The 72089-nt window shown below is 39.5% G+C and overlaps 1 protein-coding gene and 1 non-coding gene across 2 annotated transcripts; both read right to left on the reverse strand.

The window, feature by feature from the left end:
* Positions 1-5031: 5031 nt before the first annotated feature.
* LOC139732406 (LON peptidase N-terminal domain and RING finger protein 1-like) lies at positions 5032-33829 on the reverse strand. The gene is made up of 13 exons (XM_071643270.1): positions 33058-33829; positions 20406-20524; positions 19852-19974; positions 18969-19268; positions 17441-17534; positions 16041-16169; positions 15187-15265; positions 12625-12739; positions 11755-11876; positions 10783-10953; positions 9812-9981; positions 7142-7284; positions 5032-6101 (listed from the first exon to the last, which is right to left on the reverse strand). The coding sequence occupies exons 1-13, from the start codon at positions 33662-33664 to the stop codon at positions 5946-5948; spliced, it is 2328 nt and encodes a 775-aa protein (XP_071499371.1). The 5' UTR covers positions 33665-33829; the 3' UTR covers positions 5032-5945.
* Positions 33830-43113: 9284 nt separating this feature from the next.
* On the reverse strand, positions 43114-43185 carry Trnaq-cug (transfer RNA glutamine (anticodon CUG)). The gene has a single exon. It is a non-coding gene; the product is annotated as a tRNA-Gln (tRNA).
* Positions 43186-72089: the final 28904 nt, after the last annotated feature.

Genomic DNA, 72089 nt, shown 5'->3' on the forward strand with positions numbered 1-72089 from the left:
ACAGATCCAGTAGGCAAAAAAATTTTATTCTAACAGTTTAATTTGCAACTGATTGTGACAAAATGAACTTTTATCCAGTTGATATTCTAATCAGATGAGTCTTTTTAGCGCGGGATCCTTAAAAACAGACAGACACACACACACACACACACACACACACACACACACACTCACACTCACACACAAGTCTCTAGCGCTCCCCATAGGATATGGAAATAGAGTAAATGGGTAAATACATGTACAAAAATAAATAAAAGATAGACCAGATGCTCTCAGGTGAATGTAAACTTAAAATATATGTTATGGAGAAGACAACTTGAATTAATGCACACTGAGCAGAGTGAGAAATTTGCTTTACGCCGATTTTATTGGAAGAAATTGATTTAAATAGATACATATTACCGAAAAAAAAAAGAGGACATGTTAGAAAACAATCATTAACAGTACGTACTCTCATGATCTATGACCGTGGAGTTCTGCAAAATTACAAAATATGACCAAGAGATATACTTGTAGGCAAATGCAATTCCACCGTGACAATACCAAAGACATGAGTATGTCATTACCTTGAGATACACTGATGGTACAATCGGTAATACCATAGGGTGTCAAAAAAGACAATTGGTGGGTCTAACTTGAGTATGCCAAAGGGAAGTAATGATCAGATATCCACCTTACAGCGTTACCTTATGCTAAATACAGTGTAGTATTGGCTTCCGCAAAACTTCTATTATCTATTATGATAATGTCATTCGTCTATGCACTGACGCTACCTAAAAGGTTCCTGCCTTTTCACAGGAGACATGCATGCGTGCTGTAGTGTAGAAGTTTCATAGATCAAGAGATCAACTCTTGCAAGATACGGGCCAGGTCTGCGGGGGGCCTTGCAGTACAAGATTGAGCCGTCGTGGCTGTCGCGGCACCAGGCGGCTTCGCAGTCACAAAGATCATTCACTTACAGATGGTGGTTGCAATGCATTCGTGCTTTGGAATGCCTCGAATGAGCAGCATGTTGCAGTGAGACAAAGACTTCCACTCTACCCCCTAAGATCAGTTTCTCAAAATCTCCCACGCTTGCTTAAATTTATCCCACTCTACCTGTGCATTTGCTGCACTAAGATGTATTTTCTCCCCCCCAACTTCAGCTTCATTGGACAAGTACAATTGTATAAAAATAAGTCTAAGGTAATGGTCAAGCCAGAGAGCATCTATAATCCTAGAGATTTGACCTCGGCAGCAATGGTCATCACGCTTTGTCGCGCACGTGACATTGTGTACCTATTCCCACTACCAGAGTCTCTAGTTTGCCAGAGGTCCAGGCATTAGAATAGATGTTTGGGGACTGAGTCTCTGGATCATGCATGACTTTTGATAGATATGACACACTTCCAGGGAATAACTTGCTGACAAAAGAGCCGTTTCTTTCCATCCACTTGCTCGGTTGATCGACCCAAAACCAGAATAAAATCTGTCTGGTGTCTGTCATCATCTCTACATACGATGTCAGTATCTGTTCATCAACCTCAGCCTTCTTCCATGCACTTTAACTCTCAAGTCATGAGCCGCTAAAATTCCAAGAGACTTTCTGTAAAATCCCCGCCTGTCTCACTGGCAATGGCTTAAATCTAGCGAACAGAACTTTAATTTGATTTACATCATAATGATATTCAAATTTTTGCTTTAAATGATACTAAAGAGCACATACATCATCCATTCTTTTAGCGAACATTACACCTGTGAATAACTACTTGTATAAAAAAAAGAAAATATTCACGACATGAAAGAGACAAGTACATAGTTTCCATCAAGTTACACATACCAAAATGCCTGTGAAAAATCTTATCTACACTGTGAGTAACAAATTTTCTATATAACATAAACTAACTGTACAATTTATCAAATGAATTGTACTTCCTCACTAATTATCTACAATAGCAAATAGCACAATTACCAAATTGTAAGGAAAAATGTTCTCACACACACACACGCAAACAAAAACACTGCGAATGAACAAACATTTCACAAGCGCTTCGCATAATCATAACTTTTGAAGTTCTCACCATTCTATCTCCACAGTTCACTACATTCAGTTGAGATGTGATCTCATGGATGCAGATGGCAATTTGCAACTGATTACGACTGACACCAATTTTAACTCACCAGTAAAAAGGCGTACTGAAAAAAACTCTTGATTGATATTACATCACTTCAAGATCACTGACAACCCTCACAAGCAGACTTCTAGCTTTAGAGTCAAACCTTCACGATAACTTCTTGAATCACATACAGATAACCCACTCCTTTCTCTTCGTTCAATATACTTTCGATCAGATATATGAACATGATATGACCAGAAGTAAACAATAGTAACAATAGTTCATATCATTTTCCTGCTGCTCTGTGCTACTTACTCCTCACCAGTGTGTCTCACCTTTGATTTCAAACCCTGCACCTAAACTTTAGAAAGAATAAAGCAGAGCAAAAAACCTCTCCCTGCAACCCTCTGATTTACCATCCCCTCAAGGAGATGAAGGAAAAAAATAATGAAAACATACAGATTTTTTTTTTAAATGGTTACAAAGCTGTACACAAAGCAGGTTTGGGCAAACTGCATGTACTGCAAGGGTCTGCTTATCTTTCACACAGATATTTCACTATAAAAGATCCATTTTTGTCCACCACAAATTCACTAAAACTTCCTCTTAAAATATTTGCAGCTTTATGCTCATGTTAGTGCATCCAACATGCATTATTTTCTGGGCTTGGTCTTTATAATACAGTTTGATTAAACGGGAGAAGAAAAAGATAACAAAATCAAAATATTGCGATGTGGTTGTAGTCACATTGCATGCTTACTTCCTTTCTGTACATTACACAGTTGACCATGATCTTCGTTTCTTGTTCATTTTTACATACATAGGCCATTCTTGTCTTTGAGTGTTCAGTTGAAAGAGCATGTCAATTATATGTTTCTTGACACAATTTCATTGAAAAGGGCTTCACAAACTCTAGCAAAGGCAGCTAACCTGGACATGTGAGTAATTCATAGAGTGCACTTACACAAAATTAGAGTACCATTGTTTCTAAACTTTTGCCATACATTGACTTGTACGCATGACAACGAACAGGCACAAGGCCGAACAAAAATACAACATATGTATTACGAATATAAGTTCAATGAGTTCCCCGAATTTAAACAGATAATATCCCACTTGTGCGAAGACCAAAGAGAACTGGCCGATATCAATGGGGCAAGACTTATTCACGACTTGCATAGCTTGTATCTTTCTCTCTCTTGTGAGCAAGCCCTAACATATGATGTCCACTGTTCCAACATATCACATTACCAACACTCATAGATGGTACTTGTTAATATGAACAGAGCTTTCCAAATGCAGTATGTTTGGTTGATCTTTTCTAGTTATTTCTTCTGGAAGACACCCAGGGGAGTCGGAGACAACTTAAGGGCGTTCTGCAGGTACCGCACAGAACTCTTATCAAATCTCCTTACCAGTTTCATTTTGAAAATCTAAAAATCTGATAATATGAAACGTAGTGTGTCGGTGACATTTTCTGTTCTACATAAGAAGAACTACATGAGAAGAACACAGACCTGTGTAATTTGCCTTTTTTCAAACATATGATTTTCAGAACATGTCAGCTAGGCAGAACTGCTGCCTTGCACAGATCTGTTTCTTCAAATCTAATTTTGCTGTTTGCTACTTGGCAATAAGAATTTGCACAGCAGAACCTCTGTAAGTTGGGCAAGTCTCACCCTAAAAGGGAGAATTAGCAGGTGAATCCTAGGCTCATTCAGATTGTAACAAACGAATAGTGAAGGTCGTCACATATTCATATGCAAAAACTCACTGTAAGGAGAAAAGGAAAAAAATAGTTACAAATGAATCTAGACACTTACTGAATAAAATGAGTGATAACCACATACAAAGTCTCCTTCAAACAATATCTATACTAAATCGTTCAGGTGACTATAATACAGTGCTGGCTTTAAATTGCTTCTATTTTATAATCCTCTATAAACTTAACATTGCCAGACTACCATATTGTTTTCTAGACCTGCATTTTTTTTCTTCTCTATCTCTACCTTTTTCCCCTACCTGAGATGCTTGTCTCCCACTTAACTTCAAGCCATACCTGAATAGATGATACAACAGCTTTAAATGCAGATGATAAGAACTTAACAATGAGACTCTCTTGGGCCGCCAAGGAGAAAATGCAGAAATCACTGCCTTGATGTAATATTGGCAAAACTATTCACCTCTTTTCCATGAACAGTTATATTCTGTCAAACATTTGCTCTATTTAAGTCAGACCAAGGGTGCTATTCATCAGTCATTCCATCTGTTACAAAGGGAGATTGTAATAAGAAAATGCCTCTGTTACCTAGTTATTACATTGTCAATCCAATCTTGGGACTATCTCAATTTAATCCAAGCTAAGTTCATTGACATTTTTTTTAAATTCTTCTAAGGGGAGAGGGAAGTACCCACTCCTATCCTTCAAGGCAAGTTCATTGGACATTTTACAGAAGAGAATTTGTATTTCTGTTTTAAACACATTTTTTTTAAACAAATCAAAAACTTAATCCCATGACAACCTTTGCTTGGTTTCATCCAAGGCTGTTAAACTTCAACAGCAAAGCTTGCATGCAGCAGACATTATAGCTGTGACACATACATGGCAATGAGCTCTACAACTGTGACAAAGCTGAAGACTGAATGTTGCATGTGTTGTTATGCCAGAAGCATACACTGTACATTGCTTGGGAGGGAAAAAGGGCTGCCCTGTTGCAATATCTCAACAGTATTTTAGCACATCTGAATTTTTGATGGTCATTATAGAGAGACAAATCTTCCCCCTTGCCTTCTCTTCCATGACATGAGGTACTCACTACAGCATACAAGGATGCCTGACGCTGGTTTCATCATTTTCCATGCTAAGATGCACCAACTCCTGGGGTGCTTTGAAGACATGCCAACTTGTTGATTTGAAAGATAACTGGACAGATAATGTATCTTCCTAGAACAAGCATGGGGTCTATATATGACTCTCCACACTCTCTAAGCCTTCTCTGAAAACATGGTTTTCACATTCTTAAGAAGTTATCACTTTGGACTTAAAAGCGTATCTGTTTTACTTCTGTGATTACCTTTAATATAATAACCTCTTCCATAACCAAGCATGAAAATTACAACATGAGCAGGTAATTTCTACTAACAGGCAACAAAGGCAACACCTTGGTAATAACAGAAGAAGCAACATTAATACTCAAAGTGTGACAAACTTACAATGGGCTCAGTAAGCAGCTGTACAATGACACTACCTTCTATATGACAGGCAACACCTACACCACAACATTGTACACTAGCATCTAGCAGTCTTGGTTGATGCACCAGGAGTTTAATACTCAATGCTCCAAAAAACTAGGATCCTTATCCCTGAGGCTCTCTGACCATGACTTTCATCTCTAGAAGCACTCTGTCTGATGCCCAGCAAGAACTTGGGAGACAGTTCTGAGGTAGACAGTCTTCTTAGCTCAAGCTGTCAGAAGCAAAGTAAATGATGGACCTACAACCATACATACAACTCATTCCTACATACACACACATAAAACATTTTATTCTCAATCCCAAACATACACATAGAAATAGAGTTTATCAAACTTTAAAAAAAGAAAGAAAAACAAATGAGACTAGATCACTACAATCGTGAACAATCCACTGAAGGCGTCGTGTAGCAGCGATAGGTTCTCCAGCATGAGGCAACTCAAATGTCAAGTGTCAAGCTAAGACGTCTACAAGGTAGCCAAGGAAACCAATAACCATGGAGACCATCAGGAAGAAGAGGACTGGAGTGAGGCGGTGAGGGCTGCTGAAGATGGTGGTGGTGGTGGTGGTGAAGGGGTAGATAGAGGAGAAAGGTAGTCAGGATGGGAGGTTGGTCATCCGGGTCAAGCTGCGCTGGAGAGCCTGCAGTCTCTCCGTCAGATTTCCCTTGGACATGACGGAGAGTTGGACGCGCTGATGCAGCGGCAGGATGGCCAACAGCCACCAGTGCCACTGGGGACCGTTGAAGCTGGCCTGTTGGTCAAAAAATGGCCACAAGAGATAAGAATACACCGAGGGTATAACTGACATGCTTACAGAGATCACAAAGCATGATAATACATAAAATGTTGACAACTTATATGCAAAACATTCCCTTCTGGGGAATCTTGCCATGATACAGCTCTCAAAGGAAGATAAGGTCAGTTGGTCTCAAGAGACAGTGGGCCATTACTGAAAGGTTGGTGGCCAACTTAATCATTTCTCATACTATCTGAATTACAATTTGCCAGCACAAATGTTAGTAAGGTCACAAGACATTTCAGATTGTTTGACCCAAGAAAGAATGGAGTGCAAGCAGCAGTGCTTTAAGTCTTACTTTAATTTCTTTTTCTATATGTTAACCTTTTGAGTTGGCCATGAAAAGGGCAATTATGTGAGATGTAGAGGCTCTGGCAAAAAGATTAGAAACTGATAAGAATGTCAACAGACACAGCACAACCTTGAGTCTCAGCTTGCTACACACAGTGAAAGATTGCCCATTGGAAGGAGCATTCATCTCTCCAGCTACCTCCTCTTCCTCTATATATCTATTTATCCATCCATCCATCCATCCATCCATCTATCCCTCCATCTATCCCTCCATCTTTACTTCCCTCCATCCATCCATCCAATCATCCATCCATCCAATCATCCATCCATCCATCCATTCATCCATCTATCCAACCATCCATCCATCTATCCAATCATCCATCCATTCATCCATTCATTCATCTATCCATCCATCATTCATCCATTCATCTATCCATCCACTGATCCATCCATCTAATCATCCATTCATTATTCCATCTATCCAATCATTCATGCAATCATCCATCCTTTCATTCCGCCATCTACAGATCCATCCATTCATTCAGCCAGCCATCCATCCATCCATCCATTCATCCATCAATTCATCTATCCATCCATTATCAATTCATCCAATCAGTCACCCATTTATTCTTCCATCCATTTACCTACCAGTATCTATATACCTATGACAGACATACATACTAATATGCAAAAGAAAAACCAACCTGAGGATCACTGGCCTGTTGCGGCATGGGGCCAAAGTGGTCAACGATGCGGGTCTGGTGGTAAATAGGCAGGTTGACAAACCAGGTCCGTGCCTGCTGGTAAACTGCGTTGTCTAGGGCACGTAGCTCTGTGGCTGCCGTACCTGCAAGAAATTTGAGCACGATATTACCTAAGAGTCAGTACCAGCGTGGGTGGGTGGAAAGGGCTAACTCTCTAGCTAATTAGGCAGACATCTTGGGAGTATGTCATCCTTGAGAAAGAGAAAGTGTGTGTATGGGTGTGGGTGGGTGTGTGTGTGTGTGTGTGTGTGTGTGTGTATGTATGTGTGCTGTGTGCATTGAGAAGAGAGGACGAAGTTCTACCTTGAACATTGCTTTTAAGGCAGTCCAAGTTTGGCTGCCACAGAATATGTGTTAATGGACACTATCTAACTGGTACAGGGGAAACTCGGTATAACGAACACTGCTATAACGAGATATCGGTTATAACGAGGAAATTTTCCCGGTCCCAAATTTCCTTCCACACAAGTCTATGTAAAATGCTACTCTTATAGCGAGATCGGCTATAACGAAATAACTGCTATAACGAGATAGATTTTGTGAGTTCCAAACAAAGAAAAACATAACCAATCAAACCTGCTATAGCGAGGTAAAGCAAAATGCCTTCGGTAAAGCTTTACTTCGCCTGTGCTATCATCTTCCGAGATTGTAAAGCTTGATGCGCCAAAAACAGTCTTGTACACACATAATCATTTTCTTCAGTGCACTCCAGCTAGCACTGCATGTTGTACGTGAAAGTGTGTGTGTGCGCGCACACTGATACATGCAGAAAATGTGGTGGGACGGCCATAATGTATGCATGACATCATCATGACGTTTAGCAGGAATGAGGCAATCTGATGCTGTGATTGGCTTTCTACATAGGGAATTCCCCATCTTCACACACACGCAGTCATAATGTACATACAGAATGTGTCACATACACACACAACATTGTGCAGCCCATATTCAAGCTTCCATACAACACACACCCATACGATAACCACATACCAATCCACATACGATCTTGATACAATCGCAAGCTATATAAATTTACAAATTCAAACATCTACAATTAATAAGAAACACATTCATGACTTGATATTGGATTTCCTTGGCGAAAAACATCTTCTTACCCATAAAGGTGAGTAATTCCCTGACACACAATATCAAGTTATCAGTATTGATTGAAATATGATGGGTAGTCCCACATGTGCAAATTAATGTCTTTATGTTGTGCCTTCTTTTATGCCTACTGATATAACGAGATATCGGATATAACGAGGAAAATGACTCGGTCCCGACCATCTCGTTATATCGAGTTTCCACTGTACTCCCTATCGTACAACATACTGTCAAATATCAATCCCTGGCCGTCAACATTTGAGAGCTCTGAATACCATGTCAAGGATTCTTTCTCAGAAAAAAAAAAGACGATAAAACTACAACATAAAACAAAAAATTAGAATGTTTATGAGACAATTCATTTCAAGGAGAATATGATGCAGACATCAATGACATTTAAGGATCTCAACAATGAAAGTTATGAGTGCACTCATGCAGGTACTCATAATGTTGGATTATTCCAAGGCCTAACGCCAGTTAAGCCTTTAAAAGTGGCACCGCATGACTAGACCAAATCATCTTTGCATTGTGACCATGACACTGCAAAAATCCTCTGCTCCTTTGTACACACAGAGATGCACTCACTCATACACATACACATATATGTTTATATATTTGTCAGGTTGTTTTTTTCAATGAAAAATATACATACAAATATTTTAACATGATATACACATACAAGCATACACACAACAGGGGCAGGGACGACAGATGAAGGAAAGGTCTGTGAGTGCAAGTAACATGGTCATGCTGTGCGAGACCAATAAAAATTGAGTTGAGACTGAATTGTTTGTGCATATTGTCAGTACATGAATCTCACATAATTACGCAACACTATATACCCCGGGCATTGGATCAATGAAACAGCATGGCACTTCTTGAGCTTCATACAGACACAGAAGCCATATCTTAACAAGGACAGTTATGTATGTAGCACGTGTTATGTCACGCTTATGTATATACATGCTTTGGATAGGGAAAGCAAATTTTTCCCAGCACATTATTTGTCCTCTTTTGTAATCAGAGACATAAAAAAAAAAACTGACGATGTAACTATTTATGATCACACCAAGGCTTCGGGATAAGATTGCAATTATGTGGGTGGCTGGGAGAACATACAGACATGGGCAATGTGGCGTGGGATGGGAGTGGAATCTGGCTTTGAAGCACGCTCATGTGATGTCTGGCTGATAAGTGCCCACTTTGAAAGAGATCACTCCACGCAAACAATTTTTGATGTACAAAATAGTTCAATGAAAATGAAAAAAAAATGGACGGAAGCAATGATATGCTGTAAGAGATCACTTCAAATAAGAGGAAAATATTGAAGATCATTCCCTAGATTACAGTGTTCAGCATGCATGCGTTAGCTTGATTTTGCCCTGTGTTGAAAGACTATCACCAAGATTGCGAACACTTCTTGAGTGAGTGAAACTTGACAGCGTGATCACACGGTACCTCAAATTCACTTCAAAATTCCCTCACAAAACGCAGCACTCGACATACCTTCTGCTATGGTGTCCTTGATGAATTCCACCTTGGCCGTATTGTAGCCATCTCGCATGCCCCTCTCCAGGACTTTAAACCTGCGGCCCCCAACGGTGCCCAGGACACACCTGCCGTCTGGGAGGTACGCCAGTTGGTTGATCTCAAGCATGCACCCAAATTCAGCAAACCTGTCGGGAGACAGTAATTGACGGTGGTTTGAAGGGTAGGGGGAAGAAAATGACAATACAGCTTGATTATTAAGGTGAAAATGTTTTGACCATACTAGTCAGTCTCTGTTGGATGCATATAGGGTGGTTTATCACAGAGCCTTGGAAATTTTCATTTAGATGTGAACCAGATCATTTTTCTGACATTTTGGATCAATTTTCTCTGTGCTGTCAATCCCCATTAGCAATACCCAAGAGATAATCCTGCAACAACAATGCCATAATCACCCAGCTAATATTAGCATAATAACATGCGATGTTATGAAACTTTCCAATTCAACACATGTAAATACACTTGCTCGTCCTGTTAACAACACCTCACGCACTTTTGCTTTCATAATACTTTCACAAAATTCTGTTACGTATAACTTCAAGTCATATGTTCAGAGTAACAATTACCAAAGCCTACACTATTCAATGACAAGAAAGAGCATAAGGACGAATATGTGGAAGTAGCTATTCACTTTATATCTTATGCTATTACGGAGAAAGAGACAAGCCCATAGTAAGGTCCAGATTTTGTGATAAGCTTATTTGTCTTCTTTTTTTTCTTTTTTTTTAAACTGTCAAAACAATATTGGAAAATGTTTTTGATAGCTGTGCCCTCTGCACAACTGGGAATTTTCCCCCTCTAAATATCTCTGGATTCCATCTGACAGCATACAACGCCACTGCTGTTTCAAGAATATTTGTGCAGGCAGCCATGACATAAAGTGTTTCAACACGATGAGCTGATGACGGAAATAGCTGTTTAAAACTCACTCGTTCTCTTCATCTGAAGCGCACATCCCAAACTGGCGGGCGCCAGACTCCATCACCTGCCGAATCATCAACCGGTAGCGGGGTTCGAAGACATGCAGGGGGCAGGGTATCGTCGGGAGGGCGATGGTGCACACAAACACGGGTATCTCTCCACCGTCAACCAGGGAGTGGCTGCAGAGGGGAAATGGGGATGATGGACATGAAAGGCATCACGAACACCTGGGGCCTGTCTTATAAAGACTTGTGATAGAAATCAATCACAAGTTTCTTGAGAGTTGCAATGCAAATTGCGATTGATTTGGGGACTTGTGATTGATTTGAAGTCTTTATAAGACGGGGCCCTGATCTCCAAAACAAAGTGTTAAGAAGTGTCACATTTGTTTCTAAAATACTGTATACGCCATAATATATCAAGCGTGTCCAATTTTGGGGGAATCAGGACTTAATGACACTATGTTAGTAGTTAAATTCGCAATTGTGGAGCACAGTATTGACTGAACGGAGGAGTAGGCCACTGCACTTAACATTCATATAGTAATCAGAGTTGATATTTTACTGTTGATATATTCTCTGGGGTGCATTCCAGCTACAATGCCTCTACTCAGAGCACACACATCAAATCCAACTGTACCAACATTCCACTTCATACTGCTGGATAGACATTTGTATACTTTGGGCAGAGACACTGTGACACAACTATCTTGTTAAATGACACAAATGTCAGAGCTGAGTCTTGAACCCTGAACCTGCAGAAATGGAAGAGCACAATCAAAAAGACCCCCCCCCCCCCTTCCACTGCACCTGGGGGGCACTTCATAAAGCAGTTTGGTCAGATATTTTTCTGACAAACTATTACAAGCTACTGAAATCCTTGCATCTGATTGGCAGAGAGCAAATTTGTCTGACAATTTTGTCGGACAAAATGCTTCATGAAATGCCCCCCTGGTATCCACCCAGCTCTTTACCACTCACCTGGCCACTGCCTCTAGCTCCTTCCGGTGTATAAGCTGCCTCTCTAGGACGTCCCCAGGCAAGTAGATCTCCATCAGCTCTTGGAGTAGGATGGTCACATTCTTCCGCCCCTCGGCCTGATACTGAAAGAAGGAGGGCGAGCAGATGGCATCATTCAGAGGACTCAAAAATGAAAATGCTCATCCATACTGAATAATGGGCACAACATCTGAATAATGAGCGCAACATCCCAAACATGGCCGCACATGATGTTCAGCCCATTAGAATTCACACAGACCAGTCTAAAGTGTAATTTCATTTGAACAGGTCCGAACCTATACTATCTAGTTTGGAGACCTGCCAATGATTTTGCTGTCCTTGATAATACGCTGAAAATATGTGTAAGAGGGCTCAAGACATATCACTGAATATTGCTGAATGAGAGCACTTATGCCATATCCTATCAAAATGCCTTCTTCTTTTTTCTGGCAGTAAACCTGTGTGCTACGCTTCCTCTGATTTCTGTTGGGACAAAACATCCAAATCAATCATTCAAGGCACAGCTTAAAGCTATTCTCCAGCAAAAATTTTAAAATACCATATTTCAAGATATTTTTATGTACGAATAAACTTAAATGATATCACTGTTCCATATTAAAAAACTAGCTTTTTTTTTCAGCTGCCTGGAGGGCATAATAGGGGATATATTTTGATATTTAAAATTCAAATGATATAAAGGTGGCCCCTTTCTTTATGCTCCTTCATTCTCTCAAAATCCTCGCTCTCTTTCTCTCCTTCTCTAAAGTCTGCTTGCTTTGTTTCACTTATCATATAATGGACGCAAAATTCTCTCTCCCTCGTCAAACTCTTTATGGACTTGACTTAACTCACCTCGCTCAAGGACTGTTTGCATAGGGGGCATGCTTGACTGTAGTCTAGACAACGGTCCAAACATCCACGGCAGAAGGTGTGACCACAGGGCGTGGTGGTTGGCTGGTTCAGAAGTCTGGCAGAGCGAACATTCAATTTAAAAGAGAAAAAAAAAAACCACACAACCAAAGTATTAAATGAAATGCCATTAAGGAGATTCAGTTGATCACTCCGAGGGGGCAATAACAGCATGTAAAGGGAAGAAACATCGCCATAATATTTTGTGTTTGTAGAATTTCTATGACATAGTGAAAGCTTAAGATGTTAAGTTCTGATAACAAGAGTATTTTGCATCACATGCAATTTTGCCCAGAGCTAAGGCAATTTTCATCCTTCAGCCCTAAACATTATCTCAAGTAAGTTTCTCCCTCCTCCTCATTTCCCTAATAGATTACAGATGTGCATGGAAATACATTAGCACATCGCTCCTTGTCTCATCAACATTTCTTTGGAGAAGTCGAGGCAAGGTTGGCGAGAAAGAACAACACGCTATTACAATCTGTTTACAACTCTCTTTCAGATTTGCTGACGGGCAAAACAGCAGAGCTCTTTTGTTCCATGGATACGCCACAAGGCCAGGAGACTTATTCCCACAGGCATCATTAGAGGAGGGGCAATTATTTATCCTGATATCGGCTTCAGACAGAACTCCATTCCTTCATTAAGCATCATGGTCATCACATCCACTTCATCATCAACACGCTATCCCTCAGAACACCACTGGATATTTATGTTTAACAACACTTTCCTTTGGCCTCCCCTTTAAGTTTTGCCTCTCTTTTTCATATCTCTTGTAAATGCTTCATCCCCTAAACACAAGGATGCCAAACTTTAACAGTATCGTAGTATTTTGAGGGCTGAAAAAGGTGAATTTTTGATGAAAAAGATGATTTTTGATAAAAACAGTATTGAAACCTACAGTATACTTTGGCAAAAACAGTACAAAATATTGCAAAATAGCAACAGCTGGCATCTCTGCTTCCCCTATAGGTTACACATCTCCTTCATCACCTGAACTTCTTAATCCTCTAAACACCATCTCCATAGACTGCAACAACATACTGTTACTTCAAGCTTTCCTCAAATTTCCAGCCATGAGAAAATACTCTTTGATACTCTTGAATAGGTTAGACTAGACATTTCCATCCTCCACACCATTAACACACTCTCTAGCAGATTCTAATAATCCATGAAGACTTTCTGCAAGACCAAACATATTCCTGTAGGTAATGGCTGAACACAGGCCAGCAGTAGCAGGGTTAATAGTTTCTCCAGAAGACCTCTATATGCCATTTAATTACTTTATCAAGCCACAGTGGCAGAATGAGAAAATAAGTGTGATCTCTTTCCAAGCAGCAAAGTTTGTAATTTACTACCTTGGAGAAAATATGCTTTACATTAATTGTTTTACTGGAAGCAAGGCGCTGGCAAGTTGTTAGATTTCAGGAATACCAGTCAACTCTTCATAGCAGAGAAATCCCACCAGCCAGATATATATGGAATATAAAGTATTCAGACAGACTATCACAGGTTTCAAATGGACGAAGTCTACAACACATATTTTAATGGGAAAAGACACATGCTGGTATGCAACCCGCATCATCTGTAGTGGTTATGCAAGTTATTCTGTGACCCGAACTTGAGACGACTTAGGCTTCTCTGTAGTATAGTATCAACCTTGTATCCCTACACGTACTCCCTCTGAAAAGGGAGATCCCTATCGAACATTGTCTTGAAAGAGCAATATGATGACAACCAAAATAATATCCTCTAAATTTCAGTTTTAAAAGATGTCTGAGGTGGCACGGTTACGACACTGCATTGATTTCTGCCACCAGCAAATTGTTCACTCGAAACGAGGACGGGGTGTCACTATTGAAACCAAAGCCAGATTGTCAAAGTTCAGGGCTTCCAAACTTGAGATCATTGCAAAAAGGAGTCCAGGAACTGCATTGAACAAACCATCCAAATTGTGGTGGTGGTTGGGGGGGGGGGGGGGGGGGGGGGGGGATAGATCATTATCTCTCCATGTCCCAGATATTTTCAGTTGTTTTCTTTTATCTTCCTAATTAACATGTCCTTTAGGTTGTGACGACAGGGAAAGAAGTTCTTAATACAGAAATACATCATAACAGGAAATCACTTTATCTAAATACATGTTTACGACTCTCGAAATCACATGCTTTGACACAGGTCTCATTTGCTTGCTGCGAAAATATTATTGATTTCTGAGGAGACACTTTTCCAGTGAAAATCAAACAAAAATAGACCAAAAATTGAGGTGTTCATGAGCCCAACAGGATATCTCCCTCAAGGCTCTGACAACATCATAAACTGAAGGATTGAATTTTTGCTGATTTGTTCATTTTTTATTCTCACCCCAGGATGACAAAAACAGAAAGCAAAATAGAACAGATAGGTATGTTTTCCCTCCCCCTCCCCCCCCCCCCCCCCCCCCCCCATCAATTTACCTAAAACTTAAAAAATAATGGTATAACAACAGACAATGTCCAATCAACTTACCTCAAGCACAGACTGCATTCAAAATCTGTCTTCTCAATTAGATGAACTGGAACCTCATAACCTGGGCCAGGTTTGATGTCTTCACAAAAACAAAACAAAACAAAACACATACACAATATAAACAATGACAATTCCAAAGCGATACAGGAGAAAAACACATTACAATTTTTTAAAATCAAATATTGCAATGAAATGTAATACAGTGTGGCAGTTAGTGTCAACAGATAAAGAATAATAGCTGCTAGATGTTCGTAATTCATCATACTTCTCTTCAGTACCTCAAAATTGTCAATTTTATTGATTTATGAACATAATTGAGAAAATCCCATAATTTGACCTAAATGTACAGACTTTGTTTGATCTCCCTCCAATTGATTTGGAACATAATTCTAGTTCCGAACATTTACACACACATTCACGAAACATGCTACTTTAGATCTGAAATGTGTGTCATAACCAGAAATGATATAAGTTTGTGAAGAAAATGGGGAAAGCAAAATAGAGTAAACCAATTGCGTAAAATACATTAGTAAGTCAGATAAAGGCTCAATTGAACAAAGGCATAGGGGGATATGAAATTCAGTATTCAAAGGGCTATATGTCTGCTGAACATAAATGTTGAGGTCCAAGAACATGTTGACAGTAACACATGTAGAAAAACAAAGGTATGTGGAGAAGAAGAAGAAGATGACAATGATGCAGAGGACGATGACGATGAAGAAGAAGGAGAGGGAAGAGGAAGAAGAAGAAGAAAAATACAAAATAAAAACAAAACAAAAACAAAACAGTAGAAGTAAATAAAGAAGAAGATAACAACAACTCTTAAGAATTATAATCAGAATCTGCTTCGGTACCTGGTACTTCCTTCTCAGGGTCTTCAGACAGAGGGCTTCGCGGACACTGCTTGAAGCGTTTGCTATTATTCTGAATGTCTGGGGAAGTCTGTCTTGTGCTGGAGAAACAGACATCAGCGCCAAGATAATCTGTGTGGTCGAAAGGGGTGGGGGAAAAACAGCACAAGAATGACATAAGAGCAGATATTGTTGATAATAGGAGCTTCATAAATGACAAGATGAGATATAAATACACTTAAAAGGAATCATTACTACATCAATTTTTTGGGCCAGGTCACTGGATAAGCCAAAACAACAACAACAACAACAACAACTGCTAATTGATATGCAAATAGGGGATATGGTCTTACACATTTTATATGTGCGAGATTGTTTATAAGCGGTAAGCATCGTAACAAGTCTTTACATGTCAACTTCAGTAGATCAATTGTAAGCCTGACTGCGGGGAGCAATAATGCTCATAATCCAGTTGACAAATCAGACAAACAGAGCTGTTTGCTGCAAATCTGTCCATAGAAAGCCTCTCAGGAAGGGTGATACAAGGACTCATCCATGAGAGTTACGCTCGCACGGAAGGATTCTTAGAATAGCTGGAGCCCACCATTCCTCCTGCCATGCCATGTGAGATTAGGTCTGCTTATGTAAAGGTGGGTGAAGAAAAAAAATCATGCATGTTTTTTGACTGAAGAATTAATTTTTCTCCAATCATAGTGGCATGACTACCTTGGAAGGACAGCACTTCCATATATATATATATATATATATATATATATATATATATATATACTCCTAGATGGGTCATTTGGAAGACATTTCCATTTGTTTTATATGCAAATTTGTTATATACATGTTCAATGGCAGTTTACGCAATGGAGACACGAAAATTGTCTCCTTAATGACCAGTTGTCTCCCTAATGAAGACACTTCCCCCCAATATGTCTCCCTAAGGTGCCATGTAGATATATATATATATATATATATATATATATATATATATACACATGTTGATTTCAAAGTGCCAGTACACAATCCTTAGTCCCAGCAGTAAAAAATTATGTGGCTTCTTATTTCTTGTGGTTTCTTTCAATGAATTATCACTGTCTATGAGGACTGAGGCAGGCATTTCTTCACATATGATTTGAACGTGAAATGCAAGTAAGACCTACGTACGTGTACTGACAAAAAACAGGTACAAAACACAGACATACACAGATATACACACAGACAGTCAGACACACACACACACACAGACGGACAGACAGACACATATAAAGACACACACACGCAAACCTGTAGCACAAAGATGACATACAAAAACAACCCCAAAAAAAGTGTCAAAAATGCACCGTCATCAATGCCAAATTGACGATCAGCTGTCATAAAACAGTGAGGTAACCTACCATCGCTCTGGCTGGGCAGCCTCTTTTTCGTGTTCCGGCCTTCAACCGTGCTCAGTTTCCTCCGACCTAGTATCTTGGATGGTGTCAGCGGGACCTGCAAGTATTCAAAATACATGAGAAGTGCCATGTATATGATCAAGACCAGCAGAATTGTGAGGGTGACGCATATATGTAACAATCCAAAAGTTGTTTAATAGCAGAAATACTTCATTCATATCTATCACATAATACAAATGATTCACTTCAGGGTTGCTGTTTTTATTATTCTTCTTTCATCAGTGGGTCTTCTTTCTTTTTAATCTCTTTTCATTATCTCGTAGATATGAATTTAATGTTTTCCTTTTTTTTGTTGTAAATGTGACACTTATGCGTGTTTGTTCATAATCAAATTTTTGAGTTTTAATAGGTTGGATATGTCTGCATTTGTACACACAGAGAAAAACAAGTATATTTCTTATTCCATTTTTACTTGGTTAAACCAGCTCTCTTTTTGGAAGACAATATTTGTTTTTGTTGGGTCCTTGTGTTCAAAACGTTAAAATCATGGAAATGGAAGTGAGCCTTAAATGCTTTTTACCACCATCAAATTATATTATATGGACAGGTCAAACAGAAGTCAGCTTTTGTATAAATAAGAGCGCATAAAAGCGGACCATTTTTATTGTGATTGCATGATAGCCGACCATTTGTAATATGATCAGATGATAGCCAACCACTTGTTAAGTGATCACAGGATAGCAGACCACTTCCAATGTGATTGTATGATGGTGGATCATTTGTAAAGATCTTCAAGAATGTTTTCATGTCAATAAAAAACAGAATTTTATCGAATTTTGGCATGCAACTTGGGTCAGCATTGCACGCACACAGTGCAAAGACACTGAAGCTGTGCATACTGTAGATTTGCATAGCTAGCTGGCTGCGGGCATGTTGATGGAAACTGTGAAAATGGCTACCATGAAAAATTGAAAGTTGAAGGTACGAGCTGCTCTCAAAGCTCTGACTAACCTGCATGATTTCACCTAATTCGTCAGAAAAATATAGTCTTCACCTTTGCATTTGAAATGTTACTTTGGAGAAGTTACGAGTCCCTCTACATCATACCAAAGCCTTCAGATGTCTTTTTTTTTTCATGTTCTTGTAGCATTCACAAACCACTTTATGAAATGATTTTATCAACAATAACCCCACCTACAGGTATGCCCAGTCTTCCCCCTCACTCTTCATCATTTCCACACCAGCATGCACTCTACTCTCTAACCTCAACCTTGCCCAACGAACTCACATAAACAGAATTGACCACCTTCTACGTACAACCAAGCACAACACCTTGCCTCCACAACCATTATGTATCTGTCTGTACATAATACCAGAACCGTTCACGGATAAAGACACTTATTCTTTAAACTATCCATGAGTGCAAATCTCAGTTACAGTCACATATTATTCGTCTTTCGAAGCTGTGTTTCACACTGCCATACCACAACCTCTCCAACAACAGTCCTTATCAACTGGTATACGAAAATACCTGTTTGCCCGAATCCTCATCACTTCTAGCACTCTCCTCATCCTCCTCTTCCGCTTCCTGCTCCCTGCCGTCCGCACTCGCGCAGTCCTCCCCGTCATCATCGACCTCGCCTCCGTCGACCGGAGACGTTCTGTGGGGCCGGCTGACCGCTTTCTCCCCAGCCTTGCCGTTGCCCAAACTCTTGACCACAGAGCCGAGGTCTGGCAGGCCCAGAGAGAAGGCGTGGGTGGGAAGGCTATTCTGCAGGGAGTTGATCTTCACAGAGGTGGCATCCACAGGCTGCAGCAATGTGTGCAGCACCTGGGGGGAAAAAAATTGCACAATTTTCAAATTACCAGTACTGCCATGACCCAACCACAACCACAGATCAAAACTCTTACATTTTTAAATATCCCACATTGAATTAATCATTTGATGATGACCAACAGTCGTCAAGGAAGTCAAAACTGTAGAAGAATGCTTGTACGTGCAGAATATTTTTGTTGATTGATTCGATTTGACACATCATTTTTTTTTAAACATTTTGACAGATTGCTTAACACGTTCTCATGTCCGATTAATGATAGACCTGCGCATATGCTAATATATTCAAAGTCACTCGATACCCCCAAAGACTATGGCAACGACCTCTACTGCACAGCCTGTGTCTGCTAAATCAATTAGTGCATTTAGTGGTTGCAATAAATGAAACTTGATGATTATGTAGGAATATATTATGACTGTTTCTTTCTTTTTCCGTTTCCTGGACTGTTGTGACATTTGACAATCTAAATGAAAGCATCATTACAACTGAACTTGTATAGTAGCGTCATTGGTACCATCATGGACTTCTGAACAATTATATAATGAAATTAACAAACTTCCTTTCAATGGCAGTCTTTACCTTGGTCAGGGAGACTTTGGCCGAATGGATGGATGGATCGAGGGTCAGACACTGTAAGAAAGCAGCCATGGCTTCCTCATTCCGATTCAGACCAACTAGGGCGGATCCTTTCCGGTAGAAGCCCTGTTGAGGACAAAGAGGCATTCATTCAGGACATTCATGACTACCTCATATTTAAAATGTCACCCATATCACAAGGCGAAGTTCCCCCACTGCCACACACTTGCAGAGATGCGTAAACATCGAGTATGGGTGTAAAGAGGGCAGGAATTTTCAGTTTTTGTGTTTATTTCTTTTTCCCCAATGCAATACAGCCAGATTATACATTTTCTTGTTACACGGTATTTTAACTCATTGAGCTTTTCCTCAGTACTGTAAAACCAGAAACTTTTGCATGCATGCAACTTCATAATTTTCACAAGGAGCCATGATATGCAAAAGCAAAATGCACTCAATACTTTGCAGGTGGCAATTTGCAAAAAGTTTCATGCCCTTGCCACTGGAAGAATAGGATGCTAAGCTTCAAGATTGCCATCTCCCAATCTCTTTCTCACCTTGGCCCAGTTGGGTCTCATCTTGCAAACCTTGACGGCGTCCTGGAGAGCCTCCGTGAACTTGGCCTGGGTGGCATAGGCGTGGGATCGGTTGCTCAGACACAGGTGGTCTCCGGGAGCTGCCAGAGAGGAAGAGGAGAAGGAGGAGGAGGAGGATGACAGGAAGTTAGATCACATGACGAGATGCGAGGAGTGACTCCTTTCATTCCATAGCCTTAATACTTTTCATCATTAAATAGATGGAGACAGAGACATATCATTACAAATCATCCTCTTCCCCACTTAATCTTTGCCACTGGTAAACAGACCTCTCTGCTGATCCAAATATATCTCTTGACAATATGGGGCCATGAATGTGTGATGAGTGTGCCTCCGGAGCTCTGAAGAAATGCACACAACATTTACAACTGCACCCGATTAGCATGCCAAACTGTGTGAACAGCATTGTGACTCGCTCTGTAATTTACAATGTTCCCATGTCCACATCTTCATACACATCATCAAAGTTTTTGATGAGGATCCTGAAAGGGTAACTTATGTTCAAGACAATGACAGTCAAAAAGGATATCAATACTGGGACAAATCTATTATTTTTCATACTGTTGAGAACCCACCTGCCAATGTTTGTTTAAAAAAGAATCATACAATGATTTTCTTTTTCTGAGAACATGCAAAATGTTTGCTGATTAAAGGTTTGCTTCATCATTTTCTTTTAATGAAAAGCTCAATAATATCACCAGTGCCTGAGCCCAGCACTTTATAGCTCACTTCATTCACTTTATGAATATATTGTTCCACCGAGGACGATAGTAGACCTGTCCAGGGAAAAACCCTCATTCACTTCTCGATTAGAGATAGACACCTTTGTGTTTTACCAGCCTTCAGATTGTTGTTACACAAGTCCGTTCACAATGTTACATCACATTGAGTGCAGTGCGGAGCTGTACTGGCATTGTCCACACACCTGTACCCACACACATACAGTGTGTACAATTGTACACATACATGTATTGTACTGTACATTTCGTATGTACTGTAAATGTGTCCTTTTAAGAATCAAACAGAATTTGGTGTGCTTACAATCATACAGTTACTGATCATAAAAATGAGACATCACTTGCCTCATTTGCACAATATTTTAGGACAACAAATATGAATTTTACGGCTTCAATATGATGGTAATTAACTTTGATATCTTCCAAGAAGCAACACAGGAAAGAGTCCCCCACAAGTCTTTCAACTGCAGTGTCAATACAATTACGCTTCTTTAGACCATAGAAGCAGTGAAAATTGAGGCAATTCACATGCATAAAAGAGCAAAATTTAACATAATTAACAATATTATCATGGGAAAGACATTTGACTTGATGCTTATATGCTGAGCAAAGCGGGATCAAAGGTACATTGTACTGTATATTATAATGACAATAATACTTTTGTAAGAATACACAGGAGTATTCTTTTTTTACATAATGACAACAGCAGTATGTTGTACTGGGTCCCTGTACTCAAGAACTGATAATGCAAGATAACAACCAGGCTGTACACATACATGCACTGTACATGTTTATGCAACTGGGGGGGGGGGGGGGGGGGGTCATAAAGCTGTTCTTTAAGTTACAAATGACTGGTGATCAGTTCTGATGTGCTATACTTATCAGAATTTCAATAATTCAGCACAAGAACTGATCACCAGTCGTTCATAACTCTAAGAACAGCTTTACTTTATGAAATAACATCATTCACTCATATTATTCATGTGACTTTCCATGTGAACTTGCTTCAGCATATATTGTACATTGTATGCACTTGCACAGTACATGTACAGGTGTACATGTAGAACAGACTGTATATTGGTCAAGACATTTGGATTCTGTCTTTGAATCAAACAGGCTTTGTGTCTACTGTAGCTAGAAAATGTGGTGATGTAAGAGATGGAGATGGAGCCTTTCTTCTTCTGCTTACAAGACTAACTGACCAGTGTTATGAGACAAATGCCTACAGCTCTGAACCCTTGCATTTTTAAGCACACTCTTCTGAGGAACTGTCATCAATACTTAATGGCTCACAGGGGAACACTTCACTCTTTAAGAGAATGCTACATGTGAATCTCCTGCTATTAGTTGGATAAATACAGTGCATCCTGCCTGCAATGTCTGTATGATCTGTATGGCATAGAATGATAAACAGTACTTGTAGAAACATGTACATGTACAAATATAAGTAATTCACCATGGTTTCATTTTTTTCTGAGTCAACTGAAATTTGTAAAAAAAAAAATCACCAAAATAACAAAATGCTAAAACAGTGTTTTCCACAACATAATGTCCTGAACAGGGTACAATTACTGTCTCAAATAAGGGGAAGCTTCTAACTTTGCTGAATACAATGGCGGATCCAGAGGGGGGTGCAACAGGCACGTGCCCCCTCTGTTTTTTGTTAAAACAAAAGAAATAGAAAGAAAAAATGGGGGCGCGTGCGCCCCCCTTTAATTTTGTATAGCCACCTCCCACTTACGAAATTCCTGGTTCCGCCCCTGGAGTAACTACCGAAGGTGTACAAACTGCACATACCAGACAATAATAAGTCCTAATTCATGATACTGTATACATGTACGATATATGGCATTTAGTATACAGATAATGGGTTTGAATACTTCACTGATGAATTCATGTTATCTGTCACAAGCATGAATGCACCCACAGAATTCACACACTACACATTTTGTATTTTAACACCTCATGAATGTTCTGTGCTTGGTAGTTTCTCTGTTAGTGTTACATTGTGTAGCATAAACTTAGTCTACAATGCAGCCTAAAGATGTTTCCTGGTTGCTCAGTCAAAATCTTTGTTCATCAAATCATATTGCCCAGATGACAGATCAGTAATTTATTGACAAATTGATATCCCTAAACTTTTTTTTTTTTTAATCCCAATCTACGGTACATAACAAGTACACTTTGTAGGTCAAACATTGTCATCACCATCATCAGCAGCAGCTACTATACAATTGTAACTGATGGCAACAGAGCCAACAGTGCCCCTGAATACGATAGTGGGGTAGTCTAGAAAGTGCAAGTTCAGTTACATGTATGTCATCATATGCTTGATAGATGTTGAATAACTACAATACTGTAGTTTCCACTTCATTAAAAGCCTGCAGGATCGTGGCTTAGCTAGATACATGTACTGATATTTTGAGCTTGCAGTTGCATACAATGTAAATCAACTAGACTAACGGCAAATCTGCCTTCCATAATTATCCCAGACTATTTTAAAAAGGATGTATTTTGTAACCATTTTTACCCCCTTGTGTAAGCATGGGGTTACAGTATCTGGTTCACAGGTTCACGCTCAAGCGACTATCTATGTTGTTATGTACTGTTCCAAAGGGCATACATATAATCAGCAGTGTTGAAGGTCAGATGACTGCTACAATGTACTGTGTTTCAGTATTGAAGTCAAACAGTGGGCAAAAGACAAAGGGGGGGGGGGGTTAAATCATAAGGACACGTTACATGGGATGAGGGTGTACAATTAGGCTAACTGCTGTAGGGGGATATATAATCCTGAGGAACAATGTGATTCATATAATGTAACAAGCTGAGATACATGTATGCTATGCAGTACTGTAAAACGAGGAATGTTCGTACACATGCACGTGCATTTTAACTCCATGAATACTGGGAGAGCCAAGATTCGAAAAAATAAAATCTGACGCGAAAATGCTTGTCTAAACCATATGTGTTGAATGCCAAGTGACAGTTTGCGAAAATTAAATGCCATGAAAAGGGCCGTTGGCTCCAATTCACAAAAATTTACGCCATGAAAATATCTTGCTTTACAGCATGCAATAATGGAATACGTCAAGGCTACAGTCTGTATAATTTGTATAAGTGAAAAAAAGCACTGATGATGAGACTATTTGGCAAAATGTCCATCCAATCAGCAAATATATAGGCCTACACAATCCTCTCAGCACAGCATAAACTGTGTTTTTCTTTGTTAGGCCCTGTGACACTGGCATTTTATGCTCATTTTGAGGCGTTCTGTTTTTGTAGATTTCACAGCTGTCAACTGCAAGTCACAGAGAGACAAATCACAAAAATATTGTTTTCCATGAAAAAAAAAATGCAAGGCTACTTTTCCCAAATGGATGAAATTGCACATATACTTTCCTCATCCAAATGGGTGAACACATACATGCACTCATTCATTACATAATTCTGTATACCATCAGCACAGTTACTATGTGAGGATTCAACCACTTGTGACAGCGTCTTTCATATCCCAATTCTTGAAATACGCTTGTCCAGTACAGTACCTGTATATGGCAAATAGAGTCAGTACTTTTTGGTGTTATCTTGGCATGGGTTTACCCCACAAAAAGGACACCAAACGTGGCCATGAAAATATTTGACCAACACCACGAGGGAAATGGTCATTTCACACAATAGTCGTATACTCTGTATGTACGTGTATGTGACATACAATACATACAAAGTTAAGTGACAATCAGTCTCGCACAAGGGTCACTTAATAAACAACACTATCACAACAAAGTGATCATACACAGTAGATAGCTCAGTCTCATACATAACATTTACCCGGTAATGCATATTTAACCGCAACACATTTCCCCCAAATTTTCATCCTCATTTCTGTGAAATGTTCATATAAGTGTAGCTCTTTCCTCCTTAATTTTAGCACTGAATCTATAGGCCTACTGATTGTACTCTGGTGCAATAATCAGGAGTGCCTTTTGATATAGGCGTAATGCAAGTCAATCAATACCATTGCACAACAATACACCAGAAGGACAGCCAACGCACTACACCTTGCATTATGTAGTAGGGGTACCTGATGGGTAAGCAGCGTGTATACTCCTTGCTTACATCACACAGCCTGACAGTATTGTGTAAGCACGAACTGTGAGGGTGGCTGTAGTCTTGGTCACAGTCCCTATTGCATGGAATCACTGGTATGCTTTACAATGCCTTGTGTGCTATGGATCATTACACTTGAGAGAGAGAGAGAGAGAGAGTGGGTGTAAGAAAGAAAGGGGGTATTTTGAGGCTGCTCAGGGAAGACCATACAACCAGCCACAAAAGAAATATGTCAAAAGTGAGGGGTAAAATTAGTCACATTCAATTTCTACGCCTACAGATACACATCAAAATACAGATCAAAACATACAAACGTTCACATGAATACCTGTAGGTCTCCACTTCCAAGCAAATGTACTTGTAAAGATGGCCTTTGTTGTCAGTAGTAAAAGTTTAAAACTTATTCATCAGGCAATAGGTAAATTTCACAGATTGCATCGAGCAGATTGTGAATTGCAAGAAGGAAAAAAAAAAGCACTATACTGCTATGCCTATATACAGTGTATCCATTAAGAATTATCGTGATAGTGTAAAACATGTACATATTTAACTTCTGACCTACTGTTCAAGTACTCCCTTTATTACTACAAAATGGTACCCCCCCCCCCCCCCAAAAAAAAAAGGGGGGGGGGGGAGATGGGGGTTAGGGACTGCAGCATCAAATTTAACATCCTGGCTCATTTTCATGTCTCCTCAATATTTTCACCTCAGTTTTTCAGACAGTAGTAATGTGCCAAGAGGACCAGTTTAGCATACACTGTACAACCAAATTGACCATTACTGCCTCCCCTTGTTCACATGCACAACCACAATCCCAAATGACATTAATGCAAGCCCTGTCGAAAAGTTCAAAACATCCTTGAAAACTAAATTGTACCTGATTAAAAAGTAAAATTTACCGTAAATGATTGTTAGATGAATGACCAACAATGTATATAAGCTCTCTAATGTCTTCTGTAAATATTTTTTCCTGTCTTTCTTTTATTTTCCTCTAATGTGTATTGAGACCATGCCAAAGGTATTATGCACTATATACGAAAAATAATAATAATAATAATAATAATAATAATAATAATAACAACAATAATAAAATTATCATTATCATTATCATCATTTTCCTCTAACGTGTAATGAGACCACGCCAAAGGTATCATGCACTATAACAGAACAACAACAACAACAACAGCAATAATAATAATAATAATAATAATGTTCAAAAGGCATTTGGGCAATTAAAAAAAAAGAAAAAATAACAACAGAACAACAAATGTCAGTATCCTATATACTTGTACATGAAGTACTCTTTGCTTGCCAACTCTAATTGAAAATACGATTCAATTCAATTCAATTTTCAATTCAATCATAGTTTATTTCCAATCATCGAAAATCAAAAAACATAGTACAAAGTATACATGTGATGAAATATTGTTCAAACGTTTGCATAAGATTCATGTAATATATATACGAGACATATTATAGAACAACATATAACATGTACAATATTTAGGAAAACACTGTATAAATACTTCGTGGGCGAGCGGAAAATAAATTCGATTATGGAAAATAGTGATCCACTAAAAAGCATAGCTTGTCGGACGTGGATCGCTAGACAAATAATGAGTAAATTATATACTATTCTATAACAATATACATGTAATTATTTTGAGATACACCGGTTGGGAAAAAATATAGAATACCAATGCTAGTGCCCGGACACTGCTCACTGAACCACGTGTACCGGGAAAATATGACAAGGACAACACGTTCGTACACACATTCAATTACCCACACGTATACACTGTAAGACGCGAGACAGTACCGAGAGGAGAGAAGACGGTAACAATACAAGTCTACGAAGAACAAGAGACAGGAAAGGAAGAGGAGAGAAGAAAGAAGAGAAGTCTGCACACAGAACACGCCAAGTGCTGCGACATCAGGACAAGTGAAGGCTCAAGCATAAATCAAAACAATTTAAATTATCTAAGATTATAAGTAGAAAGTAAATATTTTCTGAGTTTGTATTTAAATGTAACAAATTTGGGGGAATCTTTTAAACTATTATCTAAATTATTCCAAAGTCTGGGTCCGGTATAAAGAAATGTATTTTGGGCATGTGCGGTTCTCATTAATGGAAGATGAAATTCGTCGGATCGTCGCGTGGGATAGTTATGAACATGACTATTTCGATGAAATGAATCATGGAATATTTTAGGTAAAAAGTTACTGTTGTAATTAAACATAAACTGGCCAAGTTGAAACACATACAAATCATTTACTTTTAATATTTTATGGTCAGAAAACAAAGCATCTGTATGTTCTCGGGTATGTAAATTAAAAACAATTCTAAGCGCTTTCTTTTGCAGTAAAAGAAGTTTGTCAAGTAACATCTGACATGTATTACCCCAAGCAAGAATCCCGTAGTTTAAATAAGGTAGTATCAAACTAGAATAAAGAGTTAATAATGCAAATGAAGGAAGATAATATTTTAATCTATTCATTACACCAATGTTACGTGATATAATTTTACATATGTTATCAATATGATTCCTCCATGAAAGCTTGTTATCGACACAAACACCAAGAAATTTAAAGAAAGAAACTTCTTCTAAAGGAGTAGTATCAAATGTTATATTGCCTGGGAGGCTATTTAAAGAATTACTAAAAAGCATAACTTTTGTTTTTTTAATATTTAATGACAATTTATTTGCATATATCCATTGTATAACCTTTTTCAGTTCTTCATTGACTGTTCTTATTAAAATGTTTGGGTCAGAGTGAGAAAAAAAAAGGTTAGAGTCATCCGCGAATAATATGAATGATAGTTTCTCCGAGGATCTATGAAAATCATTAATATAGATAATAAATAACAATGGGCCTAATAAACTCCCTTGTGGAACACCAGATGCAATTGTTTTACTTTGAGAGTCAAAGCCGTTGACATGTACAAATTGGGATCTTTCTGATAGGTAACTCGTGAACCACTCCAAGGCCTTTCCACGTATTCCATAATGAGACAGTTTGGCGAGAAGGATTCCGTGGTTAATCGTGTCAAAGGCCTTGGAGAAGTCCAAGAAGATACCTATTGTGTGTGAAAGTGTGTCGAGTGCGTGTGTGACTTTGTCGATGAGGGCAAGTAGTGCGTGTGTTGTGCTGTGATTTTCCCTGAATCCAAATTGAAAGTTTGAGAATATGTCGCAGGTTTTAAGAAAACGTACTGTCCTGATATAAACTATTCTTTCAAGAATCTTAGAAATAGAAGATAATAGAGATATGGGTCTATAGTTATTGACATCATCCTTCTCCCCTTTCTTGTAAAAAAAGTATTTTTTTGTTTCTTCGTTGTTGCCTACATTTGCCATGGCATAATACACAGTGTATCTCATCTCCTTGGACTACGCATACTTAACAATTTTGAATATATCCCATCATTTCCTTGGCAAATTTTGGTTTCACTGTACATCACTAAATGTACAGTTGTACACACATCATACAATGTCATGTCAAAAGATCATGACTAACCTTTTCATTCACCATTTTAAACAAGTTGCTGGGAAATAGTTTTGCAGAGTCAAATTTGTCAGTGTCAGTGAACACATATTTTTTTATCTAGTGGGTACAAAAAAAAAAGGTACTTGGTAGACACAGGAACATGAACAACACAGGAATATTTCAAACTTTTTAAAACTTTTTAACAAACTTTTTAACAAACTTTTTTTTCCAAACTTACTATCCTATTAACTTTTTCTTAAAAAAAAACACACGATAGGCTCTACCGGTAATAAAACCAGAAAACATGTTTCTACAGGACAAACAATGTTTGCATGAACACAAGGAGGAATTGTTTCAGACCCTGTGATCATCATTCTGAGGCAAAATTTTCCACGTGTATTCTTGATTGACACCTTAGCATTGCAACAAACTTACTGATTGATTCAATTTCATTGTGGTCAATGACAAAATACCAAGTGGTCTAATGGGTCTGTGAAATAAGACTACCCAGTCTGATTGCATGGTTGAAGCATGCATCAGCACGTGCAGCACCAGCGTACGCAAAATGTACATGCAAACAAAGGAGCTCACTCAAGCCTGACTACCACGCGTAGTCCCAGTTGACACTGGTACAAATTCCAGGCCCTAGCAAACTAAAAATACAAAACAAATCAAAAATACACGCTCACACAAATACACATACAATCATATCCACGTCAACAAAAAGTTTAGTGACTTTGATCTGTCAGAGAAATTAGCTGAAATCTTACTTTCAAAGTTTCACTACCAAGTTGTAAAAAAGCAACAAAATCTCTGAATACTAGCACATGCAAATGTAAGGACAGCACAAGAGGAAGATTGGTGTTAGTGAAGAAGGGTGTGAGGAAAGCTCCAGGCATGATTTCAAAAAGGAACATCCTTTGGGAAAACCGTTGAAATGAAAGAAAATTGCTGCACTCCTGATTAAAGCTTTGTAAGTCAAATTCCTGTGTCTAGTCACCCAACAGCAGTCCAAACATTGTACAGAGAAAACTCGCGTCATGGGATTAACATGCCAAGAAATCTTGTAAAAACAATGAGTATAATGAGTATTAAACCTTTCAGAGAACTGTCACTAAGACTGCAAAAATAGCAAATCCATGCAATGCTACAATTAAGGATCTATGATCTATGCCATATTTAGAAGCTGCACACAAAATGACAGTACGACAGTACAACAATTGTACATGTGCGTTCACCCATGATAAGCTGAATAACCGGAGCACTGCCAATGAGCACTCTTACGCAACTGCGCACACCTTGTGGGACCCGCAATCTGAAGTGATTACAAAACCACTGTACCCGGAACTCACACACTGTACCATGTGCATTCTTTGACCCAGTTTTGGCAGAGGCAGTCTGAATGTTTGTCAGAGGCAGTCTGAATGTTTGTCAGAGTCAAACTGTCATGCAGGGCACATGTAACTACCATTTACCAACAATTCTTTTTTTTTAAATCCTTTTCTTGATAATGTCCATTTCAACTCTTCTTGTTTATTTATGGTTTCAGGGCCTGTTTTTACCAGTTGGTCCATTCATAATCTAGTGTTAAAATTGGGAAACTAACTTGCTTGTTATTCTCATCTTCACTCATTAGAATACTGCATTAAAAAAAAAAAATCCTAATGCAAACTTTAAAAACTTCATATGAAATCATCAGGATTACGTCTGGGAAGTTGTTAAGGGAAATCTAAAAAATAAAAAAAAATGATAAGAGAAAAAAAAATGAGAAGCAGGAATTTGTCCACCAGTGTCACATGACAGGTTGTAGTAAGTCAGCATGATATTGTACACAGCAGCCATGAAACATGGCATCATGTGACATGTGATAGTTTAGCGTAGAAAGTTCTAACACATCAAATCATCAATGTCCAGCACATATTAAATTGTCACAGACAATCTTTTATAAGGATGTCTACAGGTGTACACTGTATATTACAACATATCAATTATCTACTGTAATGTGTGTGTGTATAACCAGTAACAAAACAATGAAAAAGGGAACTACATACAGGTATACTTAGTTTATTTAAAAAATACAGTGTAGTACATCATCTGATCTTTGTGGATATACATCAAAAGAGGATTTTAGCATTTGATTAGCACTGTTATGGCTAACTGAAAGTTTAGCATTCCATTTGCACTGTTGTGGTTACATGTACAATGTATATATCTGAAAGGTGGTTTACAATTCTAAAATATCTGTAAACCAGTACTTTAGTGCAGGATGTTTAATGTGATAAAATACATTTGTACTTCTACATGAAGTGCCCGAGTTTTACAGGATCTGTGAATTTGGTGAAATCACATACATTTTTCAATACACTTTTTTTAAGACAGTTTCTCTAAGAAACTTTGCTTTGTTTCCAGTGCTGCTATAAAAAAAAATTACACAAAAAAACACTAAACACTAGATATATTGAATTTCAGTTGATGTGTTTTATGGTTGTCTCTTTATTCAAGCAAAATTTCTCTGGATTACCAATTTAAGATAATACAATGTATAAAGTTTTGGTACCTCAAAAGTTCCCCTGAGTTTCCTTGTCTTAGTTTGTGTTTCAGGTTTAAGTACCTTTCATATAACTAACACTGTGAGACTTACTCGCCCCAAAGTACTCTCATGTCTTAGTAATCATGCAACGAATGGTTTCGTACCAGAGCAGAGCGGGCTCTGAAAAATTTGAACGAGCAGTTAGTTTGACTCGACGCGGTACCGCGACAATCAATATACACGTACATTGTATTGTACGAAACCATTATTGCATGATTACTAAGACATGAGAGCACTTTGGGGCGAGTAAGTCTCACAGTGTTAGTTATATGAAAGGTACTTTAACCTGAAACACAAACTAAGACAAGGAATCTCAGGGAAACTTTTGAGGTACCAAAACTTTATATTATCTTTAAATCATTTATCTATGCTTCATGTGTAAGTACATAGGTACATGTAGATACAGTATCCAATGCACATTTACTGTATATTACCACATTTTCTATGCAACTTTAACATTCCACTAACTTTCACACAAAGCAAGTTTTTTAAAAAAAGAAGAAATGGTGAATATTACCAGAATGCACACTACCTGCGACACACATGTGTGCAACGTAGTTTATCCCAATATAGCTTCTTGGAGCTGCAAGAGGGATTACTCTATCAAATACCAATTGTCTCAAGCAGAATAAGGGAGATTTGGCAGATCTGAAATTTGTTGTCAAGCTTCCCAAATTAACCTCATATGTCCATCTGTACAAAGTTAAATGTGCATTGTACATTATATAGTAGACCTCATGCACATATGAAATGTAATTTACAATGTATATTGAGGTACACATGCACAGCACATACAGTTGTACTGTAAGATGTATTATCAAATCTATCTTTCTACCCCTCCAGAAAGAAAAAAAAATGCAAAAGCACAATGTATTAATAACACACACGTACATGTACATGTACATGTACCGGTACCTTGTATGTATTTGTTCCTTGGACAGACAGGGGTCGCACTTAATTTTTTTTTAAACTAGCCAGGCGGACTACTTAGACGGACCAGTTACTTCAGAATTTTATGATTTTTAGCTAGTCCGAAATGATTTTGGGTGGCCAATGGCCAGCGGACCATCGCCAATTTCGAACCCTGACAGACTTTGTTGTTGCAGTTTTGGTCGCTTTTTCAACTCCAAACAAAAATGATTTAATTCACTTTTCCATCAACATTGCAAAATATTGAGTTGTTTTAGGAACCTAACAGTGATATTAACCAATTCATGATTTCACGACTATTACAGATTGCACTATCATCCTCATGTCTATCAAAACATGTTGACATTTCTTCTCACCTTGTGTTTCTCTTAGTATATTAACGATATAGATCTACAAATTGACAAAAATCATGTATTTTCAAGCTAGATTCTTCCATGATCTACAATGTACAGCTGTACACAGGTATCTTGAAGGGTTTCTCACTGATGTAATAAGATCAGATCAAAATAAAAAGTTTATAATACTAGTAAACCTGCATGTAATGTGTGGATGACTATCAATGTAACAGATGCAGAGTGGCCATACCTTTAAATTGAAACTGAATGTGACATCTTCACGAATGAATATTTATGATGAAGACATAGTGTACAGTACCTTTGCATTTCCAAACAACAAAATTTACAGTGTTAATGACCAAGTGATGAAATAGTAGACAGACTAAATATGAAGAGAAATACCAAGTGAGTTTATACTTTACCTGTCCTTATTGCCAGTGTGTATTTCTCCAGTGCCTCTGCATGCCTCCCTAGCTTGAAGAGTTCATTCCCTTCTGCTTTGATTTCCTGAGCTCGAACTTCATTTGGAAAGTACTTAAGTATAACATCACTAACTACTACATTTAAATTCAATTTTTTACACCTTCCAGTATTAGCACCATATGGAAAACAGCAGATATTGCAAGAACGTTTTGATTGATGGTCCAGACAGCTTTTACAAAATGTATGTCCACATGACAGTGTTGTTGGCTTTGATAAAAGTCCCCAACACATGGAACAGGAAAACTTTCCGAGGTCTTGCTTTTGTGTCCTCTTTCCTCCCGTCAATGATCCGGGTCTTTGGAGATTTTTCACTAGTGCATTGACAAATCCGTGAAGATTGTCGCTGCTGATATCACCCATGCGAAATGCATGAGAGTAGGCACTGATGGCTTCATTTAGCCTGCCCATGTTGGCTAGGGAATCCCCTTTCATCAGTAAAATTTCAATGTTTTGTCCCCGTTTCTCTAACACCCTGTCAAACAGGTCACTGGCAAGCTCAAAGTTTGAACACTTGAAAGCCTCCTTGGCCAAGTCCACCAGCTCCATGACTCCCAGCCTCAATCACTAACATGATGCCTTTCCATTTCGCGACAAGAATTAAAGAGGAAATCCTACACACAGAGATTCAGGTTTATCACAAACCCGCACAAATAGCAATGCAACGCAACGCGACCGGCACCGGACCGCAACCAGCGACAACCGGCGCAGACGAACCCACACCAACCTACCGCAAAAAAAAAGTGAGCGTTTGAAACACAAAAAAATATCTTACGAGTATCCAATTCACTCGCGGCTAAAGGAGAACAAATTCATAATTCGTTTATTCGATTCAATTGAGGAGTACAATCACCACTACTTATCGCAAGGCTTGTATTTGGTGGTCTGATCACGGCAAGACAGTAGATATTCAAACGACTCCACGCTGTTCTCTACGAATGGGACTACGCACACCGAGTCCTGTAGCTATACGCAGCGCAGCGATGATTACACAACGGAGACCAACCAAGACCGTCCAAGTGATAGAGCTCCCTTGGCCTGATAAATGTACTGATTTCGACCCACTTGGAGACACTATATAGCACTAGAACGAAAACTGACACGGTAATCCAACGGTTTCAGTCCGATTTTTAACAGTCACAGGTTGAAAAGCATGAAAACAGGGCACCACCGAAGAAGTAGTTCGACTGCTGTATCTCAAGCTTCAGCACAGTGACCGAATAGCCTCGCCTCAGCCGGCCGCCTGCGCTGTTGCTGTGCTATCGATGGTATGGCACACATAACATGTTACATAGTATGGTTTACGCAAAGACCGTCGATGACACTTACGTCACCTGCATCATGCCTCCTTCGATTTCAGCAATCGCGATATCAATCGGTTTGTCAAGTCGAGATGAGTCCACCATGCACCAGTAGAGTGCAATGCAACTTATGTATACAATGTGGGCATATTCCACAATAAGTCAGGGTACTTTTCAGGGATGTCTCTTTATTTTTTGTTTCCTATGTGCAGTACCCCCAATACAATCTAGACCATATTCTAGACTTACTGGTGAACTAGTTAAGGCATGGACAGATCAAAATGCAGCAAGTTGGTCTGTCCATGTTCACACACGTTCACCAACCCTACGTCAAGAAATGGTATAAAAGACAATGTTCAATAGACTTTTACGGCTGTTATTATCTTTTCTCAGCAAAATCAAACCATTCAATTGAAAAAAACAAAGTTTCAATGAGCACTCTTGACCTTCATATGTTACTGGTACACTAGAGTATGTACATAGATTTCTGTTCAGCGTTTATACACGCGCTCACCCATAATTCTTCATTTTGGCATTCATTTTAATATATTGCTTGTTTGAAGCAATTTTGGAGCAAAGTTATCTGTCATTAAAGTGTTCTAGAAGATGAACTTGTATCGGGGGGGGGGGGGGTAATGCACATTGGAAACAGAAAATAAAGAGACATCCCTGAAATCTTTTCCCATAAATTGATCAATTTTTGCTCGTTTGTTTATTCCGAATTTTTTTCTTAGGGCTTACCACTTTTATTCGTCTATTCACCAGCTATAACAATAGATGATTCATTATACAGTGTATATCAAAGGAGATTGACGAATTAAATACATAATATCATACACGTATAGGCCTATATGTAGTCACGTTATGACGCACAGTTATATCAAGTTTACGCGACAAAATCATGCGAGAGATTGGGTGAACAATACATATGTGGAGAGAATTTGGAGAATTCCTTTGCTTTCAATGTGGAACCAATAAAAAGGCAAATGTGAACACTGAAACCTATTCCAAAAAGCACAATGAAATTGATAAACGTTGCTGCAAACTGTAGATTTTTATAAGTGTAATTTGTTTTATTTCTCAAACCATTGTACTATCAGGTGGTTATTCTGCACCTCCGCGCGTTATTGATTTTTCGGGAAAAGGGGATTACATGTTAGAGGCTCAATTCGAAAAAAAAAAAAGAATATCCCGAAAAAATCGTTGAAAAGGGGGGTTGGATATTACCTCGAAATATTCTTAATTATGGAAAGTTTTCAAATCTTTCTCCAACTACAATGAAATAGGGTCCAACTGAACAGGGTTAGTTTCAACCCCATCAAAAATTCATTCATTTTGGGTAGTGCTACTTCTTTGGTGTTTGCCCTATATCCTGACTGTGCTTGCTGTGCATGCTTTGCTGCAAAGCAAGCATGCCGGGCTGCGCCTTCTTTTCGCACTTAAGATCCCCGGTATACAGGTCTGTATTCAGCAAGAGAAAGTCGATCTCTTCAAACATTCTCTTCCTTCATTTACGGGGTAATTTTGCTATCTTCCTTTCCAAAAACTTGTGACAGGGGGCACTTTTGATGGCTTCCCTTCCTGAAGCCGGTGATAGGGGGTCACAATCCTGACCGATTTCTATCCCTAAAGGGTGTATCAGATTGTGGAACAGGCATGGTAAATTTAGACCCCCTGAGTGGGGGGCGGGATTTTTCGCCAGGATAAGACGGTAAAGGTCTATAGAGCTCTAAAGATGACAGTGATAATGATGATGATAATAATAATAATTGTAATGATAATGATGATAATAATAATAATAATAATAATAATAATAATAATAATAAATAATATCAATAGGAATAATGATATCAATGATAATAAATAATAATAACAGTAATAATGATATTAACAATAATAAATGATGATAATAGTAATAATGATAATAATAACAATAACGATAATAAATCTTATATAGGGCCCTATATATCTATAATAACAATGACATAGCAAAAAAGATCTGGGGAGCATTGATTCATCAAGCGTTTTCTCAAATATTTTTTTTTTCTAAAAGATTTGCTCGCAGCCATTCGCGTTCGGATGCAAGGATAAGGAACGGTCAGATATTTTTTGCGAGGAAGACAATCTACACTAAAACGCGAGATGAAATCCTCCCCCACCCCCCCCCCCCCCCCCCCGAATTTGTCGACTTTTTTTCCCCACTTCCTAAACGTTGTAAACAGACCGGAAACAAACTTGTATTACATTTAATTTGCGCGCTTATACACCCTACGCGCGCGCTCCGCATACGCAGCGCATAAAGCAATCACGTGAATGTCATGACCATTGGCATGACCTTTATAGGCATGCATGCAGCTTCTACAGAATTCTCATCTCGGGGATAACACTAACGTTAGGTCTAACATGTTACAGAGTAGACACCTCAAGGACAAAAGCGAAAACTGGTACAACCAACATTAATGAAATAGCTACAAGCAACTCTTTTAACATCTGAGTGCAAATCCTCTGCTCATCCCGGGATTCATAAAAAGTAGGTAAGTGACGTATTCTTGGATAGGTCTAACTGTTAGTTTTTTTCTCTCGATTGATTAACATGTGTTAGTAGCCTACTAGGGCCTAACGTTTAGGCCTAGGGCCTATTCTGTGTATTCAAACGTTACTTGCTGGTATAGCATCTCATCAAAAGGGGTTCTAATGTTAGAACTTAATAGCTAGCTTAGCTGCGCAACGCGCCTTTCCCGACTCGCTATATTCCTTTCGGTTGCCTAGAAGTTCTTAGAACCTCTATCTATCAATTTATAACGAAAGTCGTGTCCGGAATCATAATGCGATTTTACACCGGAGAGGGGTGCATTTGAAAAATCGGAGTGAATAATGATTTCATAATTTTGCTGAATTCGTAATTTTCAGGACTTTGACATCTTTGTGAATAACTGGTGCTATTTTTGGCCGAAATATTATTATCCTCTGAGTCCTGAGTGAGTAAGGTTTAAATAGTCTAACTGGTTAGGCCTACGGAATTCAGAGACACGAAAAAAAATAAAATAAAAAAGCGCCCGGTGATACGATCAACTCTCCTACACAAGTAGAAAACCTAGGCCTACAACTGTACAAAATGTAGCCTACAACTTACAGTCCTCACACTACACAGTTACATTTTTAATCTCATAAACCACAATTCGATTAGACGAACGAAACTTGTGTTGTAGACCATTGATCTATTTTGTTACAAAGGGATCTTGGTAAATTTACTTAGTATAGTTTTGGTTGAGATCTAATTTCAGGTTTCTAACATTTTTTGGGTGAGATAATGAGAATCTTCTCATGAAATATGAAAGAGCATGTAATTCTATGAGGAATTCAACGTTTCTATTTGATGAAAATTGGTTTTGAAATGGCTGAGATATAAAGCGATTCTAATATTTACGATCGCTTTGTTTTACTTTGTTTTTGGATGTTTAAGTCATTCCAAACCCAATTTTAATCAAATAAAAAGAAAAAAAAACAACAACAACGTTGGAGTTTAAACAAATTGAAATAGGCCTAGGTCTACCTCTCCCCAAAGCCAACATTGCATTCTCTCTATTCAACTCTATTATAATTTGTACTATAGTAGAGGTTCTATAGGGGCCTATACCTTACTTAAATTACGGAATATTGGCCTGGGGGAATTGCTCAAAACCTAAAATTGATTCGTTTTTTTTTTAAATTCAGAAAGAGGACTTGCATATTCTATAATTTATAAAATTAAATCGTGCACATTTTTGGGATCATACAAATGAATATTGTTTGTTTCCAGTAAATTACTGAAAGGTTCTGATTTGTATTTGTATCACGTTGGAATTTTAGGTATAAGTTGAGCATTGGCAATCTTCCTATTTTATTTTCTTCAATGTTTGTTAAAAACAGTGAAACCCATAATTACCCTTTACAATACACAGTGGATCATTATTATCACTTTTCTCCCGTTCGTACAGTTTTAGTACTTTTTACTCTTATCCCTTTAGACAATTACTTCGACCGGCCCTTCTTTCTTGAATGAGTTAGATTCTGTTCGCTTGCAGTCAAGTTCTTTGAGTTCCTTTAAAAATCTAACATAAAAGCCAATTTGTAAAAATCAGGATTTTTTATTACTTGTCGCGATCAATTGATATAACTGTGCTTATTCGCAATGATGCCTCGCTCGGGTGATTACATTTGCTTGACTACATTTGCTTGACCAATATTGCAATCTTATGTATAGCATCGAAACTTTGAGTTTTATCATAAACATTATAAACCATTTTGTACATTCCGTAGATTTTATTGTAATCTCGACAGGTTTAATTTTGCATGTGTTTCGTCATCTTTCGTAATTAGCCCGTTGTATTAAACTCTTATATTATTACTTTGGAACCTACATCCTAATTGCTTTTTAGTAGGTTCCTCATATTACACATCATTATATTACATGTCCTTATACATTGTGAAATTATGTCTAAATTGACTGTTGTGTTAAACATATTTTACTTCGAAATCAAATGGAATTTTAAAGAATGTGAAATGTGGAATATGGAACATGAATAGAAAATAAATAAACTTTGAATTCCTCTTAAAATGGTATGCTCTGTACTATATCAGAAGCTTTCTTGGTATCTCGCAAAAAGTTAAAAGCCTAATTCTCATCTCCACCAATACTGTACCATCCCTTTAACATATTACCCTACCAAACCTATTAATTAACAAAGAAAAATTATAAGAAAAGAACTGGGATATTTTAAATATGGTTTGTTCGTTCGTTGTTAGTTGTCCGTGTGCAAAATAACTCAAAAAGTAGTTGACGGATTTGGATGAAACTTGCAGGAAAGGTTTAGAATGATACAAGTAACAGATGATTAAATTTTGGTAGTGATCCGACAATTTGGGGGAATTTATAAAGGATTTTTGATATTTTGGCAGGTATACATAGGGTCAATGAACTTGGAAGTTCAGGCTGCGCGTATTTGAGGTTTGCATGCGCGCACTAAAGTACGTGTATGCTCTAGTTTCTGCACGCTATAGGGCGAGGCGCGCCGTGCGGCTGACGGTTTATGACGTAACAAAGGCTTCTACAGGGTGTCTCGAAAAAAAAAACAACTATACACTTTTGAAATGGCTGCCAAATAAGAAACATGATTCTGATGGAAAAGGTTTATATGTATGGATAGCTTATGGACTCAACTTTTATATGACACCAAAAAGTCTACAAATAATTCATACTTGAATGAGTACTGCTCACTTTTGTAAAGGGTAGGAAAATTAGGCTGCGCAGGAATTAGCCTTTTAAATTTGCGACATGTGAGTCCGTTGGAGCTTACAAAATTGAAGTTGATATGGTAAATTCATGATCAATTGCAATCAGATTGGGTTTGCTGAGTGAATCTTATGGTTTATTAAACCAAACTTTTATGCATGAGTGAAACCCAGTTGCATTTATTTTATTGTAGCATTGCAAATTTCCCTGGTAGACTCAATGGTGTGTTCATATGAGTCAGGATGAGGTGATGGTACATGTTGCAATTTTCATGTTACACACTCTTTACATCTGTGACTTGAATGAAAACCTTCACCCCACATTGCATTTATTTTCAGCTACTGGCTACTTATTATTCAGGTTACCCATTGACCTAAAGAATAAATAGCTGACATTTTTGACATTCTTTCTTTTCTCTTTTTTTTTGACAATCCATCAATGTTACATGAACCCTACCTGGGTATTAAGTAAATCAATGAGAATGATGTTCAATGTGGGGTGGAGGATTTTATTCAAATCAGTAAAAGTTAAAAAATCTAAACAGTGTGTAACCAGTGGTAACAGTGTGTCACTTGATCATGATACATTAAGAATAAATTAAGAGCTGTAAGTTGTTACTCAGCCCTCATTCATCTTGGGGTCTTAGACTGACAACCAAATATGGAGAGGCCTCAGTTCACACCGCAGCAGCGTTCTTTTATGGTAAAAGAATACCACCTTGGTGTCATATGAAAGATGAAACCGTAATAATTATTGTAACTATCCTTACAAATGAATCTTTGCCCACAGATTGCAATTGATCATGAATTCATCATATCATGGACCTACGTGTCCCTGATCGTATCAACCTCAGTTTTGTGAGCTCCAACAGACTCACCTCTCGCAAAATTGGAAGGCTAATTCCTAATTTTCATACCCTTTACAAAAGTGAGCAGTGCTCATCTATAAGAAGCATGAAATATTTTCAGACTCTTTGGTGTCATTTGAGAGTTTAGTCCATAAGCTATCCATACATGTAGACCTTTCCGTCAGAATTGTATATCTTTTTGCTCGGCGGGCATTTCAGAAGTGTATAGTTTTTTGGGTTTTTTTGAGACACACGGTATTAATCACTGCCCCTAGGTATACTGGGAAATCGGGCGACTTTCAGCACATGCTATAATTATAAGCAAGTGAGTACGTATAGCACATGCTAAATAAGTACGTATTGGTGGAAATCACTGATATCTCTAATGGAAGAACAAGATCAGTGGTGGAAATGAGCTGCGTGCTTGGCGGAGGTCTGCGCTCTCAGAGTGCTTCTCTAGTTTCATTTTGTCCACTGCATGTACGAACGCAAGATCTCCATTTTTTTAAATGACATATAGATCTAAGACACACTTATACATATTTTAACCTCACACACACACACACACACACACACACACACACACACACACACACCACACACACAATCATTATGTCACTTCAGTTCTGACCGATGGGATAGGCTGTGGATGGAGGAATAAAGCTATTGACCAAGTCGACGATTTGTGTTATTGTTTTCTTTTATAGGCTGCGACAAAGTCACAAATGACGTAATCATTAAATTTTGTGTGTACTTTTCATCCGTTGCAAAAGCGTATTCGTTGTGTAAAACCGGTCACAAATCGGAGCACACCGTAAATACTGGAAGTCCTCGGGCGTTGTAGTGCGTTTTTTTTATTGTACAACGTATGACCTTGTCTGACTCATAGCCTTAAATTTGTTAATGAAGGATAACGGAGAAGAATAGTTTGTGTATCAATTGGTTCGTCACAAGGCTTCACAATCGTAGCGCACCTACATTTTACCAAACTGCAAGCGACAAAAATCCCAGAGTTTGATAAGTTATGGTTCAAGGCAGTGTTCCTTTTTATCGGTACTACATTTCCTTTTCTGGCCGACAGAGAGAGAGAGAGAGCGAGAGAAAAGACACTTAAAGCTTGTTTTATGTAAACACAAACATACGCGCGCATATATGTAAACATACATAATTATATGAAATGTTTGATCGCAAAAACGAGTTACATGTATCTCTATTCTTAAGATGAAATAGTGATTAAATCTGCTAAAAGACAAAAAAGAATAATAAGAAAATATGGGATATCTTTAAGCATAACTCCAATATACCTTGTTATGTTACAAGTGAGGCATCACTTTAAAGGTTTTACAATACTTTATCTGATGGTGGACTTTAAAATGTTTAAAAGTGATGCTTAGCCCATTTTGCGATGATACTCTTTAGACTCTCAGTATGTGAGTGTGTGTATATATACGATCTGTCCTCATACATGCAGCTGCTATGAGACACTTTACGAAACTTTATGTAGATTATTTGACAATATTGGTTACACAACGTCAAGCATATAAAATAAGGATCATTTCAGACCTGCAGCACAATGCCCCTTATAGGACATGACTGGTCAGCTTAAAAATAAAGCAAAAAACAAAAACAAAAACAAAAACTATGTCGAACTTCATTCGTGACATAAACCACAGGGGCGAATATTTTGTATCAGATATAAGATTAAAATTATATCATCTTCAGTTCCAGCTGAGAGATGGCGATATGTCTCCGACCTTAGAATTTAAATGTTTACGTCACGAGGATGATGATTTATACGCCCGAATGAATCACCAAGGACTTAGTCCAATAATGATTCAGCCAAGGGTGCCAGGCTTGTATAATCTTCAAGAATCATAGTATGTAACAAGCATTTTAGTAGTTAGTCTTTTCTGAAATAACCACGCTGTTATCTGCTGTTTATGTGACGTGTGACCATTGTGTTTAAAGCGAGAATCCCAAGAATCCATACAAGAGTGTGTGAGTGCGGTATTATACTATACTGTAGAACCCGCGGTATAGAGCCTACTCATTTTTTTTTTCTTCACTGTCTGAATGAACATGAATTAACAACCCGAAAATTGGCTACGTACGAGATGGAAGAATGCATTATTACATATCTTATTCACGTAATAAGCTATAGTTCACAGTTGCAATTTGAGCACTTGTAACTATATGGTGTCCGAAAAACTGCATATATTATCTTTATGAAAACTGTGTCATAGTATTCATGTCCTAACCGGTTAGTACGGTATGGACGAGGTGTATTTCGGAATGTAGTAGTGAATGTATTCTTTTCGACCAAATTACCGAATTATCAAATTATGCAGCACTTACAAAAATGTTCATATGAATTACCGATTTCTGCTTTGCTATTTTCGACCGCCCTTCTAATAATTAAAAAAAAAAGAAGTCTATGGTTCTGATGAGTTCATTGGAAACTGAACTGGCTTATAGGTCTACACATCAGCGACCGTAAATCTCTAACACAGTTTGTTGATGAGTGGTCGTACTTCCTTTTTATACGAATGTGAGGAATTGTAGATCTAACAAAAGAGTGAGGTCCCACCGAGATTTGAACTCGGATCGCGAGATTCAGAGTCTCGAGTGCTAACCATTACACCATGGGACCGCTGCCGAGTGCAGCAGGGTTTCGTAAGAACCCGACCGTATGACCTGCGTACACATAATACGTACACGCACACACAAACACACAGACAATGTGATACGCACATAATTGTAATGATAATGCACGCGATTAGCGCATTTTAGGCTACATCAAAAATCTATCTTGATACAGGTTGATGAGGTACGTATTCACTTTTTGTACTACAGTGTACTAAGAACTCGAGGGAAGCCTAACATTGGAAAATACAGTAAATGCTTTCCACTGCTTATCGATCCTGTCAGCTGAATTCACGAGGACGTGGGGGGGGGGGGTAGACTCATGTCCGTAATCATCACAGCTCTTTTATAAATGACCTGTTAAAAGTACGAGGACTTCCACTGGATTACGTGATTCTGTGCCCTATGTAATGTTTACGACACAAAGAGTATAGAAGCGCACTCCTTTCCTATGGTTTATGACCTCCTATGCCGATCTGTCATTTTGTTGTGTAGGAGTAGCCTACTGCTTACTCTCTGTTTGCGGAGTGCGTCGTTGAGCACACGCAGCGCACTGCGTGCGCTTCTATACTCATCGGTACTCTGTGCGTTGTAGAACGACATACAGGGCGCACTGGCAGGTTCATCGTTGAATTCCAGCGAAGTGGAATTACCCCACCAACGTCTACGGTCATGTATTTTCCTTCGAGTACAAATCTTTGAACATAGTACATTGCATTAGGTTTTCACTGCTATTTCAAATCGATTAGGATTTTTTTTTTTCGTAAAATACGCTCATGCAACGAAATATCGTCGTTAAAAGTTGTTTTTCGTCGTTCAAATTAACTGATGGGGCAAACCGACTTCGCACGTGCGCATACTAGTTCAAAGAATGCGCATACCTTTAACGATTATTCAACTTCGTCTCCACCCGTAGCCAACTCATTCCGAGTATTTAAATTCACTTATGATAGGCAAACAAGTTCATAACAGGAGCATTCAAATAGATCTGTAAAGTGTCCATTAAAACAGTACATTACTCGTTCTATATCAAATCTTATGTTGAAAACGTCTATATGTGGATCACACATGATGATGAATTAAACCGAATAAATATGTAAAATGAAGATTACAAAAACAATGTGATGATCTTAATGAAATTAAAGATGTCAAATTAAGATTATAAACACAATACGAAGACGATGATGAAAATGAAGATGCAAATTAAAGATCACAAAAACGATGTGGTGATCATGATGAAAAGGGGGATTTATATTGAAGTCCGCATAAAATGTTTAGCAAGAGAAAATTTGAAATAAAAAAGAATGCGGATCATGAAATTGAATCAAAAATCAAAAATTCAGTAATTAATTAGATAAGGTCACTCTTGCTTATATATTACGAGATTGAACACTCAATTAATTGATCTCTCAAAGACGAAGATGAAATAACTTTGAAGAGCGTACCCAGCCCATTGTACCAATTTGAATGCACGAATTTTGAAATCCAGGCCCAAACACGAAATTGAATGCTTACATCCAAATTAAACTTTGTGACTAATGATTTATGTATACCTAAAAACGAATTTGATAGTTCCTCAATTGATTCTAAACATTTATTTTGTTTCAGTTCAAACCAGTATACGGCTGACCGCTCATGGTACACTTTGTATCAATCCGTAAAAATGTCCTATACGTTATCGTTGTGTGCTATAATTGCTCATCTTGAGATTCAGAATATATGTCATAGGTTTTACATACCTACAGACAAAAGTGTTCGGTTATGTTTTGTTACTTTCTGCTTTCTTTGCCGTTTTGTCTATAGTGGACAACGTCCCCCCCCCCCCCCACCCACCCCCCCCCCCCTTTCAGTCTACTCTATAACCCATTGCAACAGTGAATTCCAGTTCTAACATTCCTGAATTATGTCAACAAACACCTTTCGAATATCTGCTGTTATGTAAAATACAGGGAAATGCTATCTAAAACTGCAATGAAAACCTCACCCGAGAGTGGGGATTCTACAGATACCAAAGACATCGGATGTGTCTGGGGTAAATAATGCTGAGCTAATCATTAAACAAGAAAATGAATAAATAAATAAAACATTTCGGTATGATACAAAGCATATGTCACCTGCAGGGCTTCCGGAGTTACAAAATGACTTTCAATTAAACGGATTAGCTGTAAAACTGCTTTACTTTGATTCCTTTGCAAAATTAAGTGTAGTGCGTGTTTGGGTGCTATATGAGGATACGCTCATGGCTGCACGATGAGTTATGGACGGAAATCATTATGATGATTCAAATTAATGAACTCGAGGTTTTTTTTTAACTGATTGGCAAATTTCCCTACGTCGACCACGACGTGTAATGTTAGAGAATCGTTGTGTTATGCGAGGGAATTGTTTATGAACAAACGATACTTTCAAATAATGATTGTCACGTGACAATGACGTCATGGAGGTAGGACAGTCTGTTCAATGACGTGTCTTCTTGCCCCATGTGTGATTGATTTAGTTGGTTATCATTCGTGCGTCAAGTTTCACTCTAACCCCCATTATCAACTGCTTTCGACATCAAGGATGTGCTGTGGCTCCACAGGAAAAGTTGCACATATGGTCGGACAGTAAAATCCACGCTTCTCTCCCGAACCGTCGTGGGTTCCGGTTTTGAACCTCGCTCCTTCTTTCTTCAAGAAAGCTCCGACCCAGAAAGGAAATGATGCTTAATTGCCTCAGCTGTTTTCGCTTACTCTCTCGCCCCGAATCTGTTGACCCAACCTGCGCTCCGATTAGAGGTTGGGACCAATCTGTTCTGGCAGGGGAGAAAAAAAAAAGTTAAAGTGAAAGTTCAAGTTTACTATTTTTTGAGGTAGAGTAAAATAATGTGAATAGAGCTGGGAAAGTTTATGGCATGCACTGTGGTAGAGCGCATACCTCTGAAACGGAGGTCCCGAATTCTAGTCCTGCCGACTGCTTATAACGTCTTTGGACAAGATATTTTTACCCACGATGTCCCTCTCTACCCATATGTACATAAATGTGTACCTGCAATGCTTAAGTATAAATGACAGGGCCCTCTGGGAGAACAGTAGCAATACTGAAGAGGCTATGTACCCTGAAAAAATAGGGCCGTATTCTTTATAGTTATTATCATACAGAGTGTAAGCATTTGCACACGTATGTGCTTTCAAAATGGATTGATGCCTGTCTGTGTCACAATCACAGGTAAAGTCTACATGAAGTGATGACGTCACCACCATAAAAGTATCTCACGGGCCTGTCCATAAATCTTTGCTAATTTGACGCTTCTGGACATATAGATTCATAACGAAGATAGGCCTATTATTTCCGTTGCCTATCATATGACCAATGCTTGTCTATGGCTATGCCAAGACTATGCTGATGTATATTACTTATGTAATAATTTAGTTGTGATTATGTTTTAATAGGGAGAGGTTTGCACTTACCGGTGAATCATTGACAATCATACATATAATTTTCAACGAACAACCCGGTGTTAGAGTTGCAAGCCGATGGATTTATGTAATTTCGTGTTATGTGATCGTCACACCTACATATAACGCTGTTACGATGATAACGTGAGAAACTTTGAAATTTCACATAAATACCAATATTTTGATCAGACATGTCGATATATAGATCAAGCGTATAGATCATATATAGGCCTATATATATATATATATATATATATATATATATATATATATTTATAGCTTATATATACTAGCCGATCATCAGGGAAATTCCTATTAGACGTAGATTGACAATGGAGGCACTGACGCCACCTCTTTTAACTATCATTGCCCGCCTGTAGGCCAGAGTTGACGAAACAACGCAGGAGAGTTTGGAAACCATTCTCCCCGTGGTATAAATACACGGAAGTCAAGTTCACGAGATTGAACAGGTTTTGTATCTAGATCTTTTCATCGAGTCCAACTTGCACGTGGACTGTATAGAATTTCTCCCTCAGCTCTTTCTGTCCCTCTTTTGACAGGCACTCTAAAGTTCCTCCAAACTTCGAGGGAACTGACCATTGGTGTTGGATCCAGAAAAAAAGAAAATGATATTCCTCACATTTTTGGTGGCTGACGGATATATGTGTTGAATCCTTCTTTGAACTTGATGTGTAGTAGCCCCACTCATACGAGATCTTTATTGGAATCAAGAACAATAATGAATAAAATAATGAAATGAAATGAAATTGATTGACCTTATCATACATGTCGCGTAAAAACGAGTAGTTCGATTCAAGAATGATAGACAAAGTCGGCCACTACAAATATCCGATATTCAAAATATTATATCATGAATAAAATCAGTAAGTTGACAGAATTTGACAAGTTAGAGCCAATTGATAATGCCCTTTTGGAAATACCAGGAAATTGCCCCCTATACGTTTCATCGTGTTGATTCCATTTTATTATTATAGTTTGGAATATTGCTGCAGTCTGTTTTCGGCGATCAAAGTTTGGAAGTATTTAGGAAACTAGTAACGCAGCCTTTGCGCTTCATTTTTGAGCCGATAATGTTTTTCTCTTTTTTTAATGATTTCATTTCCAATGATGTGAGCTTATTAGTGCTGCAGATAGCTCATTTAGTTTCAAATGTGGAGTTAAGTTTCGCTTACTGGAATGAGTATCCTGAGTTTCACCCTCAACAAGACAGCCACACAGACGCCGTGTCCCAGTGCCGTTTCGAGCTCTTATATTTTTCGCTATAGCGCCAGCTATTGGAATAACTTCGCAAGCTTTTTCTTGGCCCTTCTCGAGGACCGTATGCTGTGACGAAAAGCTCAACAAAAACATGCTCTCTAATGTAATCTAACTGAGAAATTATACGTTATACATAGTTTGCAGTTGAGTAACATTGTATACTATTGTACATGTGACAAAAAAAGCGAAAATACTTCATTTTAATGCAGGAGATGAAATTTTCTCATTCTTATCAACTAAATTTCAGGTTCCTTTCCCTGTTAATGAATCTAACGCCATGCATTTTGCTATGTCGTGGTCAGTTCCTTCCAGACATTAGTTATACTTGTCATCGTAATTAGCTTTGTTGTTTTGTTTTCCAGTTGATTGTTTGATGCATGATCTATTCATTTGCCGTAGTATGTTATTTCAAATAAGTGCGCATTCCTCTTCCGAATTGCTATTGCATAAATAGTCATCGTATTCATATTCACTGCATGCTCCCCCTTTGAGCTTGTTGTTTACTGGTACTCTTTGGGTCCTGCAGAGAAACCAGCGTCCAAGACGATCCCGATGATCGGAATTCACACGATCATCTTAATTGTGTTGCCCCCCCCCCCCCCCCCCAAAAAAAAATAGATCAAAGAAGTATGGAGAAAGAATGAATGATATGTGATGAGAAACGATGTTTCGTTCGCTCGTCGGGGGGAAAGAAAAAAAGATAATAATAACAGGTGGTGAAGTGGGGAGTAATTGGCTAACAGCAGGTCCCAGGGGCTGAGGGTGAAGGGCCCGGGTTCAACACCCAGTGGGTGCTTGATTGGTCGCTTCCTTTCGCGGTGACATCCCGCGCCGATGCGCGGATTTATGTCCCCACCCTTCTTCTGCGACCCCTTACCCTGAGATCGTCCGTTGTTACCATGTGACTATATTGAGTTTATATCCTTTTTTTTTGGGGGGGGGGGGGGGCTTATTATCTCGTCAGGGTGCTCATGAGGGTTTAGATGTTGCGTTGTATTGTCATGGCAACCATGCATCAGAATGTTGTACGTGGCCACTATTGCCAATCTGTGCCTCCTTCCTCTTAACCCGAAAGTTTCACATCCCTGTCCTCTCCCCATTCCCAACCCCCCCCCTCTCTCTCTCTTTCCCCCTCTTCCCTTGGTCTGCCTGTCTCTCCCTCTGTCTCCATCATGTCGATCCATGTCTATCTCTTTCAAACTCCCAGTAAACCTCGCATGAATCAGAGATCGAGAGTTTAGGATGGCTGCTGTCGAGTACCTGTGATAATGATCAGTCCTTGTTCTCATTTGAAAGTTACGATGTTGTACATACCAGATAGACTGTTCATACCAGATTCACTCATGTATTCTATCTATTGACACGACATTTGCTCCTACGACAATTGCTCCGGTCTTATTTTTTTTCCAAGGACCTAGGGTTAGGGTTAGGGTTGTGATAGGGTTTTAGATTTAGTTTGCTGTGAGAATTAGGATTAGGGTTAGTGTTATGTTCGTGGGTAGAATTAATGCTTGGCTTAGCGTGCAGATATTTCATGGGAGCAATTGTCACAGGAGTTAATGTCATGGAACCATTATATCTATCACTCTAGATAGATGGAGACCGACATATCTTCAGGTCAAAACTGTAAAAATCAGTTTCTTGGTGAACTGAGGAGAAGGAGTGATCCACTTGTCATTCTCAATTGGAAAACAGTTTGCGACGACCAAAGAGATTCGTTGGCGACAACCGTTAAACTCTTTCGCAGAAACGACAGATCCCTCATGCCGCGCGTGCACGTTGACCATCGGATGTCCGTTACCATGGAAACGTCAGGAGAATGATAAAAGTAGAAGAGGGTGGCGACGTTGTCACGGTAAAGAGGTATCGGAGTGATCCGTTCTCATCGCGGGTAAATGTCGAGATTGTTTATGAGGGATCTGCACGTGAAATGACGAGCGACTTTGCCTTAGTGTGGCAGTCACAGACTCGTTGTATACGTTATAAAGAGTTTGCCCTAACAAGCGGTTTCTTCAGGAAAACCTATCCCACGGATCGAGAGTAAATGACTTGTCCTAAGAGCAATTCGAATACTTAAGTACGGAAAAAGGAAGGATCAGAAGTAAGCACAGGTACTCCAGATGTCATGATTATGTGCGATAAAGTATCTCGATTAACTTCGGAAATGTCGCATTCAAAGGAAAGCCTGCATTTTATTTAGGATGCTTGATTCTAAAGATTGCACGGAGCGGCTTTTTTATTTCTTTTCTCCTTTCATTGTAGCACAGTGGGGGAGAAAAGGTTACAAATAGTTAATGTCAATTACGTCTCAGAAAATACATTTCAGCATATGAGGTTGTGTATGGAAAAGGGTTGAGGTCTTGTAGTGGAGGTCGTTTGTATAAGTTAAGAAAAAAAAAACAACCCACGCGATTCACAACTTTAGATGATTGTCAATACTTTCCCCGAATTCAAATGTTCATGTCTGAAAATTACTTTAATGCCCAAAAGAGTCAATCTCGAAATTTTTCCCCCGTTGGTTATGAAATGAAATAACATTAAAAAAAATGCTATAAGAAAGTTACTGATCGTTCCCCAACACACAAACACACGCACAACATGATCAATTATATCGACCGAAACGCTATTCCTTGTCTTGCCATTATTCCCCTCATCCACCTCCCCAGAAAAAAAAAGGGGGAGAAGAGAAAAAAAGAAAGAAAACAAAACATGCACACATACACACACACACACACACACACACACACACACACAGGTCTGTTTTTCAAGACTACGTGGACAGACGTGACCGTGACGTTCGGCAGGTCACGTGACTGGGGGAAGGAGACCACCCGGCTGCCGTCCCGATCAAGGTTGGTTTGGATGTCTAAACACCTAAGCGGACGGTAAATCGCGCTTTAAAGATCTAGTCCTCTAGTTTTCAAAGGGGAAAATATCACGCCCAATGATTTACAGTGTACATGTTACCTGAAAGAAAAAAAATGTTTATATGTGTGCCAAACTTTACGTTTTCACCGAAATTCGACCGAACATATGCTTACTTTACACAGCATTCGTGCGCCGCCTTTCACTTTGAAAGTAATGGCAAAATTTGTTGTGACGAATAACGAAAGAAATTGACTTTGGATCTAGAATGAAGATGAGTTGCTCAGAGCTAAGATTGAATCTTGATCTTTTGAAATCACCGCTCGTTTGTACATCGCACTTAAACGGTTTCAAGAATTGAATATGATCATAGATCATGTCCCAAATTCTACCTGTTGTGGCCTTTGACAGTATACAATTTTCCATATATAATGTTGTAAGTCATATTTTATCGTTCTCTATTAAAGTTTAACTTCACGATGTGCATACATCACAATTGGTGTCAATTTGCACTCATGACGAGCAACATCACGATAGAAAAATGAAAATTGCTCCCTCTGCGGCAAACTTATGATCAGGTTTGTGACCTTTCGCAAGCGAGGGAAACGAATTTAAAAGGCAGCATAATGTCAAATGTATATAGGAGCAAACACTAGACACAAACACACATCCACACACACACACACACACGACGCTTTCATGCACAATGTACATGCAGACAAAGATAACAAACCGAAGAAGAATTTACATTATTACCATATATACAGTATCCTCACCATTATCGCTGCCAGCATCAGCACCAACTTCACCAACACCATTACAAACGCTATCACCACCAGCACCACCATCAGCACCATCGGCACCAATACCAACACCATTCCACAGATATTATTTCCCTTCTGTTCACTATCACATTTAGTAAATCCTATTTCAAAATGCGCACAAGGACAGAAGCACTAAGCCATCATTATTCACGTTCACTATCTTTTCTCTCTTTTTTTTTCCTCTGTCTACCTTCTCCAACAGTCCTCCTTTCGTTCTGCACGTTATTGTTGTATTATCGTGTAATCATATTAATGTAGAGGTCATTGATAAAACCAATCTCCGTGCTGTGCCACTTATGAATATAGAGGCCAGATGATAGTTAAAGGGAGTTAGTAGTCGTGAAAATATATTTTCAAACTGTCTCGAACGTGAGAACAGCGTATTCTTGGACTTGTATGTCGATCAGTAAGGCTCAGTTCATCATCATCATCTTCTTCATTTCCTTGTTCTTCTTTACCTTCTTCTTCTTCTTTGTCAGTGAGTGAAAATTAAGTGAATAAGCCAAGAAAGGGGTTATATATGCTACGCTTCAAATGTCCATCACCGAGTCTGTAGAGCCCACCTTAAGAGGGAGACAATTGGCACTTGTTTTTTTACTGTCTTCACTCGTTAATCTTGAACTCAATCACGGTCAACAGTTTCAGGCCTATAGTATACCAGTATTCCGACGTAAATGTGCATTCATGACGACATTTTGCCTCATCTGACATTTCATTTTGACTGAATAGCAGATGTCAGTGAAGTATAATGTTGGAACCATGCAGCCGACGAAATTCGAGGGGAAAAAATCTTCACCTGCATGGGTGAATGACTTGGTGCTTATCATTTAATGAGAGGAAATGACGCTTATTCATGCTGTGAATTCCAGCAGAGATGATGAGAAATGACTGATTGGGGAGGTGCGATAAAAAAAAAAGAGGGCCGGGGATTTGGGAAGGGGTGGGGGAGGGGAGGAGAGGGAGCAGGAGGAGTGGGGATGAATGGATGGTCCGGAAATTGAACCGCGAAATGACTTAAGCAGGCGATGAAAAATGCATGCTATGGCGCTGGCTTTCGGACAAAGAGGCCTCCAGTGTCCAGTGTAGCAGGAAAAGCAAAGCAGGGGCGTGATTCCGTCTACCGAAGATGTAGACCCACGTCACAAAAGTCCGAGACGCCGGACTGTGCGGCGTCACGTTCAACAATTTCCGCTAAACATCGATAACGATTCTTGATAACTATAAGGGTGTATGTGGATGTGTGTCTGTGTGTTTGTGTGGAGGAGGGGGTGCTGATAATGGACGGCTACTCTTGATTCCCACTGCGCATCTGAATTTTCAAAACTTCTGAACATAATTCAGTCTATTTCGAGATTTCATTCTTTTCTGAAAATCTCTTCCAGATTGCTGTTCTAAAGCTGCCATATGAATGTGTGTACTATATGCACCGAAGAAAATTATTTCATAATTAGGATTTCACCATAGATTGGCACACTTTACTTGATAACCAACCATGTGAGAGAACGAGGGTAATCCATACGGTTGGATATTAATCTTCATATTTCGAGGTGCCGATCTCTAATCACTGTCGTGTGGACAGCAATCATTCAGATGTTGCACCAACTATATAGGCAATCCTTCGACATACAGTGTGCTACAGTGTGATGGGTATAAAGAGCTGTTACAACGCACTGGCATCGAGCCAGCGACCATTGGGCAAAGATGCGAGTCGGCTCGCATCCGGCTCGTTAATCATAGTTTCAACGGAAGCCGCGATCCAGGAACTCATGTAATATTTACGGTATGACGACAGCTGACAGGAGAGTACGGCAAGGTCAATCGTCTTTGAACAGCCAGTAAGAAAGACAGACAGACACACGGACAGAAAGGAGGAGAGAGAAGAGGGAGAAAGGAAAGGGACGGAGGGGATGTCGAGAACAAAAAAAAGGGGGGGGGAGTGAGAATGGGTGGAGAGAGATACGGGGGGGGGGGGGATTGAGGGTGGTAGGAGCATGGACCTGGTAGGTCAATGGTAGGAGGAATGAGTTGGGAAGAAGAGGTATAAGAGGAACTAATACTGTGCAAATCCTGACCCATGGCGTGTTGGGAAACCCATCTGTTCCCTCAGATAATATCGCACAAGTGAAGGGGTTTTTAATTTGACTGACTTTATCATCTGTATCAAAATATGTATATCAAAACGTACACAATCATGATCAATGCACTTAACAGTTCCATTCAAATTGTTAGATTTGAGATTTGAGCGTGTGTGTTTACGTTTAATATAAAGATAAGTAGATAGGCCTAGATAGATAGATAGATAGATAGATAGATAGATAGATAGATAGATAGAGATATAAAGATAAACATGTGTGTTTTGTCTAGTGTATGCAAGTACACACCTGCGTGTTTGTAACAGGACTGACACGATAATTTTTTGTACGTATAGATGTGCATGCTCGTCTCCAAAAGGTAAACACAGATTCTTCGCTAGTGGAACAAACACCATCTTTGATATTCGCGTTATTCTAGGAAAGAGACGAATTCGAAAAATATTACATTAATTCAGATCAAACCAAAAAACAAAACAAAACAAAACAAAACTGATAGGATATTGATATTTCATCACAGAAATCACACAGACTGCTTTACCGTCAGGATACTTTCAAATGGAAGTAACTTTTTTTGTTCGGCCACTCAATGACTAAATTCATTTGTTTTGTTTTCCCTTTTATAAGCATTGTAATCCACAATGAACGATGAAAGAGGTTTCTTTTACTTTTTCGAGGCAATCTTTTTTCTTTTACTTGTTTCGTTTTGTTGTGGTCCGTCGTCAAGCAACATGAACCGACCTGTAGTATAAATACGGAGGCTAGGTACAGGCTCGGCGCTGTGTTGAAAGATTAGTGACTGTCTGTGATCTCCCCCTACACTGGCGAGTCATGGCCATTGACGTCATCGGGGGGATGTTATATCCGCTCATCTAATAAACTGTTATCATATTAATGATTGGAATACATGCACTGCGTACGACCGCTGGGGCGCCAGAAAGGGGGGAGTTCCAGATCTTATAACTGCCACTTCTATTGGCCGCACCATTAAGATAATGCTGCAGTATCAACCATGCTGATGAAGACACATAAGCGCACAGAGAACACAGTTCCAGACAAATTTGTCATGCTATTTGGAATATTGCATTTAAAAAGGTATGAAAATCTTGATGTTCTCTGTTGCACTGGTGGATAACACTGGCCTATACAAATGCTGTTTACTCATTCAAAAAATGGATGATACATGTTGTCATCTTCCTAAGATATCAAAATACTGCTGTCACATGGTGGAGCATGTATTACAGATAAATACGAGTTAGGTCTCTAATCGTAAATGCCTTCTACAAATGGGTGACTCTCACATACTCACAAGAAGTCGTTATTTGCATTGTCTTTGCCCTATATAGTCTCTAATTGAAAATCACCGGTCAGAAAATGTGTAGAATGTTGTTAGTCTTTGGAGATTAAGGTGACGTCGCCACTCCGTTTTCATCAGTGTTGAAGAACATGGGCTCGATTCAGAGCTCTATAAAGTCTTTCAGGATTATGAATGACTATGGTGACGGAATATTCAGCTGATGATGAAGACAAATACACTTACACTCTTATGTGGCACTAGACTTAACATTGTAGGCTACTGTTAACAGTTTGCGAAATAGTTGCAGTTATGCGTGTACGGTATATGAATAATATCCTACCTTTACCAATAATGGTGTATTTAAGAATTTAAAAAAAAAAAGGCAGGAAGGTGATGAAAGTTAGGACGCTGAAAAATGAAGTTTAGTGTAAAACCATGGGGGTTTGGCATGAGAACGGCAGATGAGGGAGAAAGAGGAAGGAACAGTGTAGGGTTTGGTGGTATTGGGTTGGCGAGAGGGTGAATTTGTGAGGATAGACAGGCTGTCAAACAGAGAGCGAGAGAGAAAGGTGAAGGGAAAGTGATGGACAAAGATTGGTAAACAGACTGAGACACAGACGAACCGTTCGACCAGCTTTAGGTAATGTTGAGCCGAGAGCGCAGGTGCAGGCGCGTTCGTTACCGGAAGCAACGCGCGTCGACGGGGAACAGCTGTGTCGTCATGCCGAGATTCATTCCTTGTGATTTGTTTTGTTATTGGTGTTGTTGTTGTTATTCAGTCTTCGTTTTCTGGTTCTGTTCCTCCATCCGCTGTCGGCAAGGTTCGTTCCCTGACTTACCTCGCTCAAGCCGGGACTTCGTCATTTTATGGCCGCTTTTTTTTTTTCGCACGTCTAGAAGCAAAAAGTTGAAGGAAAATACACTGCATGAATGACAAGAGAACAATGAAAATACAAGATTAAAAGCACGGGGAACTGGAACACAGTTCTTGCTGATTCTACCTTTCAACACTTCAGTGAAATTGAAGGGTCTGTCATGGCACGTATAACTATGCTTTCGTTGTGTTTGTGTATCGAATATAGAATTAATCTATGTACATGAGCGTCTAGCATCCCATGTTTGTCTTTGTATTCCTGACATGACAACATGATACTGATTTAGACTGTTTATGATATACTTGTTTATGGTAGGCTTGCCTTCACTTGCTAGGTTAATTTCTGTGCAGAACACACAATCTTACATTATGTCCAAACATAATGATTTGTTTCTCTGTGGTCATGAAAAATGAATGCATCTTACTAAACCATCGTATAAGTAAATCTGCAATTGGTTATATTCTGTGTTTCTTTTTTTTTTCAGGAAGACCATATCAATGATGATACAGGGTGATATCAACTAGTCGACGCTACTGTGACTCCGAAAGTGTTTCTCAAAAAGAAGAGTGTGCTTCTTTGGACCTTGATCATCGTCCTTTTTAATGATCCAGCAGCCTTGAGGAAGGGCTAATGATGGTGCCGCTAAATCGACGAGTGCATTCCGCCCTTCCTGAAAGTCCGCCAGTGTCGCTTCATTTCGCCACGCAGCTCTTTGCATACCAACCCCTCTCTGAACGTAAGAGCGTCCTCCTTCAGGATGAAGTAAGCCATTTGTTTATTTCTCTGCCGTTATTTTGTCTTGTTGAGTTTGATCACTTGTGATATAAATACAAATACTATTGGTAACAATAGAGCATAATTCCTAACGTCCGGTACATTTCTCATGTGATATATTGTTGCCTAAAAATGTGAAACCACTATATTTGAGGCATGTAATGAAGTAAGCTAATTAACTCACACGCATTCCGTCCAAACAAACAAAATAACGCCAAGGATATGATAATCAGAGCGGACCAGAGAGAAGGGAGAGAGATCTGAAATACTGCTTACAAGCGATGCCAGAGTAAAATGAGCAATTATATCGTTAATTGCATGTTTACGCTATGTACAGTCAACAGTCTGGTATGTACCAGTGTACGTTCCATACAAAACGAACCCTTTTCCGCAAATCGTTAAATAGAAATTCAACACAAACAGAAGCGTATTTTTACGAACAGTGTTAAAAACAAAAACTAAAGCCCCTTAATTACCGACACATATCGAAGACCAGGCACAATGAACCTGTGTATAGTGACCACCTGCCTAACCCGATCAGCAACCATGCATGACTTCGTGCGTTTATTGTGCACAACGACCGCATGAGGAAGGCGATTAGCGAACAAAAATGACGTTTTAAACTGTAGTACTTGCATATACTTACAGTACATACATACACAAACACACACATAAATTATCATTACTAGTATCTTAAAGACCACCTTTCCATAGGTCATTTCCTATTTCTCTTGAGCGATCGATTTTGACTGTACGTCCTTTTGTTGACATATTCACATGATTTTGAAGTCACTTACATACCACTTCATATAAGAAATCAGTCGCTATTGGGAGGTGCTTTTCTCGAAGGTAATGTCCTCACATGACTCTATTCCAACTGCTCTGTTCTATATACTACAAGGACAACATGCGCAAGCTACCACCCCCCCCCCCAAAAAAAAGAAAAAGAAAAAGTGAGAAAACAAAGCAAAACCCAAACCAAACAAACTAAGCAGATGTATCATTCAAATTATAGTTAGTTATATAATGATGATGGTGATGATATGTGTGTGTGTGTGTGTGTGTGTGTGTGTATTGGAACGCATAAATATCATTCATGATCATGAACGCGCAGTCGAAAGTCGGCATAAACTTGCAGTGATCGATGTGATGTTATGGCAGATTAAGCTATAGATCTGTTTTGTTTATTTGTTTGCTCATTTTGTTTGCACTTCCTTTTTTCCGTTTGTTTTTTTTTAAGTACGACTACGGAATGTTTGACGACCGACCGTTAAGCTCTGACCTCACGCAACCGCTAAATGTCATTTCCTGTCCTCTTACGGTATTGGGAGACTCCCGTTTTCTATCCCTCTCGTCTGTCACACGTCTGTTTGAACTCTCCCTGGTACTCGCGGTATTGTCAGAGCAGCGAGCAGGAAAGCCACAACCTTTCTAGCCAGAGTATAGACGAGTATCAGTTTTTCATATTCCGTCAAGATCCAAAGCATTCCGTCAGCCTTTAAAAGGTCTTGAAAAACGCCACGTACAAACAGTATCCCGGGACAGTACATAATTCAGAAACAACCAGCAACAGAACGCAAAGAAAGAAAGAGAGAACGATATACATATGTAATAAGAAGGGGGGGGGGGGACGGGGTGAGATCATGTATTCCTCAGTATCGTACATATCTGTGTGGTCAGAACACTGAAAACTGAATAAAGACGATGGATCCATTTGTGAAATGGGACGTATAGGAAGCAAAAAGATGACCGACTTGATGTTTTTATACATGTTTTTATTATTGAATGCCAGGAATAGATGTAATAGTCTTACACGTCCTGCAGGACAGAGTCTATTTTCTTCATCATGCGTTTCGGTTTTGCTTCTTGTTTTCTTGCACTATTCGCTTTTCGACTTGTCCAACCAGGGAGGTGGGAGTCCCTAACTCGCCTAGTACCTCCTTGGTTCCACCTCTCTGATCCAACTGACCAAGTTTGATCGTTCACTCGTTTATAGAAATTTATGAAGCTTGTTTCGTCATAATATCCGTAATAGGAGATCGTTGAAGAAGCGGTATCCACTTCCATACATCCTCCTCACCACGCTGTCTAGCTTTGGGTTCCAGCGGACGGCTCTCTCCGCAAGTAAAAGCATTTTTTGAAAAAGAAAATGTGAAAGAAACATTCTTCTTATGAACGGGCTGATGGCGCCTTCTGATTGGCCGAGGAGGGAAGGGTTCAGTCGACGTCACTTTGTGGCCGATGAACTCCGCGTGTCATGTTATCTTAAACTTGGCGAGACCTCGATGTTGAAGATTGATAGACCCATGATGACACCAAGTAACTCGAGAGTCTCCTTTCAAATACCATTGTGGATGATTTGATCGTTTACCCAGTATCCCGTTACGTTCTCATCAGAGCAGATATCCAATCAACTGATTGGATACTTTGCAAACCAGAAAATCTCAAGGGTCTGGACCTTATAGACTAGAAGTAGGTTGAACAGGTGAAAAAGTGATAATCAGTTCTATCCGAATTCAGCGTCACATGGCCGCGATCGTCTGTACGAGGGATCTATGGGGCAACAGAAGTGGGTCAGGGGCTTACGCCGGATTTCGCGCCTAATTGAGAGGGCAGATCCGTTACATAGACGTAGAAGGGGGAAACCGAGAAACAACCGGGATGAAGAGGGGACGGGAGCCGTGAAATTTGCTGCAGTCTGAAAGCAAGGCTAGACCAGCGGTCGCTGCAGGAAAGCTCGCGGGAACTCTGCGGTTCCCCGCTACCTCTCCGTCCCGATGCAGGACACCTCTTCTGCTGTGAACAGCGAGGGCGGGAAATGAGCTGGCTGGAAGCATCAATGTCATTTTGTCATCTTTATGCGACCACATTGCCTTCGAGCTATGATCCAGTGCTGTAAATCGAGAGCTATATACATATATAGAGATTTTCGACTTCGCCAGATGTCCCGTCCACAACACAATTTTTAAACCAAAGTGATGTCTGTACAGATAGCATTGGCAATGCGAACATAAACGAATGATCAACACATGGATAGATAGCTGGATAACGGAATTAGTTGATGCAAGGTTTTGCGTCGGGAAAGGATGAATAGGAACAAAGGTGTTTAAAGATTTAATGAACAATGAAAGATGAAGAAAGAGAGGGTGGGTCTCTCCCTCTTTCTGTATGATGTTTGTTTGCCAAAGACTAAGATTTCATTTGTAATGAAAAGCGTTCGATCGGAGAGTCGTAATTGTTATTTCCAATCCGGTCGTGATTGTAGGTTAAAGATCCAAGACCCTTTTGTTCTCATAAAAAGTTAAAGATTTAAGAAATTATGAAGTTATCGTAATGACAAATAATCTCGTCGTTGTCAAACAGCATGTAATGATGAAGGACTTGAAGGTGACGACAGATTTACTGATGAGCCGCCCTGATACATAATATACGCCTCAGCTGTCTGCGCGATGGAGAATTTAGTGTTCGGGGGGGGGGGGGGGTGTAAAGAACAGAACACTGACACTAGTCGTGACGATAATTATGCGGCCAACTTTAAAGAAGAGAATTCATTGAACTCTTATAACTCATAATGCAAGGGGCGTTTCCGAGTCTAAAAATACCATCGCCTCTGCCGCAAGATGGAGAATCATTTATTTTAACGCGAAGAGAGAATATAGTCACAAAGTGTAACTGGCTTCTCACTCTGGGTCATCGATGGACAATTTTAGGGAAAGTGGTGTCAACTCAAATCGTGTGTACGCCCCCTGTGCACGATATTAGCCACGACGTTTATTTCACTTGCTGGTACAACTCAGTGGGTTAAGTGACGAGTAATTCTAATACTAGTATACAATTGTATGTTCAAATCATTAATGCCGAAAATCTCGAAAGATGAGTGGGTTTTGTCGTAAAAGTATCGATCAGTGTGAGGAAACAATCATTAGCTTTTGAAAACTCTTTCACGTTTTCGTGTATCCTGAAAGGTAAATACTGTAACTGTTGCAGGTATTGCGTAAAACTTCACATGGACTACTCTCTCTTGTCAGACGGCGTTTGCAATACTAGGCGTTGAAGCTTTCGACGCATCTCCTATACTGTACCGAATCCTACACACAAGTCGTCATAGCTCATATATAACCTCGTACCCATTCCTGTTCGAGAATCCGTTTTATTTCTGGTCATATTTCAAAACGGCAGGCGGCTCGCAGCCGATAGAGTTTCCCCGTCTGTCATTCCTGACCCGCAGGGCACTGGGATGGATCAACGTTAGCCGGTCGACGAGATATATCCCGGATGTACGTTCCCGCTGCGCGCGATGACAGGCCGTCGCAGCAGGAAATACTGTCCCAATCTTCTACGATGGTCCATCCTCTGTTTTCGGACCAAGGTCGTAGGAAGAAAAAGGGTGGGGGCGATGAGAACAATAAACGTCATGAGACAAACATGTTTCTGATTTAAGTTGACTCCCTTGTACACTTGATTCATTCTATCAATCAATATTGTACAACTTGTAGATCGATTACGAGGTGTGAGGATCGATGAGGAGATGGAGATGTAACGACGAAAAAAGAACGTTGTGTGCCGAGTTGGCAGAAGCAGGGAGGTGATCTCCCTGGCATAAGTAAAAGAAGAACACTTTACGTAATCCTGGAGTCGATATCAGTCATTCTGTATGTTGTCAGACGTCCCTCTACACACTGATTTGGAAACTATCAATGAGCGACCGTGATAGTTCAGCTGGGGATTACGACTGGATTTTACATTATCTGCATGATTATGACAAAATTCACTGCTTTCCTTTGGCCTAACCACTTATTTTGGTTAATTCTTGAATGATAGATAATCTACGATACTGATTAAACCTTTCAGCCGACGCTTAATGCAATCAAGAAACTCTTCTCCCTGCGTCCTGTGAAAAAAAAAGAAAGAAAATCATAACTGAACAATAAATTCGTAAGCTTGGAGCATGTATTGGTTATATAACAAGGGGGAAAGATCAACCTAAAAAGTCATATACACTACTCCACAGCGTTTACGAAGACAGATCTGCAACTCTATTGCCACTCATACTTGAAGCCTGCTGTAATGAAAAAAAAAATGAAACGGACTCACTGAATTCTGTATATTGTGTAATATGTTCTAATTTGGTCTTCAGTTGACTGCTGAGTTTGAGGTGATAACTAACTTACGAAAAAAAAAAATATCGTCATCATCGACAGCAACAACAAGATGTTTTTACCAACGTTTTTCAAAAGAGGACTGAGACCGATTTTTGGACTGACGAGAAAAGAAGTGACAATCGGCGGAAGCGACGCTCCCGGCCGCTCAGCGGGAAATGTCAGCGTGACCGTGCTATGGCCCGAAGCAGTTCTGCACACCATTGGCAGGAATTAGCCAGAGCGGAGAAGGCGGCGTGCTTGCGAGATCATCTGCTCTCGATATGACGTCAAGCAAAGGGTAGGTCAGGCAGAGCGCCCTCCTTGGAAAGCACGAAATAGAGTCGTTAGTCGTTCGGTAAAGGCTTGGGTGTAAGAGGTGACAGTATAGTTATGTTAAAGCTGCTGTGATATCAAGACCAAAAGATCTTCACTGACACCGAAAAGAATCAAAACAAACAGGGAAAAACCTACAAACAGTAAATGTCCATCAGCAGAACATGATTTTCTCATTTCTAGAAGAAATTTTACCCTGCAGCACTGACTAGACCGAAATCCAGATACGATTGAAATGAAAATGGAGTGTATAAGGGAGGTGATTGTATTTTGTGTATTTCAGGGATAACGTCTATTATGAAAGACGTCCATCGTGACAGACCTTATATTAACCACAAAAAGCATCAAACTGTATTGCCTGAAGAAATGCTGCTGTCGACGCCTTCCTTTTCAGCGCTGAAATCCAGTTGGTTTTCTACAAAGCGCCGTCCACCGCGTCGAGGTGATCAAAACACTTTACAACAAACTTCTGGTAACTTTTCACAGCAAGCACTGTTTGTTTTCGATTGTTCTCTGGTCGATTATGTCAGGCACAGATGTATCTGAAATTGCAGTGTTTGCAAACCCCTAGGTCCGTCATGTTGGCATGCCCCCCCCCCCCCCTTCAGTCCTCCCCCCCCCCCCCCCTGCCCAGAGGGACAGTTCGAACGTCAAAGGATGATAGAAAAGTCGACATTTGCAAGAGTGCAGGGATTACCTCGCTGTCAATGAAATCTCGTGGCCTTCGTGGTGTGTGCAGCGATAGCGTTGCCTACTCCCAAGCGTCTCCTCCGATGTGTAAATATTACACGACAGTTTCCGGCGCGTCAAGGCCCAGGACGAGGGCTGTTGTTAGTGTTGTTAGCACACCTATGCTGTCGTCTTGATATGGAGGAGGAAGAGGAGGAGTAGGAAGGGTTGGTTTAGATGGAGTATTTGAGCCAGGGTCCGTGTAGCCTTTTTCACAGGCCCTCTGGTGCCTACCTTTCGCTGTGAGTAGACTTCATTTCGCGTTACGACCCTCTGCTTGCTTCGTTCACCATTCAGATACTACAGCGAGATTGCGTTTGACCATGGTTTGCTAATGCTGACACCATGATGGCTTGATATGTTATATCACACATAGATTTATTGTGCCATGGTAATGGTTTACGGTACAGTGGAGAAGACTCTCCTCGATCTTTAGGTCGCGTCCGTTGGGGTTTGTTGGCAGCATAAGCGGCAGTGCTTCTGGGTAGTACTCCATTCTGCAAGCCAATTATCTCGTCGATTTCCTTTTGAAAATATCAAATGAGAAATATTTATAAGGTAATGGATTTGAGTGAGACTACACGAAATCCAATGATATCATCGTCCGAGTTCCCTCTGGGAAGTTTGAGAGGAGCGACCTCTCAATCTGCATGCGGTTTCGCTGGAATCGGCGCCCCGCTGGAAGCTCAATGCATCAGCTGTCATCATGCTCTCGCCCATTTTTTTCCTTTTTTTTTTTTTGGGGGGGGGGGGGGGAGGGGATATAATCCACTTCATTCACGGGTTCCGAGAATCGTCACCTCGAAGAAATTTTGTCATCATTGATTAATTAATATAGGCCTATCCCGAGGGAAAAGGGTTGGAGGAGGTGAGAAGTGTTTCCAGTTGATTGAACATTAGGGCAGTCGCAAGAAATATCACACAAGCACGAGTTCTTGGCCCATCGTGATAAGCACCGATTATTCCAAAGCTTACCGATCTGTTTTTCCTATTTTTCACATGAATAGTCCTGTGTAAGACTCCGAAAAGCATAAACATCTGGGTCAACATTCTCCCGTTGACTACTCCGTTGAAACCAAACTATGACGATGAGTTAAACATCTATTTCCACTCTCTTTCTCAGTTTCAAAGGCACTCTCCTTTGATAATCCTTCCTCTTTGCCATCCAGACTGACAACACAAACAAACAAACAAACAAACAAACAAACAAACAAACAAACAAACAAACAAACAAACAAACAAAAATCCAGAACAGACAACCTTTGGGGAGAACCCAAATAACGTCAACAAAAGGAAGAAAGGTGTATTGTCCCGTGCTCAACCGACGTTCCAGACGATGTACACATCTTCCGAAGATGAGGATCTTCCGAAGATGAGGACACTGACCGGTAACGTGCTGTGACGCTTGGACATCCCAAGTAGGCCTAGACATTACAACGCGTACATGCATATACGGCACGCTTGTTCAGCTCTCTGGTGGACGAATGTCTGTAACAACGCAGGGTATGATTGTTTCTTATAATTTGTCGCCCATATTTAGGGTGTTACATCAAAAATCAAATCAAGATAAAGACAATAATTGAAAATGATTAATATAACACGCAGAAAGCGAGATTTAATATCGCGATTCGAATCGCGTTTTTCAGTGTGTGTGATTGGGCTAATAGTTGCATATCTTTTGCTAAAGTGTTGTTTGAAATACAGGGTCTAGATCAGTGTTCCATTGTTTTCTTCACACACGGGGGGGGGGGGGTGATTTAGATAAACAGCGGTTGTTCTTGCTGCGCGCGCAAAATCGGAACTAAGTTGACGTCATTCAGGAGCGACAAAAACTTCATATGCGAGGTTTCCATTTACTATTATCCTTTTTTTTTTTTTTCATTGAGCGTCGGTGCAAAGCGTGTCACATTTTACACCGTCGCTTATTTTTGTGCATTTTCTTATGACTCCGGAAGATAATGATGTCTAGCTTTCGTGGAACCCGCATTTTCATGAAAGATGAAGAATTTGTCGTAACGACCATTCTTTCCACAATGAATTCTCCTTTGGGGAAATGAATTATGACTATAGGTTACTTAGATTAAGGACTGATTCACAACGTATAGACGTCGCGTATATTATGATCACGTACTTTATATCTCTAATCCTACTCTTGCTGGTTTTTCTTTCTCAACAGAAATTAAACTCATGGTACTTTTAGACTTTTTTGTTTAGTGGAGAATTCGAGCTATAGTAAGAGATTTTTTTTTTTTTTTGGAAAATAGATATGTCATAAAATTTTTTGAAATATGCACATAAAATGAAACTTTTTCAGGTTTCGTAAGATTTATATTCATTATGAGTCATTCATCATAGCCTCTTGGTCACGCGACAAGTGACATAATATTGTACTTTCTACAGCGCGGGTACTTGCCACCATGCTTCATACACAAAGAGACATAAAACTTACCTTTTTCTATTTTTTTAAATGCTGAATTTCTCTCATCCGATTGTATATAGTAGCCTCTGTTTGGAAAGATAAGTGAGAACATCAAGTACTGCAATATACCTTTAAAAAAATGGCTAATAATGCCTCGTTCTATGTGTAATTTCGTTTTGAATTCTCATTCAGCTGCGGTTTTCTTATACAATGTATATCATTTACCAACGAGCTAAACTTGGATTTATCATTTAGCTACATTATCCAAAGCATTTAGATGCCATTTGAATAACGATTCAGCTCGAATATTGTAACCACCTATATAGCAAATCTGTCTTGCAGATTATACTCTGCACAATTTTACACCGAATGAAATATTCCGAATAAAACCAGTTGCATGACCCATACTCTCATTTTTTTTTTTGAAAGTGTAGGAGTTAAGTTGTAGGATCAAAGCAATAAGAACGTCCTGTTTCCGTTTAGACAACGAGAGATTGACCAGGTCTCTCATCTGAATTCTTAATTCTCATCTGAACTCTGTAAGATATTTATTCAAAATGAAATGACGCCCTCTGAACTTTGAAGATTCGTAACTGCTGATCTATAATTTTAACATCTGTTACAGCACATCTCCCCCTCTGCTTGAATGATATATTTCTTATCTGAACTCGTATTTGAACTGATGTCATAGAAAAAAAAGCTAAACAACGCTTTTTAGAATTACACGGAACGCTAATAACTATGGTCACGTACATTGTGAAAAAATATTATAGCGAAAAGAGATATCAAACTATCTGCAGGCATCAACATGTGATAAAATTCCATTTGGCATCAGTTCGTCCCGATGGAAAAAATTCACTGCTTTCATTAAAGGACAAGTCCACCTTCATATACATAAGGATTGAGAGAATGCAGCAATATTAGAAGAACACATCAGTGAAAGTTTGAGGAAAATTGGACAATCCGTTCAAAAGTTACGAATATTTTAAGTCTCTGCGCAGTCACTGCTAGAAGAGAAGACTACTACAGTGTATGATGTCACATGCGTACAACTATATAAGAAAAATAAAAAGAGAATTTCACCAAACTTTACTTTTTGAATAAAGTGCACAGTTCTTCGACTTGCTACTGACGTATGTTAAGGGTAATATCATTCCCCCTGCCTTCTGAAAGAGAGAAGTCGAGTGTTCTTTTGTTATGCGAGAAAATTTGAAATATGTTGAATTTTCTTTATTCTTTCTTTATATCGTTGTACTCATGTGACATCACAAGCTATAGTAGTCTTTTCATCCAGCCGTGACTGAGCAGAAACTTCAAAAATTCATAACTTTTGAACGGATTGTCCGATTTTGCTCAAACTCTCATTGATGTGTTCTACTAATATTGCTGCATTCACTCAACCCACATGTCTATAAAGGTGAACTTGTCCTTTAAAGAGAAAATCCTCTACTTTTGGCGGTAAATCCATCTACGTATGTATTACTTTATACGACGGAAGACAACGTGCAATCTCACTGGAAACAAACCATCACTGGTGACAGATGAGGGGTGTCCTCTGTAAAATGATCCAAAATGAGACAAAATAACAAGAACAACAACGAAAACATGCAGATACGCGGGTAATTTTCAGAGGAATTTACCATGTGTGTGGGATGAACATGAGTCTTGACAAGTGCAGAAAGGCGCCTCTATTCCCCTCTAATTGTAAATCGGTTAAGTGACTCGGACTGATTTGTACGGTAGACCTACATTAGCTATATCAAAATCACTAAATTACTGGGAGCGCATGCAACTTGGCCTGACTGTCTTTTTCAGTAGTAGTATTTGCGTCATGGAATTACAGGTATCATTATTTTGTGTATTTATCAATGACTGTCCGACTCTGGAGTAAAATTTCAAACAAGGCACAAACGCATGGAATAAAGAATACGAAATAATACGCTACATACAGACACGTAACCTTCATTGGATCAGGCACTAATTTGTATTTTACCGAAGCTTTGGTAAAAACAGGAAAGAGGCACATTGATCAGTGACGAAGGGTACCCGTGGTTCGCTTGTACATTTCGGAATTTCGCCGTAGGTCACGGCTTAAATACGGGGGAATATGCGGTTTTTCTTGAAGAGAACATGGTCCGCACGAGATCCCGGTGTTTTAAACCGTTTGGAGTGGATTGCAGTCCGGCTGAAAAAGCGATCGTTTCTCGAGGCCGTAAAACCCCCGTTTGATACTTCCGGAATCTTTGGATTTTCGGTAAGCTACGAGCAGGGCCACTCCATGCAGGCGGTCACAGCCGGGAGTATAGGCGGGCAAACAAGAACCCCCGAAAAAAGCTCGTCGTTCAAAGGGTCACCAGTACTTTTGGTCTCTGTAGTTAGAGGAAGGGGGAGAGAGGGAGTGGCATATCTCTGAGTTAACACGATTTAAATTTCTTGGTTTGGATTCAACGGCAAGTAAAAACGGCAAGGCTTTTAATGTATCGACCAGTTGTTGGATGTAGGGTAAGCATTTATCTATGCACTTCCCTTATACACTCTCTATTTCTCCTCTCGCAAAGACCGCTGTGGATTTTCAATAGCTTGTGATTTTAATAACGTGGCTTCATGGAACGTTTTCATAAGAAATAAGGCCTATGAAAGACTTTTGATTTTAGCCCGTAATAATCGTGCTCATAACCCTTAATATTAAGATAATGTATCTGCGATGTTTTGAATTGAATAGTCCAATGCGAAATGACAAAAGTTATCTCCCTTCTCGTGTTGCAGGTTACTGTATGCCATTGAACACAAGAGGGCGCTTCAATGTTCCTTTTTAAATTTATGTATCGGCGTGGCAGCGTCCAGCTCTGTGTTCAGGCAATGCAGCGGAGTTGCACTCTCCATGCGCATAATGGCGTATAGTACATTGCATCTTTTTTCTTTCTATAGAATCAGAAATGAAATGTTAGGAAGTTTGTCTGCTGTTTGTTTGTTTGTTTGTTTATTTTTTGTTACTTTTTCTTGAATCGTTTATTCTAGAAACTAATGCTCATCCCCTTGTTATGTCATGGAAAAAAGCCGTCTAATCGAAATCGGTTGCTCCAAGACGATTACCCCATGGGAAAGACCGTCAAACTCGAAGTCAACTTGGTCGCTCTGAGAAAGGTATGAATACATGGAAAGACCATAAAAAATGAACAGCCATTCTGTGCTTTACAGAGGATGGGCCAAAGGGCCCTGATCCCAAGTCACTTGCTGAGGGGTAAACCCGTCGGAAGTAAAAAATAACTCTTATAAATCCTAGATGGTCGCAGTAGATTAGTTTCAAAGTTTTGATAAGAGAGATTGATAGAGAGAAAGGGGGTCGGGAGAAGAACGAAGATTGAGGAGTTTTCAGCAAAGTGAATTCAATAGGAGGGAGCGAGATACATCGCTAGGTTGTTAAGAGCTGATGAGAATTGTGTGCCAGTGCTAATGCGTTTTCACAATGAGAAAACATTCCGGGGTCAGGAGGAAGTTCCAGGAGGTCAGGCCTAATACAGTCCTTTCCTAAAGTTATCATTCTTTGTTGAGAGTGACAGCTCGAACCTATGTATCGTCACGACTGGTGATGACTCATGTGCCCCCGGGCAATTTTTTTAACCTATCATTGGTCAGCCTATGCAGGAAAGAAAATTCGATAGGTCAATGTTCTTTTCGTAACGATCCGTGTGTCAAACTTGGCAAACCCCGCATCCACTAAATCGGAATGCCTCGTCAATTACACTGCAGAAAGCAACGACTGTGTGATGGAAACAGAGAGGGTCCTTTTTTTAGTTTGATCCCTTCATGACGCTTCGACGCGCGACGGTTCCCCTCATTTTTCGCCCCGCTTTTCTGCATTTCGTCTGTTTATTCGTCGACGGCGCTGTTCTCTTGAACTGGAAAAGCCCCTTCGTTGGTCGGCTGGCCGACTGGTACGGCTTGCGCTTGCTGGATGGCTGCAGTGCGTGTACAGGAGGCTTAGCTCGCTCATCCGCAGGCCGTCTGTCGCCGCGTCGAGTCACGCTTCGCGGCGCAGTTTCAGAAAACTGCACACGGCGGCAGACCAGAATCATTAGACTCTGCTTTTCAAGAAGAAACATAACACACACAAAAAACAACAAAATGAGAACAAAAATTCAATCCGACAACATCAACCAAAAAAAAAAAAGAGAAAAAAAATCCTTTGCGCTTGACATTTCTCTTTTAAGTGATCAAAGAACAGAAATAAATGGAAAATGGAAGAACAGAAACAGAATGGACGATTTATTCATTGAGCTGTGTAGTAGCTCCATGATTTATTACACTCATTTGACGCAAAATAACCGAAGTGGTGTCATACAGAGACAACGCTAAACTTTATGACCCTTATTCAACTAAACCTGGTATTACATTTTCGGAGGAGATGGCAATATTTCTTTAAAAAAAAAAATTGTTTATCACCTGTAAAGTCTGGGAGCTGATGGATGCCATTTTTTTATCAGTCTATCATTTTATAAACGATTGTCACCAACTAAATCACAATGTCACAGTTGCATAATACCTGTGACCCCTTCCAATATGTAATTTTCGTTTGGTCAATCCTGTAAAGCTCATCAAAATGTACCCCTTCACGGCACTGCACAGTGCCGCCAACTGGTCATGTATGCTGTTTATTTGGTCAAGTGATACGCGGTATGTGAAATTATTGCTGTTGACGTAGTATTCAAAAAAAAAAAAAAGACGTAACAGCGCATCAAACATCATGTGCCATGGAACTGTGTTCATTATCTTTCAAGAACGCCGTAATTCAGTAAATTTAGTGAATGTATAATCGTGACTTTGTAATGTCTAGCAATCGATGGCCGACCGAGATCACTTTCAGCCAAATTGATCAAATGGAATAAAGGAGGACCCACCTGTTATGATTGGTTGCTATGGCTAATACCAGCGGCTAACTTTGGCGGCGCCCTTGTACTGAACTTTTCATTCGAATCCGAGAGGCCTGTCTTCCACAGTTTCTGCGCAAGATGAGTAGTGTGTGGTGCCGAGGATGCGAAACGTGATGGTATTAAATGCGCAGTATGTAAATATGTGATCAACCCTCATACAAAGGACACCGAAAGTCGCCCTCGCTCTCACAACTAATAGACTCAATCGACAGTAAAACGGCCGAATTGAATACTACATTTGCTGGATATCACCTTCTTTAGATATAATGAGAAGCCGAACAATTTTCGGACATCCCATTCTCTTTATATCCCCTTTTAAATCTTTCTAATAGGCCTACGTAGATTATTAGCTTTCACCAATGTATATTTTTTGAAGCGATCGTCAATTATTGTCGACTGGATGAATTCACTGCGTGGTCGTAATCTCGCAAATTACCATCGCTGTGTCTTCAGTCCTTTTAGATGTGACAATCGTAATCGTGCACATATTCCCTTTTGGAAGAGGGCTTTACTGACTTGGTGTCTTCCCTGGATAATCCTCGCTTAATTCCTCCAGAAAGTGATATTCACCACACTTAAAGTGATCTCAGTTGTAAGTCTCGATCCGCTCAGTAAAGCGGGACTTCATGCAGTTCTCGGCTCGTTTGATTCGCGATGCGGAAGACTGCAGATCTCAAAAATCCTGCCCATTTTGAAACATTTCTCTCTAAGCCTCTTTCGCTTTCTTCCAGCTACTTATCACTCTCTTTCACTGCTTTGAGTTAATTGGCGGTTGTGTAGGTTCTCGCTGTGTCAGTTTTGTTTTTACATGATATCTGATATTCCTGGATCCCGCCATCCCACTGAAACAGCCTTTACAGCATTTTCCGTGTTTTCTTCATCTTTTCCTCTTCTTCTTCTTCTTCTCCTCCTCCTTTCCCTCCTCCTCCTCCTCCTCCTCCTCCTCCTCCTCCTTCTCTTCCTTCATCACTGCAACGTCTGTATGATGTAAACTCTCATCCGACTTTCAGGACTTGGCTCACGAGCTACGCGGGTGACGCTCGAAATCGGCACCTCCTCCTGTAGTGGCACCATACCATACTCAAGTCAGGCCAACAATATTAACTCTTTTTCGTTTTCCGGCGGAGCTTAGCGAGCGTAAAATACAAGCGTACATGGAAAACTGGATTGGTATTTCAATTTTTTGCGCAAACCAGAGATTTCCTGAAAATGTAAGGGTGGAATACATACATTTAAGGTTATTTGAATGTCTTAAAAGGCTATTTTATTTGGTGTGCACCTTATTTCCGCTTTCTCATAATAACATGATAAATGCTCTTTGAGGGGGAAAAATCAGTGGTATTCGACACCTTTAATCGAACACCTTAGCGATGTCGGAACGTGTGATTTAGAGAGAATAATATTCCAATAATATACGTAACCACTGCTGGCCAGGTGCCAAGGGTGGTTTTGTGAAGCACAGTGGATCGGAAGAGGAACATAAAACACGAGCTTTTGTTTTATTGTTCGCTATTCTTTGTTCAAGTTTACCGAACAAACTTCCCCTCCGTGTTATTTGCCGAGCTCCTAGTTCATTCAGCGGAAAACACGGTTTCCGCGCGTTCGCTCGAGTGTGCGATGGCACACCATTTGACTGGGGCGAAATTATTGAGCAATACCCTGCAGCCCAATCGGGCTCTTTCAACCATTGCAGCTTTACGTGGCGAGCTTGAATTGAAATAGGACAAGGTTGGAGGAAAATTACAATTCCTCTATTGTAGAGAGGATGAGATGGTCAATTGACAACAATACCAGTACCTGGTCAGGAATAATCCCCTTTGTGACGTAATGTTTCCTGTTTGGGGAGGACCCTGGATGTCCGCAGTCGAGTGTAGCCCGAGTCATGTGACTAACTGTTGTCTCGGATTCTACCGGTCGC

Source organism: Diadema antillarum, unplaced genomic scaffold, assembly GCF_040938485.1.
Source record: "Diadema antillarum isolate AM-2024a unplaced genomic scaffold, OU_Dant_1.0 seq00000420_RagTag, whole genome shotgun sequence".
Classification (NCBI taxonomy): domain Eukaryota; kingdom Metazoa; phylum Echinodermata; class Echinoidea; order Diadematoida; family Diadematidae; genus Diadema; species Diadema antillarum.

What these genes read in the sequence shown, in the direction of transcription:
- LOC139732406 (XM_071643270.1), bottom strand. Translation starts at nt 33,664, where the DNA reads ATGGAGCTGGTGGACTTGGCCAAGGAGGCTTTCAAGTGTTCAAACTTT. An exon ending in GCTTCAGATGAAGAGAACGA is followed by an intron (nt 9,982 to 10,782) that starts GTGAGTTTTAAA and finishes GTCTCCCGACAG; the next exon opens with GTTTGCTGAATTTGGGTGCA. An exon ending in AACAGGCCAGTGATCCTCAG is followed by an intron (nt 6,102 to 7,141) that starts GTTGGTTTTTCT and finishes TTTGACCAACAG; the next exon opens with GCCAGCTTCAACGGTCCCCA.